A 61,410-nucleotide genomic window follows, 5' to 3' on the forward strand; every position below is an offset into this window, starting at 1 on the left:
AGAGGAGAAGAAGTCATCGGCCTCGGGGAGGCAATATGACATCTGCTGCCTATAGGTCTGGGCAAGTAGTTCAACGCCAGCTCACTATGATCTCTAGATATCTTATTTCGATAAAAACCTCATAAAAAGTCGCAAAATAGTATATTCATAGCTTAAAATTCCTGAACAGTTTTTCGCCCCTGTTTACAATTTTTTTTTAAAATATGCCTTAAAACTTTCTGGCAAAATTATGGACTTTCATTTTGTAACAAATGATTTTCGACGATATGTACATTTTATATGTGACTATTATTGAAGAAAACGCCAAGTAGAAAAGAACAAGAATTTACATCACAATAACTCTATCCACACTTTGGAGGTTACCGGTTGATGCTTAGAGTGACCTTGCTTATGTGAACTGCATTTGATTCAAATCATGCAAACTTGTTTTTAATTTGTTCACAGAGAATCCTTTTTTTTACCGAAGTGGTTTACTTTACGGAAATCTACAATACATTTTTAAAAATAGTATCGACAATGTATGTCCGTTTGTAGTACCTTTTTGTTCACCAATACCGGTTAAACTCTTCTTGACTCGTCGCATTACAACTTATCGCAACTATCCCAGCATGCGCTGCGCCTAAGGACGGACACGCCTACACTAAAGTTGAGTGTAGAGTCACCTCTTCAGCCGCCACCACTTTTTCCACCGCCCACGTGAAATATTGTTTCTTAACTTAATTTGTCTGAAAATTTGGTCCACAACTGCCGTATCCAATAAGTGCACATGCCGCACGCGATGCGCTCGAGGCACCCGTAACACTCGCGAACCGCTGGACAGTTTTCAAACGTACTAATGGCAAGTATTATGTTGCCCTGCCCCCGGGTTTTGGTTTCACCGAGCATGAAAACATGAAACATGAAACATATGGTTATTTTTTGATGACCACGGAACAACCCACGGGCGGCTACTTAGTAAACTTGGTAATGTTTTTCTCCGACAACCCTTGAGACTGCCCAGGCTTCATTTCGCCTCCGTACATGTAAAAACAGGTTTTCATTTGCAGATCAGTTGCAAACATTTGCAGATCATGTTTTCCCTATGCGAGGTTTACTATGAATCGCCCACTACATCAGAACAATTAAACATGGGGTTACTGACTTCTAAGTGTCTACCCACATAGAGTGAAATGACATGGTCCTTCACGAACAACTACCCCCTCTAGTGGTGACAGTGAAATTTACATCCCTGGTGGATACAACATTAAAACCAGCGGAGGGGCATTTCCACAATTCACTCCCATTTTAGGATTTACAACGCCCTCCAACTGCGCCGAGCCATCAAACATACGCGTGTTGTGCTGTGCTACATAGTTCTATCGCAATTCCCACAACTTTTACATCTAGAGCGGACCAAGACAAAGATCCCTTCCTACGAGTTTTATATCGTTTTCAATTAACTTTATTTAGCTAGAAACAACATGGGGGTAAGCGTTATTTGTAAAGGTTAAACGCATGCTGCGACATATGACATTTCATTTGCACTTAAGTTAAAATTTTTTCAGACCCTGGGCACCAATTCAATTTCTTTTCAGTGTTCAGCAGCTCCCGTCAACAGGGAACTGCATAGCTAAAGGTCTTCAGGTCGTCAAAAGCAGGTTTAACAATGAATACACGATGATCTTCCCCAAATTACAAGATGCAAGAAAACATGTTACAAATAGATTTGGGCAATCAACCGAGCAAAGTGCGTCAACAGATTACCAATTATCATGGGCCATGCCTCAGGAGGCAATGGCAAGTTGGCAACCATTCACCGTCACAAATTTCCCGATGGATTAGATTAATCATCAGCTTAATTTCGCAATTTTGAAGTATTTTTCGATAGTATCCAGTTTCTAGCTCTTACAAACACGTACAAGTTACTGACCGGCAATGTAAACCGTGGATTTTATTGCAATGGCGAACTGAATGTAGGTCCAACGCAAATATGTATCTTATTAGATTATGCGGACCTCGGGAAATTGATCGTAAGTGTCCCGTTTCCCACTGATTGAATTATTTAGAGAAGTTGTTTTGGTAATCGATGTTGACTTTTAAAAGAGTTGGCGAGAAAAACAAGTTTAATTGGTCAAGACTGAGTTTGGCTTTGCTTACAGCCTTTCAGCAAAAAGACTGATAAGTGCTGCCCACCAAAATGGGCCAAAAAAATAACTGTGTATAAAAGTAAGTTTCGATTTAGGTGTGAACGATATTGAAGAGTTCACCTGGTGTTCGATTTCTTCTTAGGAAATTGAAGATGTGAAAGCAAACCAGGAGGAGAGGAGACAGACAACGTGGTGACTTGGAGAGCAGACTGGTCTGAGAGAGTCTGAGAACCAGATGTAAGAAAAGAAGTGAAATACATTACATTTTTTTATCAATGTACAAATGAATAAAATAGAACTGATGAGAAGAAACATACACAGTAGCCATCCCCGGACAATTCCAAGAGGCTCTTCAATTAAGAAACACCCGTTCCATCAAAGTGTTAATGACAACCTGGAGGCTGGGAGCTTTTGCGGCTGTTATCACTTGATTTCTCAAGACTCTGACCGCTTCAATATCAAGGTTCATGAGAGGTAAGGTTTTCTAGAAAATGGATGGAAACGTCTTGATCGGCTGAGACTAAACAGTGCGTTCATGTGAATCGACACGCTCAGTGCAAAGAAAATGTTTAATGATACTCGTTTCCATATTTTTGTCCGTAATATTTGAATGCTTGCAGAATCTTACCCTTCAGGCTTCAGGCCAAAAAAAAAAGCCTCCGGTTTCTGGTATGCGCGCGTCGCTGTAGCGATGCGCGTCGGCAAAATTAAAAAGTTTTTTTTTTCAATGTAATATGATGTCTCAAAACCGCAAAACTCACTGGTTTGACTGGAATCCTGCTTCGGCACAATTTTAACGTGTTTTTAGACGGGGTTACAATCGAGTATTTATGCGGCCTCCCTGGGCTCCCATATATTTTGCACTACATTTAGTCGGGCACCATTTGCAGACGGTGTTGTAATTGTGCGTCTGGACAAAGCCAGACTGACGGAGCAATGGTCGTGTATCTGGAACCTGTAAACGCTTTTTATTTAGCTCAATATACTTCTCAAGCCTTATGGCCTTAATGAGGTCACCTCAAGCTGCACCCTGAAGGATATTTTGAGAGTTTCAAGGGGATCGAAGTGTCATCTGCAACATCAGCCGACATTTGAAGGGAAAAAAAAATTGGGTAAAAAAACAAACAAACAAACAAACAAACGCGTCGCCGCACCACTTTTGGGGCAAGCTCCACACCAGAAACCAGAGACTTTTTTTTTGGCCTTAGCGCACAAGATAGTCAAACTTTTTCTGAAAGCTCATGGTTGTTAAACAGCGCCCCCATTGTGTCAAGGTGAGGATGCCCGATACAGGCTCCTTAATATTTTCTCTGAAAGAAGCGGTATTTCCTACAACCAAGGGGCTGAACTGTCCAAGTTTACCCTTAATGGATATCAACCATGAAATTAAGAATTTCAATCAAATTTAGAACAAGAGTTAAAAAAAAAAAAAATGTTAATATACTTTTGGATTTTTTTTCTAATCGAGAGTAGCGTTTTATGCCACGTTAATATGTTACGTTAAAGTGTGTTCGCGTATGTTGACAGTCATTTTACTTTCCATATAGTAATTATGTTATCTGCTTTACAATCGCATCAAACAGTCCTTGGCAGTTTGAATGTTTTAAGGTCTCATCGTAAAGAGTGTAAAACATTTAGGACAAGAGATGGCGCACTATAACTATGGTGGAGGGGGTTTAAGGAATAGCGAGAGGGCGCCAGACTGCATATTCCGAGGTCAGTGACAAGGGTGATTGCTGTCGTTCTCAAAGGGTTTCGTTTTCTACTATATAGCTGGTTGTTGTTTACTCTACGGTTATTTTGACACCTGCATTGTTCGCCTTCTGTCAATTCCTTGCCATTACAAAGACTAACACAAACAGTAAACAAGAATGTAATCTTTGCGACTGCAGGATGGATAAACTGAGGTCAACCTTTTTGCACTTGTTTTTCCAACAGAGGAAATTGTGGCAGGCCAATATAAAAAAAATATTGATGCTGCGTCAGTTTCAAGTATTTTCAGCTTCCCTGTTCAGCAGAGACGCTCGCACCTGTTGTACCTAATTCAAACAGTTTCAATAGGAGCTTATTTATCAGCAAAGTGACATTGATGCGCGTCTGACACACCCACGACTCTCCTATTTTATGATAGGGGCAATTTCAATGTACTTTGTACCTTATTTAGTCACAATCAATACATCGATATTCTACTGAATGTTTGTTTTGGGTCCTTTTGGGGTTTTTTTCCGCCACCCATTCAAAGGTTACCAAATAATGCCCCATTACGTTTCATAAATGATGTCAATTAGCGTACACGCACGTATAATTACAATTCATGGAGAAATTAGGCAAACCTGGTTACCATTATGTATATGAATGTGATCGTCAGACTTACAATACAGTAATAATGAATGCACCATGTCATTTTTATATATGTAAATAAGGTTAATGTAATTTGAATGACCAAATTATATCCTGGATACTGTACGCATATCCGCAGGCCTATATTCAAGTGAATTAAATTCAAAGTGAATTGAATTCAATTCAATTCAATCCAATTTAATTCAAATCATTTCAATTTAATTGAATTCAAATCAATTAAATTCAAACTCACATTTATTTCCATGCCAAATGAGAGATATAAGCAGAGAATACACGAATAAGTGAATGAAGAGGTAAATGGAATTGTCAAAGAGGTGTCAGAGGCGAAACATATATAGGTATGGAGGCATCCTCTAGACGCCTAGGCTTGTGGCGAGATGCCTTGGACGTACTAACTCAAAACAGCAACAAGAACAAGTACACACAGAAGGTTGGACCAAGACAGAACCTAACCATGAAAAATTACGGATGAACTATAGAACAGTACGTATTAAGAGGAAAAAACATTTAGAATGTAAGTAACACTCAGAAGAAAAGAACACTTAGAATACAAGTAGTGGATGTCTCATCAGCATAAAGTTATTCATCCTGCTGCTGCGCAGCAAGAAAATTCATTCGAGGTGACAAATTTGAATTCCAATTGGTTAAAAAAAAAAGTAGGCACATTTATAAAGCAAAATGAAAGTGACTAGCCGATAAGAGTGCAGGCTGATTGATTCTACACAAAGAGCATAACTAACAGATGATAAAGAACAAATCCCCAAGAAGCAGAAACATTATGCTCACCAGTAGTTACTTCTCAAAACATGATTTATTTGCTCTCAAACAACGGCACACGTTTACAAACGGAGTTTATGGAAGTTGTTTGTTTCATGTATATATTGTTCACGCGCCTAAACTTTTCTCTACACGATTTCCTGTTTCAAATTTAAATTCATTAATTGTCCCAGCTTCCATTTTTTTTCTAATAATTTCAATTCTAGTCATCCTAGGCATGTTTCAATTTTGAAAGTCAAGTTGACATAATCAAATCTGTCACATTTCCCAAGATAATTCTCCGACCTGTCCTTTTTGTGCAGGTTGTAGCTTAAATTATAAATTTATAGAGAATATGCGAATGGATTTACCCCTTCCTAACATCTGAAGTGCACACTGAGTAAAAATTTCCAAAACAAGGAACGCAATGATATCAACCGGTACGGGCTTGGTTAATCAGTAACGCCTTTATCTTACTATCTGTTAGGCCTTATTCAGTAATGGATCTGCACTCCGATAAAAATGGAAAAACCATTTAATGGTTAATCCACTATCAGTTTAGCTTGGTATAACCATCGGCCGGAGTTTAATCGGAAGGACTTTGTAACGATAGCTTACTGCTCGGAACAAGTATAACTCCAGCTCGCAACGCGTTTGTTTTACATACTGAGGGTGTCTGAACCCGGTGATAGATAAGTATCAATCAATTTGTAAATTAAATTCACCATCAGCAAGATTTAGTCTAGTAAACTGGTGTTCGTGCCGATCGGTATAAAAAGCTCCGGAGCCGAGCAACCAAGATAAACATAGCGTCTAATACACACTGATCTGAAGAGGAAGAAATCCTCTCTGCTTGATGCTAGAGCGTGGTAACGCATGGAATCGGTTCATAAACTCAACTCGCGCTGTCATCTCCTTTTGACGTATACAGTTCAGGCTATATCAGTTTAAGAGGGAGAGATCTGAACGAGCGTGACATTTAAGCTTTGAATCCCGGAAGAGACTGCATGTTCTCGCGGTTGTAAACAGGAGTGGAAGGACACACTTGTAGCGGGGTTGTGCTCTGAAGGATCTCCGATCACGAGATGGGGCATTGCTGCTGCTCGAAAAACTGGGTTTATGTGTTCGGCGTGTTGGGGGCGTTTCTGATAATACTTGGAGGCGTTCTGGTCGTGGTCGTGAATATTTTCATCACTGCGACAGTTGAAACGGTAAGATGTTCTGGTTTATTGGTTCGTTTTACACTGATGATTTTAAACATTTTCTTTTGGATCATTTTTACCGGTATTAAACTTGCATGGATGGGCAGTCATTTGGTTACCAAAAACAAATACAATCACTGCAGTGCAGATAATCCTTTGTTTAAATCAGTACTGATATTCATTGGTATGATTTAGCAAAGTAGAAAAACAAACTGATCAAAGAACTACAAACGATCTTTGTTGACATGATTATAATCATCCATCATTTTACTGTTGTGTACCTGTTGCATATAAATTGCCCGTCACAACTACCATACAAAGTTGGTGGATTATTCCGACGATGTGTTCAGTGATAAGCATATATCCGTATTTCTGGTGATATTTATTCATCAAAATCCATCAGTACTAAACCTAATTTTAAACAATACCTTAAAATTTAAGTGGCACCTTTTAAAGTTACTTACACTTTCAGAGGCATTTTGACCTCTTGGACGGCTTTCAAGCCTGTTGCGGGCTCTATACCTTTACACTCACAAAAATTCTGTAATGGTTTCTTCAATATGCTGAAAAGTTACGTGGGAACCTAAGGGTAACTTAACGAATTAATGTAGCTTCCTGCCGAGGAAAACTGCATTAGGCCTATGTCTTATAGCCATAGATTTCGAAAAGGTCGAAACATGCTCTTTCTTGCATTTAAACATAATTATTTGTCGCCTTTCAAAGTAGATTTTTCCACAAAAAATGTGTTTTTTTATCCTCTGTACATTGGTGTAAGCTATATAATTCTAAATGAGAATATATGTAATTGATTGTTTTACTTGAATCAATTTTTGTATAATGGTCAGTGGGTTAGGTTTCCTTTAGTAAGCGTAAACATGTGCATGATTTGTGAAATGCACAACAGTCCGAGTTTTGGTACTCTCTAAATTCCAAAGAGTGAAAATTCACTTCATTCGAGTGAAGATTCACTCCCACAGTCGGAAACTAGGGACTAGATGTTTTAGAGTGAAATTTCTTCAATCGTAAAGATCGAGTTTTTACTCGAGCGTCGACTGAAGTGGTTCTTTTTTTAGACTATTTCAATCGAAAACGAGAGTGATTTTCACTCTTAAACGTCTTGTCCCTAATTTCACTCTTTGGAATTTAGAGGGTATAATACAAGCCTTAGAGCTTCGATTAATACATTACAATGAAAAGTTATATCACCAGGGAATCCATGGCAACGGCCTCTTTTCTTGCAGCAGAGTCTATTTGTAAGAAGGAAATACTTCTTCCGCTTTAACCCCTCTGAAAATGCCTCATGCTGAGGACTTTGGACGGCAGCAGGTGCCTTTATCTAGAGGGAAAGATTCAGCTAGAAGCTGTGCGAGCAATTCAGGTCTCAATCCATTAGTACAAGCAAGACAGTGAAACGCCATTACTAAAACATTGTTTAAACATAAATCATTAACCCCTTATAGTTATGAGTTCATTGTTTTGCTCCCAGACAATGTACTTTTGTTCATTAGTTTTAAATTACCCTCTTGGTAACGTGTAAGCATCACAACAGGCCTATGTACCCGTAACACATGCCAATTAACCTGACTAATCGTAAACATACGCAACATTATTGGCGTGGTTACCACGATAAAATTTGTTCTAATACTAATAGCGAATATTATTGCATTGCATATTCAAACTTTTCACTTGCATTTGCTCAAAAGGCTCCTTTTTAGCAAAGCTTTATGGAAATTCTACTAAAATACCAGTACTAAGGCCAAAAAAAAAGTCTCCGGTTTCTGGTATGGAGCTTGCCCAAAAAGTGGTGCGGCGACGCGGCTTTTTTTTTTTTTACCTGTTTTTTTTGCTTCAAATGTAGGCTGATGACTGCAAATGGTGCCCGACTAAACTTAGTGCCAATATTATGGGAGACCAGAGTGGCCACATAAAGCTTATTCTCGATCATAACCCTATCTAAAAACACGTTGAAATTGTGCAGCAGCAGGATTCCAGTCAAACAAAGGAATTTGGCGGTTTTGAGACATCATCTTTTATTGAAAAAAAAACTGTTTCATTTTGCCGACGCGCATGGTTACGGCGACGCGCGCGCATACCAGAAACCGGAGACTTTTTTTTTGCCTAACCTACTCGAACTTCAAAAGTCTGGGCAAATGCGTATTTAGGCTTTACTTAATTTCACGCTTAATCATTAGTCCTTGAAAACACCTCTACAGATATGTTGTTCCTAAAAGGTACGGAAACACGCTTGGGTGTATTTGCACTGCGAACGAACTTTAACTAATGGGTCGCTGACTCGCTGTGGTGATATATAATTGTATCTTGGCGACCATCGACCTACGAATAAGTAATAGGCAAACTATCTGATAAGATACCTTTATGTAGAGTGGTGCGATGTTGCTATATGAAATGAACATATTTAAACTCCAGGGTCACGATAATAATATTGACGTTATTACTGATAGATGTAAATGAGTCTTGTGACTTAGTCAAAGATATACAAAAAAAGGAGTGACTTCCAAAAAGTTGGATTTCCCCAACTGAACGGTGTTGTCGAAATTAAATTTCATCAAGCCAATCTACTCAGGCAAGTATCAGAATATTGAACCACCAATGTGATAAATAAATATAGATCAGTTGTGACGTACCTCCGAAAAGGTTTCAGGAAAAGCTTAGAATATAAACAGAAAAACTAAACTACAGCTTGAGCAATATTGGAATCAGATGTCCCACAAACTTGATGGTCAATTTTATACAAAGAACATTTATTGTTAAATTTTGGTACAGAAAAGTAAAATACTGTGTACAAAAGTGCTGTTGCTGTTTTTAACATGAGCTAATGTATTATAAAATACATCCACTTTCAATATTGTTCCGTCTTTCCCAATATTTTTAGGATACCACTTTAGTAGAAGGGTCAACGGCGTTCGAAACCTGGGTGGAGACCCCAACCCCAGTCTACATGCAGTACTACGTATGGAATCTTACCAATAAGGAGGAATTCTTGAACGGAAGTAAACCTGCATTTGAGGAAGTTGGACCTTACACTTACAGGTACAAAATCAACTATAAGATCACCGCCTGATCGAAACAAAGCAAACTTATCTCACTAAGTTCGAAACCAATTTAACCAAAAACTTGAGCAGACTCACACTAAGACATTGAAGCAAAAAAGATTGAATGATGGAATCTGCATGTTACCTAAATGACGATTTTAATGTGGGACGTACATAACCTTTTGATAAAATTTGTCGACAAAAGGTACTTAGAGGAAACTTTAGCCGGATGTTTCAAATTGTGTGCAATTGACAGCCAATGTTTAATGACGAAACCCACATCTTTGTGTGATCCATATGCATGGATAGGCCTAATTTGTTTGATTTATACTACAAGTCCGGATTTGATCTTGTTACATCAATCTTGTTGACGGCGCACTTTTCCATTTCGTCTTTAAAAGTTACTGTATTATTAACTCTTTCCTGCGTGGGTGATGTAGCCTTATACTGGGTTATTTATCAGGTTTTCCGGATTTGCAACAAACGTAAGTTACATGACAACTATAACGAAGATTAATGATTGGCTCATACATCAAACAAGACCGGTACCGCCTTTGAGAAAGATTGAGCCAGTTTCAAAAACAAACTCCCTTTACCACAGCCGATGTAAGTCTCTCAACTTCAGCTGACAAAGTTGGCGCCAAGACGTTTTCTGTCGTTGTAGTTCCCTAATTAAGGCAGACAACGTGTCCAAACCACTTAACTCTGACTGAAAAATCATTATAGAATGTTTCCCAGATTGCTGACAGTCATGTCTTCAACTTCAGTTTTACAAATTATGTTCACCTCCCCCCTTTAATAGTCCAACAAAGAACCGCTATCCTTTCATTAAATTCAATTTCAGGATATTATTTGTCAAGTTAAGTTTGACTTTATATTTGACAATTTTCATAGTGCACTCTGTTATGGGTATCTGCTTGATCTTAATTGCTATTGAGGCAGGATACGGCAAGATATAAAAGTGAGTGCGTGCTCGTGAATGAATATAGTTATGTTATAGTTATAAAGTCTGGGATTTGAAGCGCGTGATATCCAATACCAAGTGAAAATCATTAACGAAGGGCAAACAACCAATACAATGAAAAAAAGATATACCAATAACAATTTTTACTCAAAAATCTAATTCTATTGCAGGTTGATTGAACCAGCCTTATTATTTTCCAAAGAAACATTGCATGTTTTGAACTTTTTCCCATTTCTTATACTACACGTTTCAGCAAAAGCAGATAAAATATTAATTGGGATACACGTGTCATATTTGGTAAATTTCAATAATCTTGACCAGGAGTTAATTTTGAAGAAAGATACAAAGTGTCTTTTTTTGAATCCTTCTCTTTTCTTTCTCAGAGAAATCAGGAGAAAAAGTAACATTTCCTTTGACGACGAGGATGGGACCGTGACATTTTACAACTACAAGGCCTACATCTTTGATCGCGATCAGTCGGTGGGCTGGGACAATGACACGTTTACCACTATTGATCTTCTGACAGTCGTGAGTGTTGTTATTTTTCTATGGTTTTTTTTAATCGAACAAAATATTAGTTTTCCATATTTATATTCGATATTGAGTTTACAAATTAATATTGTAACAAAAGCAATATCTGCCCTACGCAAGTGTACCGTGATATTTTACAACTACAAGGCCTACATCTTTGATCGCGATCAGTCGGTGGGCTGGGACAATGACACGTTTACCACTATTGATCTTCCGACAGTCGTGAGTGTTGTTATTTTTCTATGTTTTTTTTTTAATCGAACAAAATATTAGTTTCCGTATTTATATTCTATATTGAGTTTACAAATTTGTAACAAAAGCAATATCGGCCCTATACGCAAGTGTCTCTGCTACAGAAATATGCTCTTATACCTGCTTAAAACGCTTTAATGGTATTTCATTTATTTAAAGAGGGCTACGAATCATTTTTCTTTAGACGCATTCTCTTCACTTGCGGTAAACCTGATCATGTTTTTGATACCGATTCCGCACTCGATCTTTTCAGAGAAGCACTTTCATCAAAACGCAAGGCTCCTTATTTGAAAAGTAACGGGTCATGTCACGGTCCACATAAATGCAAACACTGATGGCGGTTCGGTTTCATCCGGCCTCGGCATGGTGCTCCGACCATCTCCGGTGCCGCATGGCTTCGCAAAACAAAGATGCCTCGGATTTGATGGAGTGCGTGGGCCGGATATTCGTTGCTGTAATTAAAGTCAGGACTTGTAGAGAATGACAAGAAAGAACGAGATTCGATCGATAGATCAGTTGCGATTCAACGGCCGAGATTGTCGTGGTAATAAAAGGGTCAGGATGGACGGGATATTACCTGCTTGACGCGCCGACTGACAAACAAACTCTCAATCATTGGACCGTAATTTGGTATAAACATGTAGTGGCCAATCTCGGGACCGTTATTTTATAGAAAATTCCTTTAGTATAAAATGGAAACAAACCAAGAAACACTCACGATTGAAACAAGCGGCAACAATAAGGGCACATCCTAGAAACTGAAGCGGATTTGCTGCTGTGTTGAGATCTCGACACCATTTCAAATGACAAATTTCACCGCGGTGAACAAAATGGGTCGGGCAAATTTGCCTCAGTCCCAACGTGATCAGTCATGTGGTCAAACAGGCTGTAACAAGCCCCTAACAACCTAGTTTATCAACCCCATATCATTGAACACAAAATATCATGGCAGTGCCTACTTCCACCAAACCAAACGGTCACGCAGACTAAATAAATTACTCTTGCCTTAAAACCATCAGGTAAACCGAATGACGGCGAGTACAACAAACCACAGCCTATAATTCCCTTACAAGAAGAAAAACATTTTACAAAGTTCCGAACATCAGTTTTGAAGATTAGACATTACGCCCTCTCTCGAAAAAGAAAGGATGATGGCTTTAATCTTATAACGATAAACTGTTTATTATTATTTTTTTCGCGATCTAGACGTTCGGCCATGTGATGCAATACAGTGACACTGGTAAATTCTTGCACAAGCTGGTTCACAGAGGATCTCTTTCGAATCTGATTATTGATGTTTCGGTGAGTTCGCATGCCTAATTGAGAGAACTAAAGAATTTGTAAGGCTTTACAATATCTTTTGTAGAATGACAGTGCACGTTATTGCTTTAAAAATGCTGCTTTCTTTTACATTATTTGTGATTGATTAAACTGAAGTCAGGTTGGTCTAATAAAAACTCGACATTTAAGCGATCACATCACGTTCCTTGATAATGACCGTATGTCTGAGTAACAAAAAAGCTGAAACGCATTCAATGGGAACTGGGCACATCTCAACTCAGTGAAATTATCATGGACGGACAGACGGAATCTTTGAAACAGGTTAGCAGAAACAATCGTAAAGATTATGACGATAAATTATCCTCTGACGAAAAAAAATGGTTGTTGATTTCATTAACTGAACAAAAGCTTAATACGATTATTTCCACGTTCCCGTCAAGGTGGTCGGATTTATGTACGGTTTCGAGCAACCGTACTTGACGTTTCTCAATAGCATATTCACTTCAGTAGAACTCCCAACAGAATTCGGGATATTTTATGGGGTGAGTAATTTTCAAGTCGTTGAGCTAATAATTCCTAAAGTCATTTTACCACACTGGAGTCAAGATCGTTGAGGAATTAATTCAAAGAAATCCCACTCAGTCAAGTAAGAAAGGATGGAAACACGCTGTTTAGTTCCTTGCACAAAGCGACCTCTGAAGTTCTTTTGACTTACTCATTATCAGCAGTACAAGTTGCTAAACATAATAAAACTATTAAGGAATTCATAAACCGAAACATAGCAGACACATCCTGGGGAAAAAATCAAGTAAGGATCACTTTCTCGATTTATAGTTTGCACTTTTACCAGGAAAGCAACCCTCAAAATTTAAGAACTTGTTCGACATGCGCTCCAGCTTGGTGCCACCTAAATCACGTCTTGTATTGTGGTTCACACATTTTCTTTCATACGCAGTCAAACGACACACTAGCGGCGGAATGGGTTGTGTACACGGGACAAACTGATGTATCTCTGGTCAACCAAATCAAGACTTGGAATAACCTGACGTCACTCACTTACTGGAGTAATGAATATGCCAACATGCTGAACGGAACAGGTACATAATTTCATTACAGATCCAATGAAAGGTAAATGTGAAATATCTACTTTAATCCCCAAGACCAAGAGATATAAACAAAAAAATAAAAACGCCAACAGGTGCTTGAGACAAAAAGTTGAAACACGCAGATTAATGAATACAAGGGGTAGACAATAATGTGACCACAGGCTTTTTTTGATTAGCTTACTTTATGATGGCTGTCATTTTAATTGTGGATTTAGATAAATAATTATATTCGAATTTGCTTTTTCAATTCAACGCCGATTGCTTCACGAGACGAATTTCAAAGATTTTGGACGAATCGGAGTGCTAACAATTTGAATTATACTGAACCTTAAATGAAATCTCGTGGTGGCTTTTTGAAATTCAAATTGAGAATTGAGCTTGGCGATGTTCGGGGACGAAATTAAAGTATCGATATAGGGAATTCGTGTGATACAAGTGTTAAAATAGCCGGGAAAACCTATATTTATCTTAAAATCTGAAATTGAACTTTCAAAAATGATGCTTTATGGTATTTCACTTTAACAGATGGGCAGGCATTCCATCCATTTCTTACCGAGGATGACGTATTGTACATCTACGTGCCAGACATATGCAGGTAACAAGTCGTAAATTTGTGGTTACTGTTTAAATTAACTTCGTAATATTGCATTTTGAAGCAAATTGTTTCAAAGCAGAGCAATCAACACATTTTTTTCTATGATATCCTGTACCCCTAAAATCAGGGCTGGTGTCATAGAGTATACGGGCCCCAATGAGTTGCGAGGCATACCAACGGCCAAGTATTCTGCCCCGGCTTACCAGTACGCAAGCGCAGAAGAATATCCAGATAACATAGGATTTTGCACACCCGACGAGAGCGGATGCACTCCCAACGGACTACTGAATGCAACAACGTGCAAAAGTAAGTTCTACTGTGAAAAGGTAACAACGGTTTTACCCAGTGAGTCAAAAAGAACATTCCTTATCATAAGCAAATAAGCATCAAGTATTTCCAAAAATCCAAATCCAAGTTGTGTCAGATTGACATTTTCTATCCTATTTCACAATACTCATCCTCGTTTCTATGGTAAAACTTATCATAAACATCACGCATTTTTTAAAAATCAACATTATGTCGGACCGACATTTTCTATTTTTTTTTCAACCAAACTCATCCTCGTTTCCTTGCGTAAAACATCTATATTCTAACTTTCTTCTCTTCACAGCCGCTCCGATATTCTATTCGTCTCCACATTTCTTGTACGGGAGCACAGATCTATTGGACAGTGTGATTGGATTTAATCCAATCCAAGACCAACACAAGGTGGACTTTGACATCGAAATGGTGGGTTCCTGAGATCGTAAAACCACACTACAAATTCAAACAAGACTAGCCATTCGATATCCAACTCCGCCAATAATATACAACATTCTTTACTGTTGCTAGGATGCTTTGAACGCTCAAGAGGGCAAAATGGCCGGCAAATAAAGCATAATTAGTTTTTTTTTCTTGCATCAGATAGAATAAGCAATAATGTTCAGTTAATTGCTACCGGTACATAATGATATACCGTTATTTGTTCATAAATTGTGATAATTTGTATTTCTAACCTATCAACTTAACGTTGTGTTTGGCATATGCTGTTGTGCTTTTGAACTATAGAGCTCGTAAAAAAACGTCGACTGCTGACCACAGTTTATCAAACTGTCATCACCAACAAAAACTGATAAGTACCTGATCAATATAGCCGTAGTATTTGTATTTATATCATGAAATGTGAACTTTTCTTTCAGCTTACTGGTGTTGCTATGCAAGTCTCAAACCGTTTACAAGTCAATATAAAAGTAGGTCCTCTTAGCCAAATCAGGTAAGTCTTGCATAATGCTGGAGCATTTCTATAAAAGCTTTTCAACCATCTCAAGAGTTTTAATACATCCATGCAACTTAAGAATTTACATTTTTCGATAAAATTTTCATGTTTCGATTCAATGTGTTTAAATATTTTCTAACAACAATAGCGTACAATAGGTAAAACTAGTACAGTTACAACAGATATAGTGTATGGCTCTTGTTTGTGAAAATGGCTAGGCAAGTTGATTAATTTAACCAGAAATACCAGAGGTGTATGTGCATTGACCTGGATATCTGAAAATCGAGCGTTGTCCAAGTGCCAAATTCCCGTGTCACCAAGACGAGAATCCAATGCAAATGTTGATGCTGAAGCCAGCGTACTTCTATATTGCTCTGAAATGGCCTCACCAGTAAATGCTTTTATTTATTTTCAAAATATAACCGATAGGGTCATTGGTCAAATTTACACGTAGTTAAAATGCGTGCTCGCTACAATTTGTTCTCTACAAATTGCTCCAACAAATTGCTTAATGTCACATGGCCCTGTTGCCTGGGATGACACATGCACCAAATATCACAGGTGTAAAAATGGGTGACGTTTTCACATCAACCATTACAAAAGACACATTTATGTAAGACAGTCAACACTATTTGTAAAAAGACAGAATACTACGAAAGTATTTATACTTTCGAGCTTTTATTTTATTTTTTTTCTACAGCGAGTCAAGAAACATCCCTTCATTGTATTTCCCGTACTTCTGGCTGAATGAGGTACGTGCATTTAGATACCTGTTCGGTTGTTCCCATTATTTTTCTACACGCGTGATCTATCATAGGATTAATATGATTTTTTTGGCTTTTTACGGGTAACAGAGAGAAGATGCATTAATCACTGGTCGCGTCCGTCACAGGGATGGTGGTTGCACTTAAGCGTGCACGGGGTTTGGTCGCTTAGTGATAGAGCTTCGTGTCCACGCAGAGATAGTTTTTATCAAGCACCGTGTTACTCTTCGTTTGATTAGATAGAGTAGGCCTACATGTACCTAGGCCCGGGTAAGGGTTTTGAGAAATTGCTATGGTAGGGTTGACTTTTAGTGGGAAGTGCATGCTTGGGTTGAAAGTCCACTCCGAAAACTGACGTAGGCACATCTTTTTTGCTTGGTATTTTGGTTACTTTAACATCTATAAATAATGCTCCACAGTGTTAGAAGGGCCCTTAAATTGAGGCAAGAGGAATTATGAAAAAAATAACTGCCTACATCTATATTAAAGCAAAATAGCTGTTTACGTTTTCTCGTGCATGTAAAAAGACGAAATCATAATGTTATTTCCCATTCTATATCTCCAACTGGAATGGATGATTTTGTATATTAACGGCATGTAAATTCCCGTTACAAAATTACTTCTGCATAAAATTCTAAAATAATTTGTATTATTGCTGAAAGCAGTGCGAAGGAGAAGTTGAAATGCCAACCCTTATCCCTTGAAAATATCACGGTATTAAATTTAGTATGAACATAGCTTCGACTACAAGACGAACTGCATTTAACAGAGAATCCTTACCGATAAGCCCACATATCTAAGTGGATTAATTTTGAAAGACAAACAATGTACAAAAAACTGTTCCGAGCACTAACACTACTCCATGTCATCGAAGTTAAATTACAACGGTAAACTTGTAGTTTAGGACCACGTTCCATACGTGAGAACGAAAAGACACTTTTATGATTTGAGACTAAATACCTTAACCATTTGGCTGTGATAAAGGCAGGGAAAAATCACTTAAATAGTTCGCTAAGATACCATGTTGAATCTCAGCTAGCTTAATTTTGTGGAAAGAGGGCAGGGTTTAGATTTATGAAAGGAATTTGTCAGACATAAGAGGTGTCCTAAACTTCACCACTGCCACTACAACTACGATAAAGACTTTTGTAAGGCGGGCGCAGCCGCATATCAATGAGCCTAGGCACAGCCTTCATTCACGGTAGGCTGAGGCAATAGGCGCATGCCCGCGTTCAATATTCCGACGGGAACCCATTACTAAATCTTGTAAAAGTAAAATAATGTGTCCAGATAATCTGAATCCACTTCTGCCAACAAACGTACCCTCTAAAATGATTGTGTCAACATGAAAAGGTTATTACATACTGTATAGCGAGGATGCACACTTGCCATTCATGGGGAAAGTCTTTAGAGAATGCCAAACATTAATGTCAAACAGAAACTTACCGGTGCAAAATCGTAGCAAGTGCTGCCGTTTCCGTCCAGTTTTGCTGATGATTTCCACATTTATATTCCATGGTTCTGTCAACACGAAGTACACACATGTAGACGTGGATTCGCGAACATTTTTCCACTGAAACAGTTGCCTGAATTCCTCCACTGACTGTTCCGGAACAACATATTCCTCACTTGTACAGTTAAGTAAACATTCTGTTGCAAAAATTCCTGAAAAATCCTCGGTACATAATCCAGAAAAATACTGTTGTTTCTGTCAACCGGTCCACCCGAACAGACACCGCGGTGTGCATTGTTGCGGTGCTTTTTGAACATGGCGCCCGACATACAGTATGTCGGCATATTTCGCATTGTGTTGAATACAAAGGGTGCGCGTGCCTGGCTGAAATGACGTCATCATTTTTTTGGCGCGCAGTCAAAAAGTGGCATTTAGGTACTTGTATCGTCTGCTTTTTAGCTTTCCAAAAGCATAACGCATTAGCCATTCATTCAACGGCGGATTCGAGAAAGGGGGAGTGGCAAGTCCAGATTTTTGTTTGTAAAGTTGAATTTTAAGCCTGAAAATGTGAGAAAGAAATGAATAAACAGTCCAAGTAAACAAATAGTGTGGTCTAATTGGAAGCTGGCTAGAATGGTGATGGGGTAAACCAAGTAAACGTTTCAATGAATATTTGTGTTTTCCTATTCTAATTTCTCTAGAGTTCGGTTTTGGATGAGGCTACAGCTGATTTCTTCAAAGGAGACGTCCAGAATCTCCTGCTCATCGCTGACTGTGTCAAGGCGGCTGTTTTCTCGGTCGGTGCCGGCATCTTTGTAGGGTCAGTGATCATTTTTATGGTGAGGTGCTACCGGGCCCAAAAACGAAGGAAGCTTGTGAGTATACCACGGGAAAATATGTGAATGTTTATGCTTGCCCCCAGTAATTTTGCATTTGGGTAAAATTTGATTCATCAATAAAAAGGAATTGCAGAATGAGATGTAAGACGAACATCAACAACGTTTTGTGTAAATGTACGCTTTGCTGTGGTTGTTATTTCCATAGCAATGTGTAGTCATGAGAATTTGAAATTTTCGGATACATCCAATAAATGTATACAGACAATCCCATGATCTTGTGCAGTTCGCCTTTAAAGGTACTTGTTTATATGTGGAAGATGTTATCCTGTAGCGCCCTCTAATGCATAAGAGCATTACATGCAGCAATCCTTTTCATTGTAGACTGATCGACGTGTGATAACTGTTCAAGGGGAGCCGAAACCAGACGATGGGATAATCAACACGACATACGATCACGAGTACGATGAGTTACCAGCGGCACAACCGTCAGTCTCGGGGGAAAACGGCACGGCAAAATTTAATTAGGACCGCGATGTGTGGACTCTCTTTGCAGGAACAGTAGATGGCGCTGTGTAAATTAATCAATGACGTCCAAGTGTTAGACTGGTTCCCCGTCCCTCCGTTGTCTTTCGGACTTATGGGAGCGGGAACCAGTCTATTCAAGTGTCTGCCATGCTCTCTTTTGAGGGCGTAGTTTTGCATGGAGTCGGGATCGATCCATATTAACTTTACAAAAACACAACCTAGTTTCCGCATGCGTGCATCGGTTTGAGGGGAACTTGTTGACAAGCAATGTTGTCCCAAGGTTGATACCTCTTGTAATGAAGCCATCTTTTATTTTGAAAAGAGGCGGAGATCTTGAGGAAAGGGCGGGGCATTAGCATCTTTGAGAAGGGGGTGAGTTGGGTCGAAAGGGTTTAAGTATAAAGTCGACTTTCTGTTGTGCAGTTCTATTTTGTCAATAAAGCCTATTTTGTTAAGCTGGACATTATGCTGTCAATCGTCAAACAGTTAAATAACAATTCCTTGTGAGGCATCTATTTCCTGTCCTGTAGGCTTGGAGATACTCAGTTGTATACATTGGGTTCTGTAAGGAAGAGGCTGAACACTATGAGCCGAAATTGTGCAGCAAGACTGTCTGCTCTGAGCTACGTCCATAAATACAGCCAATCATCCAAAACTCTACTGATGTATGTTTTGTTAAATCACTAAAATTTCTGCAATTTCGACAAAATTTCAACTGGGGATACACAGCTCCAAGTTTTCCAGACAGTGCCTTAACTGCGAGCAGTTACTTCTCTTCAGTTTAAGAAGAACAAGTACAGGAAATTGTGTACTGACCACGAAAATATGTGAATTACTTCAGGATTTCTAGACAAAATATGATGTATAGATGTTTTATGCACGGTGATAGATAGATTAACTGCCACTAGTAGCAGGCTGCTTGCACATTTTCATGTTGTTTTTTTAAAAATGTGATTGATTCTCTCACTGATGAAAAAAATATATGTTGTTTAATTTCTTGTGGTTAAGAACGAGAAGTATGCAATATAACTTTCTCGTCTTTGTCCATGAGCAACGTATACTCAGGTTCTTATTCCAATTTCAGCAGTATTTAAGACTTAGTGGTTCAGCTGTAGGTCTATCTTGTTCAAGATAAATTATTTATTGAATTGTCAAATGGTGTTTTTTTATATTACCATTTTAAATTACAAAATTTACCAGTGGATAAATCCAAACAAGTTTTGTACAAACAAATCTAAACACAAGCCTTCTACAAGGTGTTTAAAAGAAAACACCTTTTTTACACATAAATTGGGTAAAATTTGTTGTTTTTAAGCGAAGATAATTTCTGGTATGATAGCCACAGGACGAAAAGGGCAACCTAAGTAAGTTTGAACACAGTATGTAAAGTATTATACTATTATGAGAGTCAGGCTGGCTTAAATTTCTGCACAAGTACTGCTCCTAGTTTTGCACAAATATTAAAGTTTTAAGGACTGAATTGTAAATTTGATTTTTTTTATGGATTGTAAATATCACTATTTTTTGTTGACACAATGAAGAGACATAGCTGTCAATAAATTGATAGGGTTGGTATCAAATAATCACTGAAACTGGCCTGTCATGCAGTTTATTACAAATGATTTTTTTACGTAATCTTGTTCAAACCATTTCGTGGGTAATTTTAGTCCAATTTACTCCAACAGGTTTTTCTCCCCTTTCCTATTTTGCATAGTACACAGGAGAAGTTTGTTAATTTCAATCTGATTCAAATGAAAACTTCAGCGTATTATGTTGTTAAACCAGGAATGACATATATTGATATTTTGCCCCCTCCCCGAAAAAACAAACAAACAACCCAACAATCAAAACCAAGTAGACATCTGGTTACAAACCTAGTTTAGGATAATTTTAAGCAGAGAGTATTATTTTTGAAAATATTACTTCAAAGGACAAAAAACAGCAAAGTCATGACAAATTGGTAACTTTTTTATCTTTTTTAACTTCATATGCCAACTGATACCCCACTTTTCTCGTTTACACTTCTCAAATTTAATGGTACTCTTTTTGTTCAACAGAGCCAATCAAAGATTACATACATAATGAACCCGTTCAAAGCACGTCTTTTTTTTTCAACATGTGATCAAGCTTTATCAACATGTAACAAGAACAAGAATTTATTCACTAACTTCAACACATGATGTGTATGTACATTTTGAAGGTTTTCATTATTACAAATGCTAATTTCTTACTTTCAGTAAGCAACGAATGGCGACATAAATGACCGACTCTTTAAAGGTTTATGATTTCTGGGCTTCATCTCTGTCTCTAGCAATAGTATAATGACACCTTTATGGTAAAATCTCAGAAATTCCATATTTCAGAAGGGATTTTTGAAGTATGTGAAATCTGGAAAAATCCTGACAAATCTCAGCCTGGCAGTTAAATGTTGACAAAGCCAGAAAAAAACATGGTTCCAAAAACTACAAATTTAATTTATTCCTTTGCATCAGATACTCCTCAAGCAAGCATTAGAAACTCTTGCAGAACACATCAGGATAACACTGATCTTGCAATCTTGAACCAAACTGCTCTGTAACACAACCAACCACTACGTGGCAATATGCAAAAAAAAGGCAATCATTTTATCAAGCAAAGAATTCATTCAATGGGTTAGCAAGTTGAGAAATATCATGACTTAATAAGTTATAACTCTTACAACGCCATGATATATAACTATACACAACATCAGCGGCAATAAAAAAAAACTGTCAATGAGACATGATAAAAACATGGCAGAAAACCTGGACAAATTCTATATTTTAAGTTTCCAAAAAACAACTGCTTGAACACACGCTTTGTGGGTGAACCAAAATACAAATTCATTCTGAAAAACTACTGTTACAATATTTACAAAGTTTACTTTAAAAACCAAAATCAGAGCACTATTAATGAAAAGAAATTAAGTATAAAAAGAATAATAATTGAACACCACTATGCTAGCAGTATTTTCACTCTAAAAGGTGACCATTTATTGTGTTTGTGAGAAAAATAAGGATTTTGTTAGTAACTGTACTTCATGGTTGAAATTCAAACAATGCTTCAATTTGACTGCCATGCACATACATGTACAGCAAAAATCATTTCCTTTTTTGAATCAAACCCATTTTTTTTACCAGATTAATGCAAACAAATAAAAATTCAAAAAAGTTCAAATATATGTTTCACTCGTAATAAACTTTAAACTGAAACCTTTCTGATCAGAAAAATCATTGGTGACAGCTTTTTAATCATTTGACCAACACACTCTTTTTCTAAACTTTAGACCCCTAAATGTCTTTGTTTTGCTGGGGAAAACTAAACAGAATTGAAAATCGATGTCATAAGCACACATACAATGGTCCTCTGAGACAGTCCAAATGTTCTGGCACTGTACACAAAATTCTTATTGACGCGCATGAACGTTTACACATTAAAATAACACTGTTGTTGACGACTCATTAAGGGAAAAAAAGGAAAAACTAAAAGATTATTGCTAAAGTCAGTATTTGAAAAGTGATGGATGGACTTTTACCAAACAAACCGAAATGCAAAAGAGGAATGTACAAGGATTTGAAAATGAGTTCAATCTTGTCTGTGACAATAATAAGTATTCACTTTAATATTTACAATAAAAGAATAGTTTAAAGATGAATTCAATTGTTAAATATTCATGGGTGGTTAAACTACGGGAATTCAAACTTCTCCACTGTTAGTTCAATAATTATTACTGGCTCTAATGGGAACTTGAACAAAAGTGAACGCTAAATTAAATACCAGTTCTACAGTCCCCCAAAAAAGATAATAATTCAAATGTATGTCTTAGTTGTTAAAAGGTTTGAAACTCCATATTCGCTTTTCAAGGTCGTTTCACCAATTTACATCTAAACCATGTTTCAACCACTATAAATTAACTTTACTACACCTTCTTTTTTCACTTGCGTATCTACGAGCAAAATTCCGACGAAAAATTTGATTCATTGGCAAAGTGAATGCGTCATACAAGTTAAACAAAACACAAAGCAAACTCAAACAGGATGATATGATTTGGATGAATTCTGACCTGATATTTTACGTAAATATTTATACTTTGGAAAGTAATATCAACATATGTACAGTTACTTACATCTTTTGCGGGAAAGGTTTTGGGGATTATTCGTGCACTGGCTGTGGTGGACATATTCGTATTAATTGATAATTTTGTTTCAGTTTAATTTCGAGGATTGGTAATTTTTTTAAAAATATTTTCTGTTGCCTAGAGAAAGTAGCACTACATGCTAACAACAGTAATGACAGTTGATTTTAATTAACTTTCTATTGTTTCTGCCTTCCATACAGTTTGATTTTATCACTATAAAATTGTTTGTGGACAGTTTGGCAAGTGAATCAATTTTATCATTAATGACAATAATCAGCTGCCTAACTATGATATGTGGTTTCTTGACATTCATTTTAACAACTGTTACAAATTTACATGGACTAATTAAGTGACTTTTCCTTTTTTCAGTTTGGTCAAGGGGAAACTGGTTATCTTACTTTGTGCAGAACTTACATCATGTTCCTTGGTCTTCAGCGCTTCCGTCGACGATTGCTGCGACGGATCTGTAAGAAAAGGAGAAAAATTACACGAATTGCATTACTATGAATTCAAGTGAATTTCATTCAGACTTTCATTTGTGATTATGACCATTAGAGTGTGCTCAAAGGTTCATTTCACTTTGTTAATTTGTGCCACGAATTTGATATCAAATTTGATTTGGCCCTCAATTTTTTTTTTTAAAGGGAATGTACATCATTGGCGTTTGCTGTAATTTTCAGAAATGAACTATTTCAGGGGTTAGTATAATAGGTCAAATATTGTTACACTGACATGTTTGAAGTTTTGTGTTCGAAAATGCTGGATAAACCAAGAAAAACAAAAATGTTCAAGTAGTCTGGTTCCCTGACTCCACTAAGGATAAAATCGATCAATTAATAGATGTCGGAAAATTGTAAGGTGAGGGAACCAGTGTAGCTGGCCTGCACCCGTTCATGAACATGTAACCAATAGCAAACAAAATTTGGACTAAAAAAAAATGGTAAATTTGGAGCAGTAGTTGAAAAATACTTCGGTTTTTCCAACGGTGGTCGGCCGACCACTGTTGGAAATGTATACAAAAATACCATTTTCTTGAAAATGACTTTACACCAGGTGCCACAATTTTACAGGATGCTTTAGACTGAAATTTACCAACATCCTAGTAAGGGTTTTCGTAAAAACTTGATAGTTTTATTTTTCGATGTTTGCAAATGTTGTATATTCCCTTTAAATAGCTGAGCTGAAAATTGTATTGACGACAACCATTGTTTTTTGTACTCACCACATACTAGGATATTTTGTTTTACTGAAACTCGTAAAGAATCTACTTGACTACGAATCAACTTGAATACAGCAAGCAATTGCAATAGGACTTACACTGAGTGGTGTTTTGGCTTGTGGCATTGTTGCCTTGCTCCCTGCTGCTTCAATGGCACGTGCCAACGCCCTGTCTTGCCTGCTAGGACGACGCGTGCTGCCAGATGATTCATTGGTATCCTCATCACTGGTATCCACACCATTCACACCAGGTGATGAACCCTTGCGACTCGCTTTCCTCCTGTTTCAAATAATGAGAGTTACGGTGAATTTGCGTGTTTATTTCTACAGTTTTGGGAAATTAGGAAAATAGAGGTTTGGTTATTCATTTTCAAATTCTGCAAATGTTAAAGCAAAACATAACTCAGACCACTGAATAATCCTAAGGAGAAATCATACTGAATGTTGAGAGTTGAATGTTAAGAATGTTAAGATTTCCAGATTGCAGGAAAACCAATCATAAGCCAAGGAAACCTATGGGTTCATGCAGGGAGTGAAGCCCAATGCACCTGTCAGCCCAAGTGAGATATGAAACCCAGTCAAACAAATGCAATGCAAGGACATTTTAATGCCAACTTTAATTTACCCTCTTTGATAAGATTTTGATGGATGCTCTCAACTTACAAGTTGAAGCTCAGAGTGGTCTGTTTGAGTTTCTTCGGCGGCGGTGTCGCGTTGCTGGATGATGACTTGTCACCAGAGCCATCCACGTCATCCAGTTTTCTCTTCACCTTCTTCCGCCTGTCCTCCTCCGATGATGATGATGCCGCTGTGCTTTTAGCCGATGATGATGATGGCGATTTCTTAGGGGATGGCTTGGATGGGGCGCGACGTTTCTGGAAGGTGGTGAGCGGTCCTGCCAGGACGGATTTGCGGGGGGAGTATCTGACCGGGGAGGCTTGAGGGGATGACGAGGAAGAAGGTCTCTGGGGTCTACTGGCCAGGCTGAGCTTGTTGTTCAAGGAATTTCGTCTCAAGGTACTCCTGTTAAAGTTAGATAAAAAATATATCATTCTTCAAGACATCTAACTGTTTTACTTGTGGAGTGCTGTGGCCTCATGGTCTGGAGCACTGAATTTGTGGTCTGCGGGTAATTCTGCAGGTTGTGGGTTTGAGTCCAGCCTGGGGTTGCGGAGCATGTGCCCTTGGGCAAGGCACTTTTTCACTCATTGTTTTCCCCCACCAAGGAGTAAAATGGGTACCTGTGAGGGCAGAGATGGCTATTGTGATTGATTTTAGCTGCTTTGCGCCAAAATGGCAGCATCGAGCTGTATACTCCCCAGGGAGCTGAGATGGTATTTGGAATGTTTCATTGGCCCAATGAGCATGGTAATAATGATGTAGCACCGATATAGGTGGATACGCGAGCTTTAAAAATACACCTTCTTACTTCAATTCTTTCAACAAAACTCTACGAACTCTCAGTGAGCATTCTGGTCAAGTAAAGTTGTAACAGAATCTGCAGTTTCAAATACCAAGAAAATTTGTACAAAGATTTGTACATAGACTTTCATCTGTCAATAATACATTTGGCAACTCAGTTTCGGACATTACTTATATTAGATGGCTCGGTCAGTCAGTGACTCAGTCAGTCAGAGGACTGTAGAATACTTCTTTGGGTTTGGCAATAATTTTACTAGATGGTTAACACCCACCTTTTAGGAGAAGATGAAATTGAACCATTGCTGAGTCTAGCACCTGTAATTTTCTTTGGCGTTGGTTTCTTTACTGTATTCCGACCTGAATTCTGAGCTGTACTTTTGGCCGCAGCAACTTTGGAGCCTGCGTTCTTGGTTGGCGACGCAGTGGTTTTCTTTGTCGGACTTGAAAGCGGTTTCTTAGTTGGGCTGGGTGATTGAGCACTCTTCTTAGTCGCATAAGTCTTTTTGACAGGTGTAGCGGGTGCTTTTGTAGGTGATTTCTTAGTTTTATCAGTTGCCTGAGTCTTCTTTGTCCCTGTTGTCTTGGTCGTTTTCGATGTGCTGGCTTTGGCGGGACTACCGGAGGAACTTTTGGAGGGGCTTGCGGCTGCCCTGAGTTTCTTCACTGCTAGAGTTTTAGCCTTTGCTGCTTTGGCTTGAGCGACTTTAGTCTGTGCGCTCTTGACAGCCGGGCTCTTGGTTTTAGGTTTCTTGGCAGCAGGAGAATCCGTTCTCGATTGGCTGGCTGGTCTCTTCCGGGGCGACTTGGTGGGGCTGGAGTCTGGGGAGGATACTGATGAGGATGAGGTACCGGTTTTGCTTCTCGTTAGGAACTCCTTGATGGGTTTCTGGATTGGTCTTTTTCGCTGGGGTTTCTTTGGGGAGGCGGCAGGGGAGGATGTGGACATGGAGCTGTTGGCGTTGTTCTCTGCCAGGGCACTGCCTCGCGACCTTGTCGACCCTTTCCTAAAAATAAAAAAATGCAAACAAGTTAATAATAATAATAATAATAATAAAGAACATTTGTAAAGCGCTGGTATCTGCCTAAAAATGCACTCATGGCGCTTGAGGAGAAAGTCAAGTTAGGATTGTGTTGTGAGAGTAAGGCTGCATCCGAATCAACTGTCTAGAGCTAGGTCTCGGTCCACGCCCATTGAAAATACGCGGGGACGCGCTGACAATAGACGTAGCCGTAGCTCTGGAAGCCCGTTTCGGACACGGCCTATGCTTGTTTGTACAGGTGAGATTTTATATTTGTCTTAAATGTTGTGATGGATGGAGATGATTTGATAGCCAGAGGGAGTTGGTTCCACACTCGGGTTGACGCTGCAGCAAAGGATCTGTCACCCCAAAGAGTGGAGGTCCTGGGCTCATGAAGCATCATGAGCTCACTGGAGCGGAGTCCGGTGCTTGCTGTTGAGAACAGGTGGATGAGGTCGATGAGATACTCCGGCGCATTGTTGTGGAGGATTTGGTAAACGAATAGGCTAAGTTTGTATTTGATTCTGTATGATACTGGAAGCCAGTGGAGATCTGCTGATAAAGGAGTGATGTGAGAATGTTTACTAGTGAGAGAGATTAGTCTGGCACTGATGTTTTGTAGTCGCTGCAAACGGTTTAGTTAAGGCTGAAAAGCAAATCAGATATGCAGGACATGCTGAACTTTTTAGATTTGGGGATGTCAACGTGAAAAATATGTAAAAATTGAATATTCAGAATATTGCAATCAATTATTTTGCACCTTTTATTGTCATTTTGCTTTGCTTCACTGTTGCTTCTGGAGTCCGTTCTTGATGACCGCCGACTGCTGACCATATTTGGTTTGTTCTCATCACCCCTGGGTGCCTTGGGTGTGGGCGGGGCTGGTGAGGCAGGACTCGTGGGTGTCGTCGGGTCTGTCTTCTGGGCTTTCTTGCCAGCTTTGGCACCTTTCGGGGGCGGGGTCTCTAGGAGTTTGTCAGTTGGATTTTTCTTCTGTTGAGCAAAATGAAAACAGCACATGAGACTAACATTACAACAAGGAAATAGGGTACTGAAAGGAAAGATATTTATCTGATAACAGTCATTTCATTTAAGTAGATGAAAATAATTGAGATACCGGTTTCTGGTATGGAGCTTGCCCCAAAAGTGGTGCGGCGACGCGGCTTCTTTTCTTTTTTTTACCATTTTTTTCTTCAAATGTCGGCTGTTGACTGCAAATAGTTCCCGACTAAATTTAGTGCAAAATGTATGGGAGCCCAGAGAGGCCACACTAAAGCTTATACTCGATCGTAACCCCATCTAAAAATACGTTAAAATTGTGCAGCAGCAGGATTCCGGTCAAACCAGAGAGTTTGGCGGTTTTGAGACATCATCTTACATTGAAAAAAAACTTTTTCATTTTGCCGGCATTCATGGCTACGGTGACGTAGCTTTTTTTTGGCCCTATTCATGACTCAATTAAGGAAACATCGCATTCAGGCACAGTTCAAACCATACACACATACGTCACAGAGTATGTGTGGATAATGTTCAACTGAATGTGAACAATTGTGCAAAGTCGCTACATGAGAACAACACGCGTGTGTCCATTGGCAGCAATGGTGAACAAGTGTCCTTCAATAACATTTATGCTTCGCATTATTGCCACGGAGGGCGTAGTTACACACAGAATGCATTGTAATTCAAACCAACCTTCTTATCCGCGGTGAACTCTTCTTGCATCTTCTTAGGCAGTACACTCTCCGTGTTCGTGAGAGGTTTCCTGGGTTTGGTAAAGAGCTGCTTGGGGAGGAGAGGTTTGACTGGGTGCTCCTTCTGGGCGAAGGCTGTCGTCTTGCTCAACAGAAGACCCAGGGCGATGTCGCAGACGGCGTAGAGTTTCTGGACCAGGATGATGGGAGAATTGAATCAGAATATAATATTGATGTAAAAGGTAAAGGAATTCTTTTAAGACTGAAGCCTTAAATGTTAATGGCGATTAAAGCCAGAGTCCATCATTTGCAGCTATCCGAAAAGTAACTGGCGTAATTATTGTTGAAAAACATACTTGGTTGAAAGATAGTAAGGGGACTAAACTCCCTGTGAAATTATTCTTTCTGGCAAGCTGTCATTTTGAAGTAATCAACGAAAGAAGGCCTTTCCACCGGTGCCTGTTAAGACGCACCGTAGGAAATTTAAATTAGTAGTTCGTTTTGTTATTCGGCGAAGCGCGTGCAAGCATTGGCACGACGCACCAAACGCGCGGTTGCTATAATTTGTCGGATCAGTGCACGACATCGCGTAGCTGCAATCGGCTCAGTGAGAACGTGTCTCGGACACTGAATTCAGACCCAATTTAAAATATGATTCAGCAACTTTTGATTTGAAATTGAGATCCTAGAATGCTGTTTTTCTCGGAATATACAGCTGAAGCTGAGCTGAAACTTCATCAGGTTAGTTGTTCAGTACCCTTCTTTAGATTTTGAGCACTTTTGTTGCTCCAAACAAACAAAATGCACAAATTACAAATGATGGACTATATCTTCAACGCAGGATCTCATCTTTAGTCAATGGTTACCTATTGCGCATTTTCTCGCTCCCATCCCAAGACAGTACCCACAACCTGCCTTCAGCAATTTAATTAAGAAAATTCTTCAAATCCTTCAACCAATAAAATCAACCCATAAGACAAATGGCAGACACTATGTAATTCAACTTTCACAGGCGAACATGCCCCATGAAAGGTAATGGTGGCTGGGCTCTACCTTCCTCAATTCTGCAAAAATTGGTGGATTTTGAAGTAACTTGAAGGACTATAGTTAAGCAAAGTTCTTGTTGATGTCTCACCTTGTTGACTCCCCTATCGTCGGGGTTCTGGGCGTCTTTCATCTGTTTGATGGTTTCAACCAGTTTCCTCAGGAAGTTACAATGATCACTCTTGCTGACCAACGGCTCCAGGATAAACCACAGGCACCTGTCCCAAACAGCAGGAAACAAATCAAACTCACGAAATTTACACACAAATTGTACTAACAAGCTTAGCGAATCACAGTAAGAACACCTCAAGTCTGTAGTTTCAACGAAATTTACCAAAGCTTCTTCGTTTGGATTTTACGGATCCAGCTCATTTATTACTCACTCTTTAGTGTCTCGCAATCCCTCCAAGTCCTTGAGATTACTGAAGTCGGGATCATGAGCTAAGAGATGGATTGTGTACGGGATGACATACTCTGGAAGAAGGGTTAGTAGATGAGCTGCAGGAACAGATATAACAAATAAAAACTAATCAAATTTGACAGAAATTTCACTTTGGCAAACGGACATCAATAGAAAAGAATTCAGCCGCAACTGAAATGGAAAGTTCCAAACTATAAATCTGGCTAATCTGACCAACAATTCTTTAGCTACTGCCAAAGATGAATACAACGACTGTGGCCCAACAGAACTACGGAGGGCTTCCTGAGTTTAAGCATTGAAACTATAGGGTCCCATTTATTGGTTCTGATGATCAGGGAATCCTATGCCCCCGATTGCTATTCTCTACTCATGGTGCCCACTGAGAAACTATGTTAACACAGAAATCTCTTTTATAGGATACATGATTGCACACAAATTAAACACCCTTACCAACCCATGAAATATGTTAACCAAGAGGCAATTCTGTAAAACCCACCGTACGTCCGATCACATGATGTGCATGTACAAGGTCGTTAAGATGGTGGAACCTTAATTTGGTCTGTAATTGTTTTCTAGTCATTAGATGTCATATTATTAGTGATGTATCACATTCATTTTCCAACAGCAGCTCATTAAAGTGTCTGGCATGCACATCCAAAAGTACGCAATTGCCCCAGCAAACCATCCAGACAGGACCTTAGAGAATGCCTCTTGAGGTTTTGTAATGGTTGAGAGTACAATTAGGGGGACTTTTGCATAAATCAAGGAGAGTCCTACCATTTTCCACGGTGTGTTGTTTGAGATACTCCCTCCTATTCTGGATATTCTTGCTCAGGTACTGCTTGGCGTCAGCCCTGCTCTCCTTGACTGGATCCTTGACGCAGAGACTGAAGATGGACATGTAGCTGAGAGGTAGACGCAGGCAGCTTAGACCCTTGTTGAGCTTGCGGGCAAAACGTTCACGCACCTGGTAACATTCATCCTGGAAGGATTGATGAAAAGTCACATATGATAGTGGTTTAAACAAAATTTGGTGGAGATGCCTTCTTCACTTTCTTGTTATGGGCAATTCCAAGGTTACTCATGTTACATTTTCGTAACGTGAGTAACCGATTTTGTGCGTCTTGTTTATCATACATAACACATTTTTCTGGATGTCAACTTTGGTGCTTAGGTAGGTCTAGGTCTACTTTATTTACCATGGGGATAACAGTTATTAAACCTTTTCATTAAGGTAATTACAGCCCAAGGAAACTCAAAAGTACATCAAAAATTAAAAGTGAGTAACCGTGGAATTGCCCTTATGCAAATTTTATTCTTGAAATTGAAGCAACGAGATAAGATGTTATTTTGTATCAGGGCAAAATGTCATGGCAAAGAACTCCAAGTTTACTCTCACCATTCTGAGCTATCAGGACTAGCAGACAAACTCTGTGCTAACCGAGTATGCACAGAATCCTTAGTTACTGCATGTGCGCATGCGCATAAGCCAAACTTCCTTGCTAACCCATGAAATACGCTTACCGTAAGCACAGTATTTTCTGCTAGAGTAAGCAGGATTTTTTCGTTTACAGTAAGCAGAATCATGAAATTAGGCCCCGGTGCGTGAACTTGTGCCAAACAATAGAAAATAGTTCAGCGGATGGATTTGGGAAATGTGGTTTGGGTAAAGAAAACCTTCCAATAAATAAACAGTACTTTAACAACAAATAAATGGACGGTAATGTTCTGAATGTCATGTACTCATGTGCAGAAAAAACTGTCCGAGACATCCTTTAGTGAGTTGTAAGTTTTGGGTTACTTACATTGATCATGAGAGCTAGGATTTGGAAATTCTCAGTGGAGACCAGCTCATGATAGCCAGGGACCTGGGCAATCTTCAGCATGGAGCAGGCTGCTGCTAGCCTCAAACGAGACATGTCTGCAGGACTACAGAAAGAGAAATACGGACATATTAATGGTTCAAAGAAATTGCAAGAAATACACTTAGAGAACATACCAGTACGGTAAGCAAGAGCTTCTGAAAGTTGAAACAAAATGCTGTTTTCAATGACAAAAACACTGCATTAATACCAAATTCATACATCTTTTATAAAAAATATTGGATCGGATGCATGGTAAATTAAATAATTTGACAAATTCTAATGTGATCAGGTGGGAAAAAAAATAAAACCATAAAAAAGGGTTATGTCGCAAAAAAGTGAAATCGAGTTATATATACATGGTTGGAAAGCCCTTAATGTAAGCTTTCATTTGGTATATAATTGAGCTCCATAGCCCCTCCCGTTCTGGAGATATGACGTGTTTGCATATTAATTACTTCCTTGGAGTTCAAATTACACAACTGAGAAAACAGGCTTTGAAATAGCTGGCTTTGATGTACAGTGTAGCACAACAGAACGATGCACACAAAATGGTTGTTTTTTCCACTTTGTTCACAAAAATCAACATTTCTGTGAATAAAACCTGAAACTGTAGGTATTAAAGATTTCATTCATGACACAAAATGAAAATCACATTTTGACAAAGTTTTCACCGTTTCAATGTTGAGCGGGCAATTCCACAATAATGCTCAGTGCGACATAATACCCTTTTTTGTGGAGCCGGTCACAAATTGTTTACGATCTCTGCGCAGTCTTGAAAATGCATATTTGTTTTTGTAATATTATTGGTCCGATCATGTGGCTACATCGTCACCATTGAGTTATTAGTCGTGTAGCTCCTTACCTGATGACTTTTCTCTCCATGAGGTCCCCCTCGTTCTTGATCATAGTCATGAGTAGTCTGATGGTAGACATGCATGGTGAGGTATCCTGGGTACTACGCAGTCCCTCCAACCAATGGACAAGCAGCTTCATTGCTGCAATCTGGACAAGATCCACACACACACAAAAAACAGATTCGTGTTAAAAAAGTCAGACAATGAAATATGGCTCAATCCAGCAGAAAGTCATCAAAGGCTTATGAAAATGGTAAATATTTCTTATTACTCTTATATCAGGCATGCCACTGGGAATTTCGAAGAAAAAAAAACCGAGGAAATTTCAAACTGCACAAGACTTTGTACAGTGTTTTTCAACTTGGAAATAGCATTCAAGAAAAGTAAAAAACGAGGAAATCAACAGATCCGAGGAAAAGTTGCACGCCTGTTAAATCTGTATGCTAATCCTTTCCTAACACACCTGAGGCAAAATGAAATTGGAATTATTATTTTATAACCTTAAATACGTACAAGGCATTATGCAATTTTTCACCGCAATAATGGCTTTGCCAAACGTAACGCAGTTCTAAGCATGCCCACCTTGGCCAGGGTTTCCTCGGCAACCTGGTTGTCATGGCACCAGATGCCTCTAAGATGACTTCCTTCCGTCTGGTCTAGCATCAGTAGCCCCTTGACGATACTGTTAGCTATGGCAGGTTTCATACTACTGCAGATCTCCGGAGCCAGTCTAGCCATCTCTCCCACTGCTGCCAATGCCGTCAGATGGTGCTCATGGTCCAAGTTTAAGCACTTCTGGAGACTCTAAAAAACAATGGAAGAAGGAATGCAATTAAAGCTATAGTCCATCATTTGCAGCCATCCGAAAAGTAACTGGCGTAATTACTGTTAAAAACAAACTTGGTTGAAAGATAGTAAGGGAACTAAACTCCCTGTGAAATTATTCTTTCTGGGAAGCTGTCATTTTGAAGTAATCAACGAAAGAAGGCATTTCCAACGGTGATTCTTAAGAAGCACCGTAGGAAAATTTAAATTAGTAGTTCGTTTTGTTATTCAGCGCAGCGCGCACAAGTATTGGAACGACGCACACGCGCGCGCGGTTGTTATAATTCGTCGGATCAGTGCGCGACGCCGCGTATAGCTGCAATTACAAAACAATTCAAAACATGATTCAGTAACTATTGATTTGAAATTGAGATCTTAGAATGCTGCTTATCTCGGAATGTACAGCTGAAGCTTAGCTGAAACTTCATCAGGTTAGTTGCTCAGTATCCTTCATTAGATTTTGAACACTTTTGTTGCTTCAAACGAACAAAATGCACTAATTACAAATGATGGACTATAGCTTTAAACACCAACTTTTTCATTACAGATTTACATCTTTTAGAAAACAAAAGATTTTAGTCAGATGAAGAAAGAAAGCCTGCTTCAAGATCTTTATTGTTATAATACAGTAAAATCCTGATAATTCAAATTGAAACTTGAATCTGTTTATCTCGAAGTATTACTCGGAATCTGTCAAGAGAATAGCATATTACATGTACGTACATGAATACCCAAAATAGCGTGAACATTTCGTAGCCGGGTACAGCGAATCACAAAAAGCCATTCATGGACATGACTGCAGAAAAAAATCGGGAAATTTGCTTAGCTCAAACTCTGGACATCTCAAATATTTTATCCATTCCCTTGAGATTTGACTTGACAAGAGTTCACTGTACTTACTTCATACAGTTGTTGGAACACAGGGAGTTTATTCTTGCCTAGCACCACGTTGATGCATCGGATGGCGTGCTTTGCTTGGGACGGGATACCAGTCTTTGCCTTGCTGATCAGAATGGGTAAGAGGCACCTAAGGAGAAAAACAAAAGCGGATCGGAAATAAAATGCGACCATATGGGCTCCGTGCGCTAACAAAGAGGGTGCCCTTTTACCTAGCAACGACGTCCCATGGGCGGGACATTTAGCTGGTTGACGTGCACCGTTCATTGTGTGTGACGCACATACACCAGGGGATTTGTACTATGTACACAAAGTGGTACGGCCGTGCGTCGCAGCAAAATTGCAGTCAGTCAAGATGGCGACGGTCGGTCACCCCCAACTGTACTTTCTTTGTCGGTGAGGGGGTACTTGTGAACAGAGCGTATACCTCCCAGAACCGTTAAAATCAATCCAAATATTTTGTAGAGTTATGGAGGATTTTGAAAAAATACTATTAATTCATGCACAGTGGAGGATGTTGAAGGATTCAGTTCCTAGTAAAACTATCTTGAGATGCATTTGTTCCTATGAACAAAACACAGTGAGGAAAGTCTTGAGATCAAACAATCTTGGGCTCTGTCATGGAGCAATTTATGAGAATGACTTACGACGCAACATTTGGGAACTCTTCCTTCAGATGCTCCCCGGTATTGATGAAGATTTGGAGCGCTACGTCTGAGACGGTATCGTCTTCGTTCTTCAGCATGGAGATGAGCTGATTAAAGCTGTCATCGCTCCGGAAGGCACTTGGGAATACAGGGGCTAGAGTCTAAAAGAAAAATCGGAATGCTCCAAACTTCAGAACAGTGCAATGATAGTTTCTGACATCTACTACATTATTCATAATTTGTGCAACTGTTTAGGGACTCCAAAAAAATACATTGTCGATACCACTATCAGCAAAGTACCCGAGTGTGATGAATGCAACTGGCCACTTTATATCTTGAGTAGGAAAGCCAGTGTGCTGAGATTGAGATCATGATCGCAAAGTGCAGTTTGAAGGTATAGGCTTTCTACAAAATTACCTTAGGCCGAAAAAAAAAAGTCTCCGGTTTCTGGTATGCGCGCGCGTTGCCGTAGCCATGCACGTCGGCAAAATGAAAAAGGTTTTTTTTCATTACAAGATGATGTCTCAAAACCGCCAAACTCACTGGTTTGACTGGAATCCTGCTGCTGCACAATTTTAACGTGTTTTTAGATGGGGTTATGATCGAGAATAAGCTTTATGTGGCCTCTCTGGACTCCCATATATTTGCACTAAGTTTAGTCGGGCACCATTTGCAGTCATCAGCCGACATTTGAAGCCAAAAAAAAAAAAAAAACCAGGTAAAAAAAAAAAAAAAAAGCCACGTCGCCGCACCACTTTTGAGGCAAGCTCCATACCAGAAACCGGAGACGTTTTTTTTTTGGCCTTTTACTCCTCTTATACTCCTCTTTGTTTCCTTTATCTTATTACATTTTCCTTCAGACTATAATTTTTTATATGAATGCCTGCACTGCTTGAGATAAACCCTGAAGAGGTGAGGCAATTTGGTACACTTAACAAAAACGAGATATTAAAAAAAGGGAATTTCTTGTCGCTAACCTGAAGGAGTTTCAGGCCTCGGACTTCTGTGCTTTCTTCAGCTCGCTCCTCGAAGGGATCGGCGATGCCCTCGACGTGATCCGAGACGATGCCGATGAGTTCCTTGATGGCGTTTGCGTCGATGACCAACGGAGCGATTCTCTCCATCAATGTCTTGAGGGCGTCAAAGGTCGGCGTGGACTGGCTGGGGTTGCCAAACTTCTTCAATACTTCACTCTGTCAAAAAGAAAGACAATCGTTGCATTTGTAAAATGTTGACATTTGAAGTCTTGAGGGTTTTTTTTAATAAAATAAAGTTCCATTAAAAATTGTGAATCTTCTTGCGATTATTTAGCATGTATCTTGTAATGTAAGGGCAGACAACTGCTTTTGAAGCAACTTTCGTAATTGTCCAGGTAAATACATTTCTCAATGCAGCCATAGTTTTATGTAAATGAAGAAGTAAAATTTGCTGCAACAAATAACAATAAAAAATGAAAGAGAAAGGTTTCATATATCAGGCATGCAACTGGGAATTTAGAAAAAACGAGGAAATTCCACACAAGACTTTGTACAGTGTTTTTCAATTTGTAATGGCATTCCTGAGAAATAAAAACGAGGAAATCAGCGGATCCGAGGAAAAGTTGCATGCCTGATATATGATGCTGCAAAACGATGAAATTTTAAAAGCTTCATTCTTGACATGTATATGAAAATGTCCCTATGAAAATCTCCCTGAGAAAATGCCCTTGTTCTTCAAATATCACTTGGTCCAAATATTTAGATTACCAATCATTATAAAACGTGCCTTGTGTACTCAGACTAAACTCATTTCCTAGACCTAATTCCACCTGTAGCAAGTTATATTTCTGTATTCTTGTCAGACTCAGAAAAGTCACTGGATAACGAAACTGAGGGGCATGATACTTACGACCGACTGCTTGGCCCGTTTGCAGGTCACCTTGGGGTCAACGACCTTCTCCATGGCTGCTCTAGCCTTCAGGTCCTCCTCAAGGAGGGAGGTCAGTTTCTTGAGATGATCGATGGCTTTGTTGGGCTCTGGCAGTTGCTCTAAGAATTGTCAAAATAAAGAGAAGACAGATGTCTTACCACTCGACCACTGAGCTAACGGGATCTGCACTAGAAAGCAGGAGGTCGTGGGTTCGAGTCCCACCCGAGTGTTTTTTTTCAACTTTCACTCGGGAGGTGACACACTGAGTATACAGTGTTTAATACGTCGGTGAAAGGCAAAACCTAATTTGATTTACATTACCCCGACGCAAAAATTCCATCTTATGAATAGTTAATGCGGTACCAACTGCTATGTACATCAGATTCGAACCAGCCAACCCATCCCGTTAGCTCCGGAGGTAACACACTGAGTATACAGTGTTTAATATGTTGGTGAAGGGCAAAACCTAATTTGATTTACATCACCCCGACGCAAAAATTCCAAGACATTTGCTGTTTGGTATTTCGCAAAACTGAGTAACCATTTCTTAGGATATTTCATTGGTTCAATGCAAAACAAAACGTTGGATTTACGCCAAATTACGTCATACCGAAATAGCAACAGTATCTGAGTAGGGCTTTATTATTTCAAAAAGAATTTTAGTATTTTCTTGCTGCTTACTTGAGATGGCAACCAGCTTTGGATGGATGAGTTTAGCTCTCTCTTCCTTGTCCTTCTTGTAAGTCTCCATCAGCTCTCGGACGTAGGTCCTTACGACGTGTTGGTTCTTCATCATCTCAATCAGAGCTCTGTACAAAACAAAATTTGAAATGATTCAATCCATTTTCATTTATTGTCGTCGAAAGGCTAACTAAAAATCCAACTCTACTCCATGATTAAGAAATGAGCATACTTGACAGCGTGCATTCACTGTCTGACACATCGTCACCAGTTTCACGAAGGTACGGGCATGTCAAAATTGACAATTTTTTCGATTTCGAGTTTTTTTCCACTATTTTGCTTTAAAACATGGTACTCACGCATTTTGACATGTTTCCGTAAGCAAAACATCATTAATTCCTGAATAACATTAATGACGCCAGGGGCAGGCATCTCGATAATTGCATTTTACGATTTCACGAAGAGATGCGAACATGCCTGCCCCTTGAACACGTACAAAACGTATTGCACGGAGAGGCGTAAAAGTAGGTCAACAGGAGATTTTCGATTTCACAAAGGGACGGGCATCTTTGTTACATTCTCAGCTGCACGCGCGTAATCGAACATGCGCGCCCTTCCCTATGGAAAAGCACATTAAACAAGAAGGGCGTAAATGTGGAACAGTGAGATTTTCGATTTCACGAAGGGACGGGCATCTTTATTAATTAATTTTGGCTTATTAACCACTTAATTAATTATAATTAGTGGGTTCAAATTAAAGTTTACCTATCAAAGAAGTACGTCATGGTTTTCTTATTGCATAAAGTTGTTGCAAAGTAGTAGTTTTTGCAGTTTTAAAAACGGAGAAACTTATTATCTCGAAAACGTTTTTTCTTCAAAATCCACATGCCCGTCCCTTCGTGAAACCGGTGACGACATATAGTACAAAGTGCGAACAGCGAAATGAGCTTACTTGACAGCATGATGATCCACTGTGGCAAACAGGTGCAGAAGTGCCTTCATACGCTGCTTGACCTCCAGGGTGTAGGGAACCAGTGTCATGGTGAAGACTCTCTCCACAAGCAACCTGCATAAACAGGGAAACGGTTACCAACTTACATATTTACTCATAAGATGGAATTTTGCATCAGGTAACACACTGAGTATACAGTGTTTATACGTCGGTGAAGGGCAAAACCTCATTTGATTTACATTGACTGCTTGCGCAGTGTCTATGAGGAGAGTATTTTAGGTTTTCAGGGTTGTTAAAAGATTGGGAAAAGTGCGTCTAAATCTGCAGTGAATGAAAAAATGTGGCGTCCAAGTTTTTCACTTGTGGTCTGCAGTAAATGATGAGAAAAAACAGGGTGTTATCATTTGTCCAAAATCAAAACAGGATTGCAAACGGCTTAAGTGACAATTGCAGTTGTGTGTTTAGGAAAGTTCCTTAACAAGTGCTTAGGGAAACTGAATATACATTTTTGAACAAAACTGATATCATCCTGTAAGCGAATGAAACCATCTTTGCATATGATCACCTGTCTTCAATGATGGGTTGATAGTACATGTGGAGCACTTTGTCTTTGATCCAGGACAAGCGTTTGCGTTCTTGCATTGACAGATCGTCGCTGTTGTGCCATTTCTTGTAGATATGAGCCAGGCCTAGGATAGCCTCCTTACGAATCTTCCACTAAAACAAAAATAAGAATAAACCAACCATTGTAAAACATGTTTATTGTGGAGTGCTGTGGCCTTGTGGTTAAGGGCACTGATTCGTGGTCTGCGGGTAAAGCTGCAGGTTGTGGGTTCGAGTCCTGGTAGGGTCATGGTGCGTGTGCCCTTGGGCAAGGCACTTTGTCACTCATTGCTTCTCTCCACCCAGGAGTAAATGGGTACCTATGAGGGCAGTGATGGTTATTGTGATCGAATTAGCTTCCTTGCGCCTAACAGGCTGCATCGAGCTGTATACGCCCCAGGGAGCTGAGATGGTATATGGAATGTTTAATTGGCCCAATGATTAGGGGTAATAATAATGTAAAGCGCTTTGATCTTAGTTAAAAGCGCTATATAAGAACCTGATATTATCATATTATTATCATTATTGGATTTAAATTGGTAAAAATATCCTGGCAAGCCATGATGATGAGACTATTCCATTGCATACAAAAATATATGTGAAAATAATCATTATTTTGAGACTTTGTTTCCAAAATGCAATAAAACACCATTTTGTTTATCTTTTAGAATCCTGACCTCTCCTAGCTTCCCAAAGTCCATTATGCAGATTAGAAACAGCTCTTATACTGTGTATGTTCCAGATGTTTCATAACCATGCAAATTTTTCAATTTTTTTTCCAAATGGATATATCACATTTTGGAAATAATCTCTTCGTTTGGACAGAATTTAAATTCTTATGATCCTGACCTTTTTGTCCAGGGTGCGGTCTCTAATGAGGGTCAGCATCTCATCACTGATGTTGGTGATGTCTCTCTTAGCGGCGCTGGCTATCGCTGCCACCACCTCCTGACGCACCCCTTCATCCGTGTCATGCACTCGAGCCTGCAGCTTCTCTGAATAGTCAAGAGGCATGAATTATTCATAGGATTATGAATCATTCAGTCATCATGATTTATTCATAAAGTCGTGAATTATTCATAACGTTGAGTGAGGTCGAGGCTAAATCATCCCTGTGTTACTTATGTGGACAAGTAACCTTGAAAATGTTGAAGAGAAGGTTAAAGGTATAGTCCATCATTTGTAATTTGTGCATTTTGTTCGTTTGAAGCAACACACCTACTCAAAATCTGAAGAAGGGTGCTGAACAACTAACCTGATGAAGTTTCAGCTCAGCTTCAGCTGTATATTTCGAGAAAAACAGCATTCTAGGATCTCGATTTCAAATCAAAAGCTGCTGAATCATGTTTTGAATTGGGCCTGAATTCAGCGTCCGAGACACGTTCTTACTGAGCCGAATGCAGCTACGCGATGTCGCGCACTGATCCGACGAATTATAGATGGCGCGCGTGCGTGTGCGTCGTGTCAACGCTTGTGCGCGCTTCGCTGAATAAAAAAAACGAGCCACTAACGGGAATTTCCAACGGTGCGTCTTAAGAAGCACTGTTGGAAAGGCCTTCTTTCGTTGATTTCTTCAAAATGAGAGCATGCCAGAAAGAATAATTTCACAGGGAGTTAAGTCCTCTTACTATCGTTCAGCCAAGTATGTTTTTCAACAATAATTACGCCAGTTACTTTTTGGATAGCTGCAAATGATGGACTACAGCTTTAATACGAATGACAAGCAGTCGGTGTGTGGCTGCGTACGAATCACTTGGCTACGGCTTGTCATTACACATGCGCCTATGGAAGCGGCTGCAGCCACTCCCCATAGACACGTGTGTTATCGTCAGCCGCAGCCATTACATTCAGCCGCAGTCTGCTAGTTACCTATGAGATCATTGATGAGGTAGGAGTGATGCGTGATAAACTCCTGGACAAACTGGACACACTCTGAGCGTATGCTGGTGCTGATGTCACTGAATCTGCAGGACAAATGGGTGGACGTTTTTATAATAACTATCATGGGTGTGAGTGACCACTGATAAAAATAGCTGAAAACAGCTGGAAAAGGTGTAAAAAAGCTGAACTTTGGAAATCTCCTATACTTTTGTACACAGCAAGTGAGGGAAAAAGCTGAAAAAAAGCTGAAATCCAACACAAAAAAACCTGAAATCAGCTTTAAAGCTGAGATTTCACACCCCTGAACTATTCAATTTAATATTAAATAACCCAAATAGTTTATACACTTTACACTACCAAATTTGTGTCTTAAAATACTTCGGCAAGCTTGAAAATTACCTTCCAAGGAAGCAATTCCACAGGGCTTTATTCTGAGATGCAAGGTCCGAATCCTTGTTGGAGAACATCTGGCCTAGGAGCTTGGTAACTGCCAGACGTTCCCTCTCATCATTACTCTAGAAGCAGAGAGAAATTCAACAATGACTTTTATCAACTGATACTTTTTAAGACTTTTGAGCTTTCTAAAATATTAATGGACGTTAAGTTGTTTTATAAAGCAACTACAAAGAATATTAAAGGTATGATTCCTCTCCAAAACCTAACATCTTCGTTAACGTTTTTGAAATCAAATCTCGGAGGGTTGATTCCTTTTTTTCTTCTTTTTTTTAAAGGGCAATCTTGATTCCCATTGAATCATTTCTAATAGATTCTGACATAGAGTCTCCTGAACTGAATATAAAGATTTTATCTTACTTCGTGATTATTTCATATTGAGAAATCAAACATGAGAAACCTCAAATGATTCGCAAGGACTTCTTTTGAGAGTGAGAGAGTACTGTGGACACACCTTGAGTTTGAATTCCAGCTGGGGTAGGACAGAGAGTAGCAGGGTGCTGGAGACTGTGTTGAGTTGGTAGATCAGGGAGTAGCAGTGGCTGGCCAGCTCCGTCTCTGACGTCTTGCCAAGGATCAGGATGTTGTTGAAGAACTTGGGAAGCAAGAACCACATCATCATATCAATGGGTAAGCTTGACAATGATGTAAAAAGATGCAGTTAACACTTCTACAGCATTATCAGAGTGACAATGCTTTGTTAACTGTTTGGGCGTTGTGCTGTAAAAATAGAGGGCGCTGTTCATCATTTCATGGAGCAGGTTGCATAAAATGGTACTTAGTAAATGTATGTGCTAAGCGGAAATCAGCCGGATACCAGTCACAAGCAGCAGACTTTGCATGATATTTTGGCTGGTATTTGGTACCCTGTTTTTACTAAGCTAATATGCTATCTGCTTATCCATAGTGCCAAATTTCATCTGAATGTAGGCAAATCCAAACTTATCCTTGCCCCAAAAATCTAGTCCTGTTAGTATCTTTCACTCACTGCTTGGATGGATGGTTCGATGCTTGTAGCCGTCCGTTTGATCAGCTCCTTAGCCATCTGGAAGGCGTGTGGGTTCTCAGCCTTCTTGGTCTCCAGGAGATTGGACAAGATTATCTCCAGGAGGTCCGGGGGTACGGCATCGTTCTCGCTGATCAGAGGGCACATGACGTCTAGCATGAAGGTACGCACCTTGGGAGTGTGCTGCTCACTGAAGGGAAGCAGAAATCATTACATTAATAACACCAGGGAAGTGGTGATTAGGGCAATTACAAACATTACAAATGTTTGCTATACAGTGTGAAATCACTGCCTGAATGAAACTCACCCCATATCCTTCCCGGTTCCTCCAAAATCAAACTGAATGATTTGGAGGATATTTTGAGATAGAGCCCAGGAATTAAAATTTTAAATGGAGCTTACTTCTTCTCGGAAATCTGGCCCTGGGTTTTACTGCACAGTGGTTGATTGTGGAAGATGAACTGTTTCTACCCATGGATTTGGGTTTACAACTCAACTCAATTTCTTTCCCTGCTACTCAGGAACTGAAGTCCTATCAATGCACACCTAGTATGGCTTTTTTAACCCTAACCGCCCTGAATCCTTCAAAATCCTCTTTGCCAAAGTGGAGGAATTTGGAGGATTGAGGTTACATGGCAAAATTACATTACTGATTTCGTAGGATGCACTTTGTCAAGGTCTTGTGCTGTTTTTGCTCAGCCATGCATAAATATAGGCCTGGATTATGCTTGAAATTCCCAATAGTGCTCCAGGATGTCACAGGCCAAGCCTCAACATATTGACAGTCACTGCCACAGGATTTTCCAGGATTCAGGCAGTGGTCACCCCTCCACGGACCATATTCAAGAAAGAATGGAGGAATTTGCAGGATTGAGGCTACATCCTAGCAAAAAGGCCTACGGAGTTAGGGTTAATAATCCAACAGCTTTGATGTTTCAGAAGGTAAAACAAGCCATCTGAAATTTTGCCCAGATTAGTAAATTATCAATTTCAGTTCCTCAGTATAGCAGCATTGAGTCATTGCATTGCAATACTAACAGTCAAATGTGTAGGAAGTTTTGAGTGAAAAAAGTTCCTGACTCACCCTGTGATGCTGAAGAAGACATTGAAGAGTTCTACGAAGATCTCATTGCAGTCTTCCAGCTCCATGCAGATATTGAAGGATTTGACCATGGCTAGGTTCTCCAGCAGGTAGAAGTAACGCTTCCAGGACGGGCCATCAACATTCTCCAGACCCCACAGCTGCTTGTTCAGAAACTGGAAGATCACCTGCAGAAGGAAACCAATTGTTGGCAAATAACACAACTACAAGAAAATGGAAATACTAGACTGGTAACATCAAAGCTACACTTTTCCTACCTGCTCAGACTGTGAACAACATCGATTGCATATGTACCGTACGCTTCGTTACGGGGCAGCAATGCGTACAAAAACAAACATTGTGCAGCGAGAGTGCAAAAATGCAATTAGCACATCAGAGCAAGCAAGGTGGTTTGGATTTATGTTGTTTACAGCATGCAAGTTGCGGTATGTTCAAAATGTGTACTTCGTCACCGTTTTCACGAAGAGGCGAATTTAGTATTTCACTGTCTGAACAAACATTCGAGATAATCGCGTTTAAAGTTGGTCCTTTTTTCATTTGACAATTTGAAACTTAAAGATGCATAAAATATGCGAGATTTAGGTATCAGAGGAAAGAAGAGATTCTAATCTTCCTAAATGTAGCAAACTTTAAGAAAAATAGGTGATTAGGTTTGCAGAATTAATCAAGAGAAGTGGCTGTTCGTGAAAACGGGAAAAAAGACCAATTAGCAAATTCGCCCCTTCGTGAAAACGCTAAAGTGACTATGCGCAGATTTCGCCCTTCTGCGGTCGGAGTCAAAGCATTTTTTGTACAGCAAGCGCAGATTCTGCCCCACTGCGCATGCGCCTTGAAATTTGCCCCTTCGTGAAAACGTTTTATTGCACGCGCATGGAATTCGCCCCTTTGTGATATACGCGCTATTGTATTACAATGTATTTTTTTACTGAAAATTTATTAATTCGCCCCTTCGTGAAAACGCAAAACGGCACTTTTGGCAAATTCGCCCATTCATTAATCAGGTTAATTAAGATTTTGAAAGTATAGCCTCACCAGGTTGTAGATATTGATATATTTATTCAGTTTGACCAAAAACCAAATTTCGAAAAACAGACGATTTTCATGAAATTCGCCCCTTCGTGAAAACAGTGACAACTTGTAGTACGTCTACAAGCACCCTTGTTACTACAAGCCAGTTTCCCGAAACGCAGTTTCAGAGAAAACGTTTGAAGGAAAGGAGAGATTTAAGGGTCTCAGCTTTGTTGTTATGACCGAGTCCTGTGCCTGAAAGAAGTGGCCCACGAGATATACTATGGTGAAATAAAAATGCTCTCTAAATGCTTTTGTTGTAAGCGATGGGATTGAACAAATACCCTACCCGTAATTGTTCCCCAGTGCGATAGGGGGCCTCCGGCGCAAAGACACGGAAGATATCAGCGATACAGCATGCCACCAGCAACCTGACATCTTTATTGGGATGCTTGAAGAAGCCACCGTTGACCAGGTACAGAGCTAATGGCTCATATTGTGTGGCTTCCTCTTCCTGTTCCATGTCTTGGAAGGAGCGGGCCAAGACCTGAAAGAGATTGAAGGGAATCTCAACTTTTATTTGGTCCATGACAAATCTAGGCATTCCACCCCTCTCCCAACAAAAAAAATGAAATAACTAAATCAAATAACTTTAAAAAAAATAAATAGAAAAATGTTAACACGTGACATGCGTCCAGCCCATAGAGCTATATTAAATTACTACAGCGCTAACTTTGTGTACAAAGTAATGCCTGCTGGGTGCACCAATGTTTGTGCACAAACCTATGGAAACCTAGACATTTTGTACAGCTTTTGTACGGCTATTTGCATATCTGCTTTTGTATTCCATACCGGTGCGTTATCAAAGCCAATACGCCCCAAACCGAAATGCACGATCAGCAAATGAGCGTGTCATTTTGCTCTACGCAAATAGCGCAACGCGTGCGCGTATTCGCTGCAGATGCTTTTTGCCATCACGTTTCTTTGAACCGTCAATGGCGCGCTTAAGTTGTTTGCGTGTGTTCTACTTGCGCGTTGCATGTAGAGTACACTTTCAAAAGTCAATCCATCTAATTTCATTATGTTCTACAAACACACACATGAATTCAAAATGTCTGCGCCCAGGACGGTTTCAAAGCGTCTCCACGCGCAGAATGGCGAGTTAGCGCTCTAGTAATTTAATATAGCTTTATGGTCCAGCCACAGTGAAATCAAAAGATTATGACACTAAGAAAAAAAAACAGCCTGTCTGAATAAAATTGTTTTCAAATCCTTTTTGAAAAAACATCTATAAGAAACTTCTCCATATGTCACAACTGAAGGCTAGTTAACATTGGGCTCGTGTGTGAAAGTGAATGGGAATTTGTGACATCACAGCAAGCGTATGCAAAGTGTATCCACAAAAGTTTAACACACTGCAACTCTAGTATGCATTAGCTCTTACTTGACATTCATAACTCTAAATTATTATATTTTCAACATTGACTAGATAGGCCATCAGCCTCGGTCCAAAATTTTGGCAACCGGTATCAAATGAGGGGAATAATTGTCATAGCGATTTTTGGCAAGGTAAACATCTCCAGAGTTGGACAATTATGTGATAGCATTGCAGCGGTGACAGCTTTTTGGGTGTTATCACCCTTTTTTCAAAATGTCCATCAAAACGCTTGTTACCACTCTAGGGGCGGTATACCTTGCGCATGCGCACTATAACCATTTATGCCCTGATTTGATGAAGACCAAACCCCCAGGCTGATGGCCTAAGAGTTGTCAGCTGAGCTTGCTGATAATTTAGTTACATGCAATTCCCAACAAAGATAATGCTGCCTACCTTGAGTCTTCGGATGAGCTCATCTTTCGGCAGATCTGTAGAGATTTCTTTCAGCCCCTGCGGATATATGATCTTGGGCAAAACACTGTGATGCCCTCTGCCCTTTGACATGCTGGGTCATTCACCTGAAATAACAAACAATGCCAAAAATCAAATGCTGGGTTCCAGGCATAGACCTTTTACAGACGGAAGACGTTACGTTGCGTTGTCGGACAGTTTGCAGTTTGCACAAATCCCTGTTCGTAACAGAAAATGTCCCAGAATATAACAACCAGCATACACTCACTGCACACTTCCGATATATTTTAAAAAGTATCCATGCAATTGGGAAGAAACCAAAAAATGATGAAATTTCAAGCTGCACAAGACTTTAAACAGTGTTTTTCAATTAAAAAACCCCCAAAAAACATGGTTCAGCTCTTTAAGGTGAACAGTGCCCATCACTGTGTGACGGTTTAAAATATACCCCCCCCCCCTTGTTTATTTTCCTGACTATTTCTTATGCACTATATCCTTACGCCTCTTTGATTATTATTTAAATTATGTAACAATACACTCTTCCCGGCCCGGCAAACGGCCCACCGCACTCCATCTTCTGTATTTGAAGACAACATTAGATTTACTCTTCTCTTCACTTTACAGGTAAACAGTTCTTTATTTTCTTATAATTCATTACTTCTAGCTTAAACTTCATTTACTCATCTACTCATATCTTACGTGTTCATTTATATTTTATTAAGCCTTTTCTACGATTTATAGTGCATTTTTATAGTGGTTAGCAATACTTCGTTTTCTTGGACTTGTGGTATAGATTGTTACGACTTATTCCTTATTCTTAGACTTACAATCTAGCTTAATCCTTAATGATATAGTCCTAAACGGGAGTTGTAGTAATATTCTTGTAGTTTTTTGCAAGAGACTGTGTGTGTTTGAAGTATCGTTTTGTAATTAGTCCTAAAACGGACGTAGCCGCAAGTTGGCGGCTATTGCCGATCTTTTGGCGGGAATCGCCACTTTGGTTTAAATGATTTTTACTTGTCATGCTTTAGCCATCCCTTTCATATTTCACTTTAGTAATTATTGTTTAGCATTTGCTTTCAATTACTTGGCTAAATCGTCCATGGAGACATATTTTACTTTTAGATATTTTTTTATAATTTGTCATGTAAATATTTATTTAAGCACTCCATCTTCTGTATTTGAAGAGACAACATTAGATTTACTCTTCTCTTCACTTTACAGAAATAAAACAACAGAGATAACAGAGAATTTGCTTCAGCCGTTCCTAATTCCCATTTCGACACCGATCCCCCCGGTGTCACAACTGTGTACAATGTACACTTGGGAACTTATGATGGAATTTCATCCTGACCATGCGTTATGCACCCTTTTGCTTATTGCTTGTGTGATAGATCTGTTTAAAATTGTTGACATTTACTAACGCTATTTTGCCGTGAGTGCCCTGTGATTTGCTGTTTTGATGGGAAAGTTATGTATATTCATGAGAAAAGAAAAAGGACGTCCTGAATGTTATTGTTACTACTTAGTCAACAAATAATACGTTACGGTGGCGGTACATTCAAGCATCTAAAGAAACAGCTGTCATCGAGCTGCCACAGTAGTCTAGTGGATAGTGAGATTACCTATGGATCGAAAGATCCCTGGTTCGAATCCACCTATGCCATTTTTCATCTACTGTTTTTCTTCTTCATATTTATAGTTGGGATAGAAGGGAAAAGAAGAGGCCTAGAACCTAAGTGTCTTGCAGTGATTCCACCGAAACTTATGATATGGGTTCTCAGACTAGAGTGCACTCAAGGAAAATTAGCGTTAGGAAGTATCCAATGCCTTTTTCATATTTGAATTTGTGCTGTCACCAGGGCCAGGGGCCTGCTCTACATTAGTCTGTGGCCACTCAACATTGATTTTTAGGTTTTCATCGAAAAGATGTATTTTCCAGACAAGTTTCTCACCAAATCCATAGGTACGGTTGAACTGATTTGCACGCAAACATTGTGCACGACATACTGAGCACATTGTGCGAATTCATAGTGCTACCTTATGCATTATTGAAGTCGGGAACCATGACGAGTCGATGTGGCATTGATACGACAATGCTCTAGGCACCATACAAAATTTATTATGCTAAAGCAATACGTCATCGTATAGTCGGGAACCCTGACAAGTCGATGTGGAATTAATACGACAACGCTCTAGGTACCATACAGTGAGCGCGTGTTGTACAGTATAATCGTGGTCGTAAAGTTTTTAAAGTTTGACATCTAGCTGGCAAGGGTAGGCCAATTGTTGCATTGTTTGTTTGAACACTCAGTCAACTGTAATTCCAACATGAAGTCTGCTATAAACTGTGAGGTTCATTAGTTTACCCTTTCTAAATTCTAGCCACAAAACCTACATGTAGGTCATTAAACAGTTGACTGGTACTTAATATGAAGTACACATGTAGTTTTCATGTTTGTTGTGTCTTCTTTCATCTGACGTTGTCCCCTCAATTCACTTTGAATGTGAAGAAGTGGAATTTATAACAATAAAATATAAATTCCCCTCCCGGCCAATTTTGTTCAATCTTGAGAGATGAAAACCTAAAAATCAATGTTGATTGGCCTAACAAGTAACATGGTCAACTAAATCCCACTCCAACCTCCAAACAATATTTTATCCAAAAATCTGATGTCAATTTACAAATGTCAATCATGTCAATGTAATTATAACAATGTTTCTCAGAGTCAGAGTTCATATAAATAGGGTTGGAAACAATGTTGCAACCTGACACCACTTTTTTTTTTCATAATCTCAATGAAGGTCAGTCATTGCAAAAATGACGATAAGACATGAATCTGAGACTGAGAAACATTTTCAATTTTGTAATAATAGGAAATAGGCTAGGCCCTACATAGAAAATTGTCTTGACTGTACACACAACCGCTGAAGTGGCATCAGGTTGCAACATTTTTTCCAAAGGGTTGCCTAGCTATTTGAACAATTGTCATGTGATTGGTGTTTGTAGTTTTTATGAAGTGGAATCAGAGTTGAGAAGCCTTCATTCTTTAAAAAAAAACGAATTGAGGACTGACAAAGTGACATGACAGAGAAAACGGTCATGATGGTCGACGATTGACACTGAATGATTGACAGTGTTAAATATTGCTAGAAATTGTTCACAACTAATTTCCATTATCATTATGGCCTGATGGCATTCGAAGTGGTTACGGCAGCCATTGTTTAGCGCCCTCTACGATACTTTTTTGATACGCACGCAGGTAGGCCTATATAATTATTTGTTTCCCCACGTTTTAGCGAGCAGTGCGACAGCTCAGTCGATAGAGGGTAGGATTTTGCACCGTGAGGTTGCGGGTTCGCATCTCACTAGTTTTGCACTCGAATTTTTTTCCTTTTCTAACCTGAGGCTTTGGATAGCGATGTCAAATGGGTGCCGCCATCTTGGCTTCCTATTGTTACTGTGTACAAATAATCGCTCAAACATCGATCAACATCCGTCAAATAAATAATTATAATAATTTTTTTTCTGTCGATAACAAAAGAATAATGAATAGGTTTTACCTTTATGTTGTTATTTTTCATGTAAAATTATATTTTAGTGATGTATGTTACATTTACATCCGAGTAATTTCCGGGGTAAAAATTTTCGTTGGCGGCCATTTTGAATTTTTTTCAGACGTCGGATGTCGTCACCAAAAAGGCGTTTTCTCGCGAGATTGGGGGGTATTATGGGTAATATACGCTACGATCATGCACGTAACATGGAAACCTACATTGACAGTGTCTACAGACGATCTTGGTCACCGAGAACGATTTTAAATCGCTAAAAATCGTACAGATTTACGACAAATCTTGTCAAAAAAAGTGAATAAACTGTCGATTTTGTTTAAATGGAGAGGGTTCGCGGTGAAATTAAAGCTCTAGAAATGATTATTGGAGTGTAATCTTTGAAATTATAACGGGATTGTTTGCTGCGACAAGCTGCGCTTTTTGGTAAAATGGGATTTTTTGTCATGTAATGCGCGTGCGCGCGGCCGGTATTGGCGCATACGCGCAGTGCATTGGCGGGTAATTTAATATTTTTTTAGTGAACTTGTAGAATACCAAAAGTATACTTTTAAATGTTTTTTTGTTGTTGTGGTATGTATGGAATAGAATAAATGATGAGCTAACATTACAAATAAATAATAAATTATAATTTATATTTATTTAAAAAATAGTTTGTGTCCTACTAGTTTTCATGGAAATTTGGTGGAATGACCAACCTCCCTGTATTTTTTTTGGCCATCATGACCATTGACATGTCAATCTCGTAATCATATATTTTGTGGGTTATACATGTATTTGACCAGAAAATAATGAAACCATACAATATATTGGTACTAGTAGTACCCTTATAATATTTGTTGTAAATAATTTCAAACTTTTTATTTCTAAAAGTTACAATTTACCTTAGGGTACTAAGATGTACATTGGACGATTTGTGTATTAGGGGGCCTACAGACTTTAATAAGGTAAGGATATGCAAATATGCTAATTACATTTTAATTATGAACAAATGTAATCAGAAATGTGATATAAACCATTAGTAATTCATGCAGCTTTTTTGGTTTTCAGCAAATCAAAACAAAACAAGATTTTTTAAAATTAACTACATGTACATGTTGCCCAATATTTCCCCACACAGTTGTCGAACTCAACTATAGGTAATTAACATACGTGGATGTTGGCTAATTAAGATAATATGCAAATTTACCATGTATAAATGGGCATTCAGTAGTTATACCTTCTGGCACTGTAATGGTACAATTTATACACATAAAAATCAGAGAGAATATTAAAATTGATACCAATATTGATACATTAGCAGCACGGTGAAATATCAGGAGACGGTATATGCGTATACGCATAATTAATTAGTGCTAATTAGAATACGTTACATTTTTTTTTAAAAACCGACATCTCATGAGATAGAGGACATCATAAGCTTCAAAATGAGGGGTAGTGTGATATAGTTCACTTCAATATGAAAATTGTGTTTGGCATTGCTACTTTGGAGGATTTTTTTTAAAAGGGAAATAAAGTCCGAATTTCATAACGTTCCAATTCACTTTTTTCCTTCTAATTTTATATTTTCTTCTCCTGTTTTTATAAAAGTTGCAGTCTACCGTAACGATAGAAAATGGGAAATGCGTTACGGCTGCCGTAAGAATAGCCACTGCGGATGGCATTAGCCTTCTCACTTTGTGCACAACCACCACCAGCATGACCAGAGAGGCATCAGAAAATGACATTCTTTCCCAGCCATGCCAGTGTTATTCCGCCTCGGATACGCATACTACCACCGCTTGCGATCGCCTGAGCTGAACTCCTGAACACGACACTACTTGCCGAGCAAATCAGACATGTCGCATGGATCTGGACCGAATGAATGCACTTGTACACGGTGGCGATCGGTTGTGTTCGTTCGCTCTGATCTGCAAACGAACGGTGACCAGTGACATTCTCCGGGCAATACAACTACACACACTAAATTCAACTTCTCCACATAATTTCACAGAAATACTCACCTCCGATTTATCCCCGCAGTACTAAGTGCTACCTTCCAAGGTATTCAGCTTATAGTGGGTTTGCCTGCAGGCTGAGATTCCAAGATGTTTTGGACGTAAAACTACAAAATTCAGCTTTTCGAAACACAATGGCGCCAACAGCGTTAACTAAGGCCGTAATTTGCAACAACCGCCCTCATTGGTTGAAATATAGTTCACGATTTTATGGATTAAAAACAATCATTTGAATATATAACGATAATTCTTCATTTAAGTTTTAAATTTTATTAAACCTAGACTATATGACACATAACAGAACTTTATTGTGATTCACAGTTCAGATATTGTTCATACTTTCATTAAACTTGTGTTTTTGATTGACCAATTATGCGCATCGTATCACTATCGTTGGACCGCCACCTCTATCAAATGAGGGCGCTAGGACCGTTGGGCGGATCGGCAGATTTCGTCGTTTGGAAATTTATGTCTGTCCTGTTCACGTAGTAAATCCACACAGTACTCGGTAGTATTTACATGTATCTGCGCAAACGCTATCGTGTGTAACGAATGTCCACAGTGCACATTTCAGGGATCAACTCAAATTGTACATGTAATCAAAACATGTTTAACATCAAGTGCACGCGGTTGCGGGAGTGGTTCCCTAGTAGTAGCCGAAGCTTCTTCTTCTTTTTTTTAATAATTATAACAGCCCAACTTTATGTGTTACTGTTCCTTCCTCCCAACTCTTTTAATTTGTTTCGCTTGAAATCCTCAACGACTTAAGCTTTTCCGGACGAAAAGTGGCGTGCACTCCATCCCCGTACTGGAAACTTCAGTTTCCATAAATGGACCAAGTAATTATTAATAATTTGCCAAAGTCAGAATGATTTGCAGAAAAACAAGTTAAATCCATAATTATAAGAAGAAAAAATCACAATATAAAGCCTGATTTACGTACTCCGTTGATTTTTGTGGGTTTGTTTTATTCTATTGATTCAAAGACAGTTAAAAAAAATATTACTACATGTAACATGGCATATTCAACATTTTCGAAGTATAGTGCTTACACACTTTACATGTTTATCTTTTTTTGTTTAAAAAAATGCATACTGACAATTCTCAATTGCGATGTATGTGCCTTTTAAAATCATCTATCCCGCAATAATATATTTTGGTGCTGGTTTCAAAGGGTTTTTTTGGTCATAATTGTCTAAAATTTAAATATGCAGCATTTTTTTTTATTGCGCAAATTATCGAAACTTGCTACATAACAAAATTGTTAATACCGTCAAGGGCGTGGCATAGTGCATGACCGACGGTCCAATTTTTCAAAATGCTATGATTTAGTTTTGCGTATTACGGCACATTTCACTGGAAGATGAATTAAGGACACGATTTCAATATTTGATTTGCCCTACACTGACGTACTTATAGTTTCCCCAAACATAGTACACTCAGTGATCTAGTTAATCGAATAAATACCTTCGGCAAATATCAGCTTTGAATAACCAAAGTTAAATTTCCTATAACATTTTTGAATGAATTTGATTGACGATAAAATATCACAATGTGAAAGCATCAACCTTTACAAAATGAAATCACATAACAGCAGCTAGCCGCCCAAAGTCAAAATTGTCAACATGCAAAAAAAATGTAATTATGAGGCTCTGTATTGAATTTCGAGAAATACTGACGCTAATAGTTTTCTGCAATCCTGCCAACATAAGAACTTGATTTTTTTTTCTTTTGAAATATATACCCTTTATCATGATGGGAACGGTTCCCCTTCAGGACCAAACGTGATATTTTATGTCACTGGTTTCTCTCTTGTAGTTGGTCCCCTCGATTAGTAATTCTGATTGGGGGCTTATTTAAGTTCGATAAGCTACATGGGAAAGCCCGATGTGAAAGACTACATGTATTTTTTTATTTCAGCTAGAGCAACCAATGATTTTGTGATTCAATCATGAACAGTTCATATTTCTATGTGTTAACTGATGATTTAAAAAAAATTCTAAACTAGTTATGTTTTGTTTGTTTTTGTGTCTAGTTTGTTTGTTGGGTTGTTTGTTGTTTTTATCATGTTTTCTTCTGTCAAATTCTCCTTTGTCTTTGATAAATCCCGTCATTGGTCTGTAATGGATGTACATATATTATACTTGTATTTTGAATCTCACCTTCAAAATAAAAAGAGGCAAGCGATCTGAAAGTAAATCCATACAGTGGCGTACTCAAAACGGAGTATAAGACGGAAAAAGAATAGATCTAAATCCAATCACTATCTATTTCACAAAACTTCAATAGAAGTAGCAGAAGTAACCATTTCTCTCCTGGATTTGATCTTGAAGGCAAACTGTATCCTTTCGCGTTCTTTTTCCTCAACTCTTCAACTTCACTCCACCAACTTCTTCATCATCATCATCCTTCTGTGACGGCCCCATCTACATTCCTTTCTTCTTTTTCTCCTGCGCTCTTCACAAAATTGGAATCTGAGCTTTCATCCTCTGCTGCATCATTCTCTCTGACGTCATTTTCATCAAGGCAGACGTCATCCATCCCACTGTACTCAGGAAAATCAACCTCTGATTCATCAAGTTCTTGACACTCTTCCAGATGGAAGACTTCATTCTCGCAAATGGTCGGCATGACCTCGAACAGATCCGTGGACCTCACCCGGTACTTCTCCATGTATCTGTCCACTAGGTCCTGGTCAATCTCCCTCTGTTGGAGCCGACTGGAGACTTGCCTGGGCGTGATGGTTGAACACCGAGAACTTGACTGAGACAATGCTACTTCTGCGTCCCTAATCTTCAGATCGTTCAGTAAGAACTCCTCCACTCGATCCTGTCTCTCCCTCAAGACGTCCAGCTCCTCGAATATTTGGTAGAACTCCATGAAGGTGGTGGAGATATTTTCGGAGATCCTCCTGGTCTGTTTCTGGACCATTCTTGAGAGTGGGGCGATGGCCTCGGCTTTGGTTTGTCCCGACTTGGAGAGGGGCACGGGCCCGCGGCAGATCCGGGCAAACTGCCTCAGAGCTCTCTCGCTCTGGTTGATGGTGCACTTGCAGAGTGTCTGCATGTTCTGCAGGTCCTGGATGACACCAACGGAATGGTAACGCTCAGAAATGGCCTTCCATTCCTTCATCATGGCCTGCTCTTTCTGGAATTCATCCATTCTCAGGTAGCACTCTGATAAATACTCGTCTTCGTCATAGTCTTGGCACACGGTAGCCCATTCACCTAAAGCAGCTAGCTGCCATTGTTCTCGCTGTTGTCGTTCAAACTGAAGCTCTTCTTCGCGTGTCATCATCACACCATCCGCATCCATGGAATGCTCTGAAGACTTTGGAGATATCAGTTCCTTCTGGTTCTCACAAGTCAAATGTGAAACTTCGTCATGTCCAGGAGGAGATGATTCTTTAGTTTTTTCCCCTCTGTCACATTCACCATCTTTGCTTGGTGAGACGTCATGACCTATTTCTTCATCTTTGTGTTCCATCTCATCAGGATTTCTCCATACGCTCAATACCTCGCAAGAGTCATGTGTCTCCTCCAAGGGTGACCTGCTTTTCTGAATTCCACTGTCTGATTCATGGGTCTTGTCAAGGACCACGTCGTCTCTTGTAAAATCTCTCACTCCGTCCTCCTCTCTGAACAATGTACTGATGACCTCTTCCAATGATCTCTCCATCACCGAGGATCGGTCCTCTTGTCCATTTTCTGGTCTCAATCCTCGTGACGTCTTCGGTCTTGGAGGGACCTCTTTCAGTGATGACATCCTCGACAGTGAATTCTCCCACTTGGTGTCACCGTCTGTTGTGACTTCGTCACTTTGTGCCAAAGCGACGCAACTTCTATTTCCATCTTCATCTTCATCGTTGTCTTTCACATCCAGATTTTTCCAGTAGTATAAGACTTCATCGGAGTCACACTCGTCCGAATGTCTACTTTTTCCCGATCCAACGAACTCAAGCTTTCCAGCCTGCTTCCCCGCACCAAACTCGTTGGTCTCAGTATTGACCTCTGTACTTGACCTTGCACCTCTCTCCGAGCGCTGATCATTCCTGTCACTCTCTCCTTCCCGGCCCTTCGATGTCTTTGGTCTTGATGGGAGAGAAAGGCTTTCTCTCGAAATACCTTTCATATCATCTTCTTCATTTCCGAGAAGTATCTCGCTTCTCCTCCTCTGACGCCATTCGTCCATGTCTTCCTGCATCATCTGCCGAGTTGGCAGACCAAGGCCTGGACTTTCTTGGCCGTTTTCATCCTCAAGATCGAACACAGACACCTCGGTTGTCAGGGGCTGCACTCGAGTGTCTTCGCAACTACTCGGTGATGTCGTGGCAGGTTTGATGGAGGGTGATCGTGGGTTAAAGGGTGCCACTTTTGCCCGCCTGCGGTTTCTCCACCTTTGGAGTGAAAGGACTGGCAGGCAGAGGCAGCCAGTAGGCGGGTCTTCTCCTTCAACTGTGCCGTGATTGTCTCGGGTATGGCCGCTGAAGTTTCCAGCAATCTCATTAACCTTTAAAAAAAAATGGTAAAAACGCAAAACCATAAAACTAACAACAAAATTGCTCTCTCTGGAACCCAATTGTGAGTAAAGGGATTTGAATAGGACAGCAATTTCCAATCAGGGTACTGAGAATTATGGCTAGGATTTATGATAATTATTCTGAATAGATGAAGCATCCAAACCAGAAACCAAAGTGTACATTTCCGTGTGTTTTTAAATTAAAATTCCTACCTTGGAAGTTGATGAGTGTGTTCTTGCTAGATGACCACTATGGTCAGATTGGAAGGCGTCTTCCGTCGTGGCTCCGTCTCCAATAACGGTTTTACTCGCTCGGTGGTCTTGGCCCGAGCACACCTGCACAATAATAGGCAATTTTTTTTTTTTAAATCTTGACCATCAACCAAGGGCGGATCCAGAACACAATTTTGGGGGGGCCCAAAAAAAATTTGGTCCCCCCCAAATAAGTGGGTCTCCAAAATTACGGCGTGGGGTTCGGGGCCCGTGAGGGCCCCGAAAATTTTTTGGATTCTAGATGCTCTGTGGTGCGATCTGAGGCAATTTCTGACCACTTTAACCAATTTTTTTGGAGGAAAAGATGGTGGTGTACTCATTGCCTGCCTTTATTGCGATGTCACATTAAAAAAAAAAAAATTGGTTTCGTTTTGGGGGGGGGGCCATGGCCCCCTTTGGCCCCCCCCCCCTGGATCCGCCCTTGCCATCAACAGGCTTATTATGATATGCAGGCAGAGATTTGTCAAAATAATGGTTTAATAACATAATTCAAGGTTTCAAAAATAGATTGAACATTTGAATTTGCTTACCAGTTTCGCGTCTTGGGCGCGGTTTTCATTCTCAGGGTGTTTTCCAGGCCTTCGGTGTGATCTTATTTGGCTGGCCAATGTGTCACACAACTTGGAGGGGGACGGGCAGTTGAAGTCAGCCCTAGGTGGGACGCAGTGCGTGCTAGATAGCACCTTCCAAGAGAACGGAATACAAATCAAAACAGAAGTAATACATAAACGACCTCGTGGACTTGTCTAGTAAAAGTTATGAGGAAATATTGAAGAGGACATATTCAATCAGAGAATTTTGGAAATGGGTATGATGGTTTGCATTATTTTAAATCAGGTAACAGCAATGTTTTTTATTAATATGAATTTCTTCTCTCCAATATTTTCTATTAATTCATACTGTATCGAAGTTTCTTTCATTATTTATGATTCACTAAGGGACTAACCTGCACCTTGGTGTGTGAGACCCCTGACTTAGCGGATGGGACGTGCCTACAGATCCAGGCAGTCATCCGCCGATAATAATCGGTTAATATCTGTGGAATATGTCAAAATACCGGGACGATAAAATTTCGCTAAGGTGTATGTTTTTCCTCTACACATTTTTTTAAGGGGGGGGGGGGATTTTGGGGTCTTTTGTTTTAGAAGTTGGAGAAAGGCTCATAACTTTTCGTAAGCAGGCAAATGAAAGTGTTATGGAAGCGCTTGACGTCACAATGCAACAATGTAATTATTGTTGACGTCATCCAGTGCGTTTGTTTTTATTGCGCGAAGTACTAATCTATTGCAACCCGCAGAATGGAAATTATACACGATCTACGGACCGAAAACAGATCGTATGTTTTCGACATACGACACTTTAATTTACATTCTTAAGGATCACTTCACAGCATATTTATTTTGTACTAAAAAGAGAATTACTAAGTGTTCCTTTTGTTTGCTAGCTTTGCAGAAAGGAAGCAGGTAAAATGTGCATCGAAAAAGTTTAGCAAGTTTGCATAAATGATTTCTACTTTTTCTTTAAGACTTCTTTCTTTACAAATATACTTTCTTTAAAATGAAAAATATAAAAACAAAAAAAATCTGGGCAAAACTTACCGATGGTGTATCATCCATCTTGAACCAGATCGTTTGATGTCTTAAAACGTCGAAGAATATCGATGAAATCGCTAAATTCGCAAGAGGTAATCGCAATACGATGTTCGAAGAACAGCAGAAAGGCAAAATCTGAAGGTTTGTTGTGAGTTGCGCACCGCGTAAAGGCGCGCGCAAAACAACAATGGACTTCAACGCGACAAGTTGTCCTACGAAACAATGCGCATATCCTTGATGAACCATGATTTGCATAATGGCACGGTTCTGTATTATGACGTCATTTAGAGTCGGAAGACTGCTTTTCACGAATGAGCGCCCAAAAGTCAAAACAAAGAAAACAAGCAGAAAATTGATCATACAATATTTATTGGCAATTTAATTTCAAAGGTATACATCTTTATTGACACACGAATATAAAATATCTCATAAAATCAAGCAAAAAAATATTCAGTACTTTACAGTTTATACCTTAAGTATTGTGATGACAATATTTATTAAAAGATCAAACGCAATCAACTTATTGCACATTAATATTAGCATTTGATTATGAGTACGTGATTTTGCGATTTTTTTTTTTAGAATTACGGAATGCTATAACTTTGAGACAAAGGTACATTGCAAATGACAGCGATGTGGCTTCTAGCCATTAATGTGCAAAATCTGATGACCTTTTCTAAAGCACAATAAACACAATGTTTAATACGTCTCGTGGAAAAGAAAAATTGTAGGAAAGTTACATTATAATGTACTTTCAATTCTCTCCGAGATTGAAAGTGTAAAGATACACTATAACAATATCCCCCCCCCCCCCCATTTTCCACAAGTCACTATAATTTCATTACCTTAATTATCCAGTTGCTGTACTTCCCGGATTTTTAAGGGTTAAAAAGATAAATCGTCACAAAGTGTGGACATTTTCGAAGATGCTGTTAAAACGATGCATCACTATGAACAGGCCTTTCAGGGTAGTTAACCGCCGTTTCCGACATTAACCCTTCATACAAGCCTTGTGATATTCTTACTGAAGTATTTCATTCCTGCTGATTTCCGCTTCAGGCTGCAATACTGATAAATACATTGTTATTATTATTATTAATTATTATTATGATTAATCATTTCTGGTAATGAAACCAAGGATTCCTCAAAAGTGCCCCAGGCACTATAGCTCCCAAGCAACCCGTGGAGAGAAGACAATGAGAAGAAGTTACAGTTTTAGAGGTGGGAGGAAAAGCCCAGAAGAATATTCTGGGGAAAACCCACGGAATCAGGTAGGGACTGAAAACCCAATCCACATATTGGCCCAGGCGGGATTCGAACCCGGGTCACAGCGGTGGAAGGCGAGGAAAGTACCACTACGCCAACCTGACTCCCCTGTTATTTGAGCTTCAAATTTCCTTTTAAAATATACTTAACCAGACATTGTTTTCATGCTGAAAGTTACAAGTTTATGTACCACAATAATGCTGAGTTTGCCTCTTTCAAATACATGTATAGCTTATGTATATTAATAGCATCAATAGCTTTGGAATGATCTCTTTCCATCTTTTTTTTTTTGCAATCAAGTACATTTGCCCAGTTTAGCAACCTTACATACAATTAAATGTACATTTCCCTGTATGGAAAAACAGGCAGCTTTTGTTTGAAAGACAATTTAAGCTACAAGTTCAAATACTTATAGCTTTTATATTAGACTTTTCGAAGAAAAAAAAGGCTACAGTACTGACTTTCTACATTACTGATCTAAAATACCAAGCTGGGCTACAATTAACTGCTCTGTACTTACAATTTCAAGATGCAAAATTTAACTATTTGATTTCATGATGGTATTTAGTAATAAGAGAATAATGTTCAGGGCAATAAATCGACCTACATACATTTCAATCAATCTGTGAAAATCAAGCCAATAAAATGTAGACATTACATTGTACACCACTTCAGTAAAACTGAACACTGAAATGTACACCCATCTTGCAGCCATTGGAACTAAAAATGGAAATTAAAATAAGTACTTTTCTGTGTTACATAATACCATTATGAATATAAAGATACATGTATATCAACCCATAAATACATAGAAATTTCGCATTGCTGTTATACACAAAATGTTAAATCTACACATAAAATAATAACTCTTTTTGTGACACGGTAGCTAAATTGCGACCTTTTCACGTGCACCGATGCTAGTATTATTAAAATAATCTGTTTCACATTTCAAGGAAATTGTTCTACACATAGCTGCAGGTATTTCTGAGCTGCTTTCTAATGTACATAATAATAATAATAATACTGATACAAATAAGGTAAAGTAACTACATGATTCACTGAGATAACAATTTGAGATTTCACACAGCAAGGTGTTTCTTCAACAGTTTTTTTTTTTTTCGAGTGTGTTTTGCTTCACAAGTTCACAACTACGTGTTTAATTAATAAATACTGGTGTGACAATGACTGAGATGCTCTCCATATTTTACAACTACCTAGAAAACAAATGGTGTGTTTGTTTTGTATTAAGACTTTCAAGGGGCATTAAAGGTAGAGTGGGCCATTCGCAGCTATCCAAAAAGCAACCGACCACTGTCACTGTACATGAGACTTAAAAGTAGAATGGACCATTTGCTATTTGTAGATTTCCAAAAATGTGTCATTTGCCACATCCCTGTGCAACCGACCAAATGGTTGTTAAAAAACGTATTTGGTTTAAAGATAGTAATGACACTAAACTCCCTGTGAAATTATTCCTTCTGGCATGCTGTCATTTTGAAGATAACATCGAAAGGTCATTTCCAAAGATGTGGCAAATGACACATTTTTGGAAATTTCTGTTTTTAGCTCGGCGAATCCGTGAATGTGTGCAAGCATTGACACGACGCATACGTGCGCGCAGTTGATTCA

The 61,410-nt window shown here is 39.2% G+C and overlaps 3 protein-coding genes across 4 annotated transcripts; 1 reads left to right on the forward strand and 2 right to left on the reverse strand.

Annotated features, from left to right (window-relative positions):
- Positions 1-5,811: 5,811 nt before the first annotated feature.
- LOC119727501 (lysosome membrane protein 2-like) lies at positions 5,812-23,311 on the forward strand. 2 transcript variants are annotated; one of them, XM_038199389.1, is made up of 14 exons: positions 5,812-6,454; positions 9,339-9,496; positions 10,846-10,899; positions 11,125-11,215; positions 12,452-12,547; positions 12,967-13,068; positions 13,482-13,623; positions 14,158-14,227; positions 14,355-14,533; positions 14,838-14,956; positions 15,406-15,479; positions 16,183-16,234; positions 18,401-18,574; positions 18,920-23,311. In XM_038199389.1, the coding sequence occupies exons 1-14, from the start codon at positions 6,329-6,331 to the stop codon at positions 19,061-19,063; spliced, it is 1,581 nt and encodes a 526-aa protein (XP_038055317.1). In that variant the 5' UTR covers positions 5,812-6,328; the 3' UTR covers positions 19,064-23,311. The 2 variants fall into 2 exon arrangements, with proteins under 2 accessions (XP_038055317.1, XP_038055316.1); XM_038199388.1 differs by lacking the exon at positions 11,125-11,215 and having other exon boundaries at positions 10,846-10,990.
- Positions 21,512-52,307, reverse strand: LOC119727500 (sister chromatid cohesion protein PDS5 homolog A-B-like). Its single transcript, XM_038199387.1, has 28 exons — positions 52,139-52,307; positions 46,548-46,672; positions 45,066-45,263; positions 43,691-43,875; positions 42,589-42,796; positions 42,055-42,195; positions 41,547-41,662; positions 41,136-41,230; positions 40,116-40,261; positions 39,229-39,380; positions 38,664-38,777; positions 37,712-37,839; positions 37,010-37,149; positions 36,100-36,315; positions 35,123-35,283; positions 34,479-34,605; positions 33,336-33,557; positions 32,762-32,901; positions 31,840-31,963; positions 30,812-31,016; positions 29,997-30,111; positions 29,705-29,831; positions 28,571-28,759; positions 27,639-27,871; positions 26,132-26,863; positions 25,101-25,460; positions 24,537-24,717; positions 21,512-23,683 (listed from the first exon to the last, which is right to left on the reverse strand). The coding sequence occupies exons 2-28, from the start codon at positions 46,656-46,658 to the stop codon at positions 23,651-23,653; spliced, it is 4,899 nt and encodes a 1,632-aa protein (XP_038055315.1). The 5' UTR covers positions 46,659-46,672; positions 52,139-52,307; the 3' UTR covers positions 21,512-23,650.
- A 2,060-nt stretch (positions 52,308-54,367) lies between these two features.
- LOC119727860 lies at positions 54,368-58,539 on the reverse strand. The gene is made up of 5 exons (XM_038199934.1): positions 58,522-58,539; positions 57,870-57,959; positions 57,454-57,606; positions 56,864-56,986; positions 54,368-56,641 (listed from the first exon to the last, which is right to left on the reverse strand). The coding sequence occupies exons 1-5, from the start codon at positions 58,537-58,539 to the stop codon at positions 54,536-54,538; spliced, it is 2,490 nt and encodes an 829-aa protein (XP_038055862.1). The 3' UTR covers positions 54,368-54,535.
- Between the last annotated feature and the right edge of the window lie 2,871 nt (positions 58,540-61,410).

Source organism: Patiria miniata, unplaced genomic scaffold (assembly GCF_015706575.1).
Source record: "Patiria miniata isolate m_02_andy unplaced genomic scaffold, ASM1570657v1 HiC_scaffold_20, whole genome shotgun sequence".
Classification (NCBI taxonomy): domain Eukaryota; kingdom Metazoa; phylum Echinodermata; class Asteroidea; order Valvatida; family Asterinidae; genus Patiria; species Patiria miniata.

Coding starts and splice junctions, on each gene's coding strand:
- LOC119727501 (XM_038199388.1), top strand. CDS start 6,329: ATGGGGCATTGCTGCTGCTCGAAAAACTGGGTTTATGTGTTCGGCGTG. Junction 10,991..12,451: donor CTATTGATCTTCTGACAGTC/GTGAGTGTTGTT, acceptor TTCGCGATCTAG/ACGTTCGGCCATGTGATGCA. Junction 15,480..16,182: donor GGTCCTCTTAGCCAAATCAG/GTAAGTCTTGCA, acceptor TTTTTTCTACAG/CGAGTCAAGAAACATCCCTT.
- LOC119727500 (XM_038199387.1), bottom strand. CDS start 46,658: ATGTCAAAGGGCAGAGGGCATCACAGTGTTTTGCCCAAGATCATATAT. Junction 35,284..36,099: donor GAGGCCTGAAACTCCTTCAG/GTTAGCGACAAG, acceptor TTTTTCTTTTAG/ACTCTAGCCCCTGTATTCCC. Junction 24,718..25,100: donor ACCACTCTGAGCTTCAACTT/GTAAGTTGAGAG, acceptor TATTTGAAACAG/GAGGAAAGCGAGTCGCAAGG.
- LOC119727860 (XM_038199934.1), bottom strand. Junction 56,987..57,453: donor GCGCCCAAGACGCGAAACTG/GTAAGCAAATTC, acceptor ATTATTGTGCAG/GTGTGCTCGGGCCAAGACCA. Junction 56,642..56,863: donor CACACTCATCAACTTCCAAG/GTAGGAATTTTA, acceptor TTTTTTTTAAAG/GTTAATGAGATTGCTGGAAA.